At 56.9% G+C, this 54,214-nt stretch overlaps 1 protein-coding gene across 1 annotated transcript; it reads left to right on the top strand.

Annotated features, from left to right (window-relative positions):
• Positions 1–9,561: 9,561 nt before the first annotated feature.
• Positions 9,562–50,842, top strand: PRRX2 (paired related homeobox 2). Its single transcript, XM_036261742.1, has 4 exons — positions 9,562–9,836; positions 48,301–48,488; positions 49,109–49,287; positions 50,380–50,842. The coding sequence occupies exons 1-4, from the start codon at positions 9,584–9,586 to the stop codon at positions 50,513–50,515; spliced, it is 756 nt and encodes a 251-aa protein (XP_036117635.1). The 5' UTR covers positions 9,562–9,583; the 3' UTR covers positions 50,516–50,842.
• Positions 50,843–54,214: the final 3,372 nt, after the last annotated feature.

Raw genomic sequence — 54,214 nt, 5'->3', positions numbered from 1 at the left:
CTGAGCTCGGAACGCGCGAGGAGCCGGGTAATTTAAGGCTCCCTACAGATCGGTGTGTAAATCTTTGCATGTCTAAAGAAACTTTACCAGACCACTAAGTCAGAGGGAAGGAAACCTGGAAGAGGCCCCCCCCTTTTTTCCGTTTCTTTCCTTTGGAGCTCTGATCTCTTTGATCGTAAAAATGGTCATATTTCACCCCCAAAATATCAGCAATCAGCGAACTAAGGAAGTGAGGGCCCAAGGGGAGTTTCACCGCCGATTAGGACCTTGGTTTAATTATTTAACGCCTGCCTGGATCGTGCAGGCTGTGAACACACACTCCTGGCGTGGGTTCAAGAGCAAGTGATAGATAATAATAACGATTACACCCCAATTAGCCGGGGGGCTGAAAGCCTCATCCCCGCCCCTCAGCCCCGCCTTGTCCTCAGCCACTGCACCCCGTCATTGTAAGTGCCCCCCACGCCGTGTGCGGTGAGTCTCCGATAGCGGTACACCCCGTCCTCGCTGCAGAGGGACCGCGGGAAGTTGCAGGCCCACAGGGGCCAGGGCAGTGCCTTAGATCTCCCCTAGGGCTGACCCGCGCCCTTACCCCCAGCATCCTTGCTCTGACTCCCAGGGAAGGCAGAGCAGGAGGGGGTAGGGGAATTTCCCAGGAAAAAATTCTGGAAAGCTGTGGTGTGGGGTGGGTCCCAGGCTTGGGCTTGGCCATTGTCTCTCTGAGCCTCAGTTTCTCCACCTGTAACAGGAGGGAATTCTTCAACAAGGGTTGTCCTGGGAGTCATGTTGGTCCCAAGAGCCCACGGCCCACGGCTTAGAAGATGTCTTTGATCCAACAAAGTGACCAGCCCTTTTGAGCTTAGTCTTTGGGGCTCAGGCTGCCGTGGCTGGACCACAGCATCTCTTCAGAGAGTCCTGTCAGGGTTGTGGCCTGGTATCACCCAGGATGCCTCAGCATACAGTAGGTGCTCAATAAATTGCTGTGGAATGAGTTGTTCAGGATCGTCTCCCTGTGAAGCCTGAAGCCGCTGAGGACAGCAAGGGGGTGTCACATGTCTAGCCCTGCACACAGTAGGAGCTCAGCAGGAGCTTGTTATTTGGCCCAGACCCAGATCCAGGCCCATTCCAGCCCTGCCGGGTCCCTAGGACCCCAGACTCGCCTTAATGCCACCCTGGCACTGGCCCTGGCCCTGGCCCTGCACAGTCCACCACACTGGCAAGGCATTTCCTGAGCCAAGGGGAATCTGAACACCGGCCATTCGAACAGCCATTTCCTGTTGGAACGGCCTTGTATGGAGCCCTCCCGCGTGCCGGGCCAGGCTGCCTCACGGCTCCTTCCCCCGGGCAGGCTCCAGACACAGGTGGAAAGGACAGCGTACAGCAGGGGAGCTGGCTCAGACAGGGAAGCTCATGGCTGAAAGTCACACAGCAGGGCCAGCCCCCAATCCAGCCACGTCTTCCCGCTGAGGGCAGGTTCTCTGCTCTGGCTTGATCGAAGGCTCCTCACGCCCATAGAGCATGTTTATTGAACGTTTCCGACGTGCGAGCTTGTGCTAGGCTTTCTGTTCCCTGTGAGGAGGGTGCCCTCACTACCTCCAGTTTACAGAGGAGGAAACCCAGAGAGGTCGAGGGACCCAATCAATGTCACGCTGCTGAAGTGTCAAACGCAGAGCCACTGCATCAAAAAGACTTAAAACAGAAGCCAGGAAAACAAAAAGGTCACATGATAGGAGAAGAAGAGAGAAGCTAACACGCAGACTTGCCACCCGGACAGACGGAGTTACGGTGATTATGTCTTCACATTAGCTGTGGGTTTCCTGGTAGCCAAGGTGAAAAGGAAAATGCAGTGGGTTGCTCAAGTCTCATTAGTTCGTTTTGTTTTGTTTTGTTTTGAGAGACCATAATTCTTCAAGAGAAACAAATAACTTAAATAAGTTATTGCCAGCCCTAAATTCTCATGGAACAGCTTGGTGTGGTGGGTAGGGGCCTGACCAACTTACCGGGACACAGAACTGAGCTCGCTGTGCCTGGGTTTCAGCTCCTTGCGTGGTAACCGTGAGGACGCTGCCGGATCATGTGGTTCGGCACCTCCCCCGGCTTACAGCAGGGCTCATTCAATACGAGCCCCTGCTACTAAACATTTTTCAAAGGGGTATAATATTTCTCCCCTTGCCGAGAGCTGAGAACCAGCCACTTCTACAGGACATCCTCAGGCAGGAAACAGGCTGGGCAACCTTCCGGCGGCGAGCTAGGGGAGACAGCCAGATGCCCTGCCCCGCTGGGCTGCTCTCCGCTTCCCACGGGGTGGACGGGGATCTGGGATGAGCAGGGAGCCCTGCTGTGATTGCAGCCTGACACAATATTTACAGAACCCTGTAATCTGTCACAGTCATGCCTGGTCACATCGGAGTCACCTCGGCCTCGGTGTTTATAATTCCCCAGGCACGCGGCAGTGAACACGACTTGGCCTGTGTGCCTCCGTGCGCTGCTCCTGCTAAACCGGCTCCTTCCAAGGAGGCTCTTGCGCGGTGGCCGGTCAGGTGAGCCAGAGCAGCTGCAGGGCTCCACGCTGCACTCGGGCTCTGTTTTCCCATCTGCGAAGTAGGTCTGGTCCTTGAGCGACAGACAGGTTGCTATGGCTAAAGAACGACACTGACATCACTCCAAACGAAAGAGAGAGAGCTGCCCTGGTTGGGGGGCTCCGCTGGTTGGAGTGCCATCCCATACACCAGGGTTGTGGGTTTGATACCCAGTAGGGGCACGTACAGGAGGCAACAGATGAATGCTTCTCTCTTACATCCATCTCTCTCTCTCCCTTTCTCTCTCTCTAAAAAAATCAATAAAAACGTACCTTAGCCCTGGCCGGTTTGGCTCAGCGGTTAGAGCGTCGGCCTGCGGTCCAGAGAAACCCGGGTTTGGTTCCCGCTAAGCGCAGTACCTCGGTTGCAGTTTGTCCCCGGCCCTTGTTGGGTCGTGTGGGTGGCAACCACTCGATGTGTCCCTTTCACATCGATGTTTCTCTCTCCCTCCCTCCCACTCTATCTGAACAAGATATCGAAAAATGTCCTCAGGTGAGGATTAAAAAAAAAAAAAGTATCCTTAGGTAAGGATTAAAAATACATATAAATAAAGCCCTGGCCAGTTTGGCTCAGTGGTTGGAGTGTCGGCCTGCGAACCAGAGAGTCCGGGTTTGGTTCCCGCTAGCAGCATATACAAAAAATATACATATAGCCCTGGCCGGTTTGGCTCAGCGGTTAGAGCTTCGGCCTGCGGTCCGGAGAGACCCGGGTTCGGTTCCCGCTAAGGGCACATACTCGGTTGCAGTTTGTCCCCAGCCCTGGTTGGTCGTGCGGGTGGCAGCCACTCGATGTGTCCCTTCACGTCGATGTTTCTCTCTCTCTTTCCCTTCCTCTCTCTCCCTCCCACTCTATCTGTACAAAAAATGGAAAAATATCTTCGGGTGAGGATAAAAAATATATATATATATATACACATAAACATTTCAGTAGAAAAATAGATCGTAAATATAGACTTTTACAAATAAGGAATGTAAGTAGCTATTAAATACAAAAAAGAATTTACCTTCAGAAATATTTCAAGCTATGCAGATTAAAACAAGAAAATGCCTTTTGAAATTAAAACTCAATTGTTGTTACCTCTCTTCCTCACAGCTGCCTACAGTGATGGCCGCCACCTCCCACTGAGCACCCCGCCCCCCCAGACCCCCATGAGCACTGCGACCATCACCAAGAGAACCAAGGAGTTCAAAATTAAGCTGAGCCCTGGCTGGTTTGGCTCAGTGGTTGGATCATCAGCCTGCGGTCCAGAGAGACCCGGGTTCGGTTCCCGCTAAGGGCGCGTACTTCGGTTGCAGTTTGTCCCTGGCCCTGGTTGGGTCGTGTGGGTGGCAACCACTTGATGTGTCCCTTTCACGTCGATGTTTCTCTCTCTCTCTCCCCCTCCCACTCTATCTGAACAAAAAATGAAAAAATGTCCTTGGGTGAGGATTAAAAAAAACAACAACAAAACAAACAAAACAAAACAAAATTAAGCTTAACTGGCAGAAACCCAGAGGTACTGCAGCAGGATGCAGAGAAGATCCAAGGGCCTCTCTCGATGCCTAACAGTGGGAGCAATAAGAAAACAAAGTCCAGGTCCTGGCTGGTTTGGTTAGAGTGTCGACCCGCGGACCAAAGAGCTATGGGTTCGATTCTGGCCAAGGGCACGTACCTTGGTTGCGGTTCTGTCCCGGGCCCTGGATGGGTTCATGTGGGAGGCAACCAATTGGTGTGTCTTTCTCACATGGATATTTCTCTCTCTCCCTCCCTCCCACTCTATCTGAAGATACATGGAAGAATATCCTCAGGTGAGGATTTACAAAAAAGGAAATGAAGCCCAGGGTTTCGGGCCTGGTTCCCGCCGGTGGGCGTGCAGGAGGCAGCCGATCGATGTTTCTCTCTCACATCGATGTTTCTATCTCTCTCTCCCTTCCTCGCCCTCTAAAAGCATATTAAGAAAGAAAGGAAGCAAGAGGAAGGAAGGAAGGAAGGAAGGAAGGAAGGAAGGAAGGAAGGAAGGAAGGAAGGAAGGAAGGAGGGAAGGAAGGAAGGAGGGAAGGAAGGAAGGAAGGAGAGAGAGAGAGAGAGAGAGAAGACAAAGCCCATGCTTCTCGTGGACTTGGGGAAGTCCCCAGTCAGTGCCAAGGAGCAGAAAGTAACAATGTCGCTGATGTGCAACGAATCTTCCTCTGGGAGGTGGCTCACAATGTTTCCTCTAAGAACTGCTGTCGTGGAAAGAGCAGCCAGCCAGCCATCAGACTCACCAGTCCCCATGCCAGGCTGGTGACGAACGTGAAGAGACAGCTCATGTGCACTCCCAAGTACACTTTTATTTGTGTTAAATAAAACCATAAAAATGCTGTCAGAAATAAACGCAAAAACAAAGGAGCCTGTGCCAGCAAGCATGCAGAGAAGCTTCCAGCAGTAGACACGGATACAACTTTCCTGGGGCTCTGAGGCCATAGCAGCCATGGCATCAGAAGTCTTCAATCTTCTGCAGAATCTTTGACGCAGCGTGTTTGTTTCTTTCCGCTGCCGCTAACAAATGATCGCAAAGCTACACACATGTATTAGCAGAAGCCCCGGGCTGAAATCAAGGTGCCAGCGGGCTGCATTGCTTTCTGGAGGCTCCAGGAAAGAATCTGTTTTTCTTGCCTTCTCAGCTTCTAGAGGGAACGATGGCCAGTCTTTCTCGCATTGCATCGCTCTGACCCCGACGTGCCGACCCCTCTCTTCCACTCTTGAGGACCCTTGTGATTACACTGGGCCCACCCAGATCATCTAAAATGATCTCCTGCCCTGGCCGGTTGGGCTCAGCGGTTAGAGGTTCAGCCTGCGGTCCAGAGAGATCCGGGTTCGGTTCCCACTAAGGGCATGTACCTCGGTTGCAGTTTGTCCCAGGCCCTGGTTGGGGTCGTGTAGGTGGTAACCAGTTGATGTGTCTCTCTCGTGTCGATGTTTCTCTCTCTCTTCCTCCCTCTCTCCCTCCCGCTCTATCTGAAGATAAATGCAAAAATAATAATAATAATAATAATAAAAAAAAAATGACGATAAAACTAATAATAATAAGAAGAAGAAGAAATGATCTCCCACTCTGAAGGTGGCCTTCATTCCATCAGCTACCTAACTTAGCTTTGCTGTATTCGCAGATTCCGAGGCTTATGTTTTGGACATCTTTGGGAGGCTTTTGTCTGCCCACCATATCCAAATATCCTATTTCTAGGTATTTATTGTAGAGAAAATCATTATGGACGTGTAGCAATAGTGAATAATACATTACTAGGTTTTCATTAAAAACAGTGGTGGACAAGACTAATGATGCAGTAAGCAATTATTAAAAAGTTGGTACAACGTGGTTCAGTTTTTATCATGTATGTGGCTGTATCTCTCCATCTATCTAGAATATAGATATAGTCTGGCCGGTGTGGCTCAGTGGTTGAGCGTTGACCCATGCACTAAGAGGTCGCTGGTTCGATTCCTGGTCAGGGTACATGCCCAGGTTGTGGGCCTCATCCCCAGTGAGTGGCATGCAGGAGGGGGCCAATCGATGTTCTCTCTCATCGATGTTTCTATCTCTTTCTCCCTCTCTCTTTAAAAATCAATAAAGAAAAAAAATTAGACTATAGATATAAGCTAGCAAGAGAAACGCTAAAATGGAAAGATATACTCTAAAAGCCCCTTTTCTTATGTTATTGCTTTTTCTAGGTCTTCAATTCGACACTGAATAAATAATTATCTTCCATCTCTGTCATTAAACCAACTTTGAGAAATGTGTGGAATGCCTGTTGTGTGTCAGAGACCCCAGGGAGAGAGATATATGTGCTTTTTATTTTCATCATTTAACTATATTTTCTAAAATCTCCACAATAAGTCTATTACTCCTGTAATAAGAAAGATCTGCTTTATTGTATTTATTTTATTTGTTAGCACGCGATCTTTTGATACTGGGGAAATAGACATGTTCACTCAGGGTCAGCGCCAGGACCCATCTCCAATGGAGCCACCAACCAAGGACCAGCTCCTTCTCCACGGAACACTCTCTGGAGAACAGGCCCCCTCTGTTCCCTCTGTCCCTCCGCACCCCCTGCCTGGAGTGGAGCTGGGTTTAATAAACATTTGTTGAACTGAGAGGTTCCAAACCAGAATCCTATTTTTCCTTCATCCCCCACTTGGGGCTAGCGTTCTAGGATTTATCTAAATAGCCAGGAAAGGTGTTTATTTTGTAGCTGTCTCCTTTGGGGGGAATGAATCCTCCTCCTTGGGTTAATGGAGCCCCCTTGGGTACATTTCCAGGCTGTGACAGGCCTGGCTCTTGTTCGAGGGCTGAGCTTTGGTATAGCAGCCCCGGCCTCTGGTCCCCCTCTGCCATCCTTCTACCACCCCAGACCCCAGCCAGGATTGGCAAGGGTAATAACAGCTAAGCAACAACAATGATGACTTCACACAGATCCTTTTGGATTGGTCCCTTAGTAATCCCTTTGCAGAGCTGATAGATCAGCCTCAGGGAGGACCAGCCAGTGAACCCTCCAAGGCCTCACAGCCAGTAAATGGCAGGGAAAACACACTCCGATCCATCTCACCAGCTCCAAAGTTCGTCTGCCATCACTGCCCTGCACTGCTCCTTGGAAACAGATGTTCAAAAAAGAATAATGAAAGCCCTGGCCGGTTGCTCAGTGGTTAGAGCACTGGCCTGCAGACCGAAGAGTTGCAGGTTCGATTCCAACCAAGGGCATGTACCTCGGTTGCGGTTCATCCCTGGCCCTGGTCAGGGTCATGCAGGAGGCAACCAAATGATGTGTCTCACTCACATTGATGTTTCTCTCTCTCTCCCCCTCTTCCACTCTATCTAAAGATAGACAGAAAAAATGTCCTCAGGGGAGGATTTAAAAAAAATAATAATAATTAATACATTGAACACTCACTAAGTACCAAGTGCCCACATATATCGACTTCATCCTCCTAACAGCCCATTTTACAGATGAGGCACCAAGGGAGAAAGAAGCTGAGTAGACTTCTAAAGCCCACAGCTAGAAGTGCAAGGTCTGGATTTGAACCCAGGAGGCTGGAGCCAGAGCACCATCCTCCTACAGAGAAGCAGGATATTCCCTCTTCACACGCACAGAGGAATGAATGAAAGCGTGGATGCAGGAAGCCACTGTGACCACTGGTGTCAGCGAGAGGCCTCGACACCTCACTGCTCAGCTCTGGGCCTCGCTTCACCAATCGGTACAATGAAAGAACTTGGACCAAACAATTTCAATGGTTCTCCCAGCTCTAGAAAAAGCCTCTGCCTTTCTGCCTCAGTTTCCCCACCTGTCATCTGAGGGAATGGGGTTGGTATGATCCCACAGGCCCTTCCCTGCTCTGCGGTACTTCTCTGTGGTCTAAGCCACAGGCCCAGGGTTTCTCGCGGGACGGAATCCCTCTGTGCCCGAGAGATAGCACTTCATGGGCCTGCTCTACAAGAGAGGAGCTGGGGTCCGAAAGGGAAGGTGACATGTGCGAGGTCCGCCGGCAGTGCACGACAGAGCTGGGCCTGGAACCTGGCCTCCAGTCAAACCCGTTCTGACCACTGGGCTGCACCTTTCCTGCAGAAGCCCCCATTCAGCCTGCTGGGCGCCTGGCAGGGTGGATGTCCTCCCAGACAGTCCCCAGGGCTGAGTACTGGCCCCACCCTGCTCAGTTCCTGGGAAGGTTGTTCAGCCACACACCCGGTGCCCAGGCTGGACTCCTGCCAGACCCCGGGGGCAAGGAAGGCGGCTTTCCAAAGAAGAACCAGATCATCTTCAAACCTTCAACCGACCCGCATGTGTGCCCCCATGGATCGCTGCGGCTAAGTCACATGCCCAAAGACGCTTGGTTTCACTTTGGGGCGATCCCTTCCTCGGGAAAAGCAGCTGATGCAGAAGCCAGGCTGCTGCCCTGCAGGATTTCAGGGTTGCGCGAAGAGGGGGTTTTCTGCGCAGGAGCCCAGAGAGGACATTCTGAAGGTCTTCTCCTGGTGGGCTTATTTCATTGCTCCGACACCGCGGTGGCAGGGAGGGCAAGGCCAGGCCAGCAAGCACCCTCCTGGAGAAAGACCGGGGTATCTGGAGGGCTCAGTCAGCTCTGCCCCGGGGCCTCTCTTCTGCGCTTCCCTTTCCAAACAGAAACAGGAGCAGAGACCGAGCCTGCCGCTCTTTCCCTGTCACCCATCTGTCAGTCTGGCTGTCGTCTGGCAGTCTATCCTCTAGGAATTCTGGAGGGACACTCTTTCCTCCAGTTTGATTTCCCTTTGGGAGGACCTGGAGCACCCTGGAGGTGGGCTCCGAGGGGGTGTGTGGAGGGGGTGCATACACCCCGAAGCTTGAGAATATGGAGCTTTCTGGGGAAGAGAACCGTGGGCCAGGTGGGGCAGACAAGGAGAACCTCGGAGTCTTCCTGTCAGGATAGGGACCGCGCTGGGGCGCAGGGGGTGTGAGGGTGGAGCTGAGGGTCCAGATCTTCCCTGTCAACGTCTCGGAGTCGCTTCCCTCACCCGTGCGGAGGAATTTGTAAGTGGAGGGTGGAGGCTGCTAACCCCTCCACTATCCCCTCTCCAGACACTTGTTGGGGGTTTAAAAACAAAAACAAAGCCACGCATACACACAACACTGAAGTTCCCACTCCTTAAAATGTGGGTGGGGAGGGCGACACCCTTTCGTCTGCCCCTCTCCCCGTCCCCAGCCGCCGGCGGGACTCGGCGCAGGACCCCCGCCCTGCCCGAAGCCCGGGGGGCGGGGAGCAGGGGGAGGAGGAGAGGCCGGGGCGAGGTTTGCTTCAAGAAGGGGCGTGTGGCCGGAGCAGCTCGTGTTTTAGCAACTTGGGAGCGAGCGAGGAGGCAGAGGAGGGGAGGGAGGAAAGTTGGTTCCCCCGACGTCAGCGCCGGGCGGGCCGGGCGGCCGCGGAGCCAGGAGGCGGTCGGAGCGGGGTGGGGCGCGGGGCGGCGGGGCGCGCTGGCTGCGACCCCGCCGGCGACCCGGCCGGCGACCCCGGGGCGGCTCGCGGGCATGGACAGCGCGGCCGCCGCCTTCGCCCTGGACAAGCCGGCGCTGGGCCCGGGCCCGCCGCCGCCCTCCGCGCTGGGGCCCGGCGACTGCGCCCAGGCGCGCAAGAACTTCACGGTGAGCCACCTCCTGGACCTGGAGGAGGTGGCGGCGGCCGGGCGGCTGGCGGCGCGGCCCGCGGGGGCCGACGCGCGGGAGGGCGCGGCGCGGGAGCCGTCCGGGGGCAGCAGCGGCAGCGAGGCGGCGCCGCAGGACGGTGAGTGCGGGTCTGGCGGGTGCGGCCCGGGCGTGGGAACGGAACGCGGGGTCCCGGGCTCGCGGGGGCCGAGGCTGGGGGCTCGCGCGGCCCAAGGAGCGCGCATGCGGCGGGCAGAGGTGCGGGGCGCTAGGGCTGCCGGATCCCGGGCTGGGGAAGAGCGGGGCGCTGGCAGAGGCGCTGCGTGTGGCAGGACTCCCCGGGGTACGGGCGCCCCGCGAACCGCTGTTCGACTGGCCGCCCTGCGGTCACAGTTGCGGTTGTCCTTTGTGATGGGGAGGGCTGCGGAGCCCAGAGCTCTCCACCGGGTTGGGGCTGCCGTCTGGCCCTAGCCATCGCACGTCGTAGGGGTGTCGGGTCGGGGGTGGGTGCCTTTGGGCCCAGCTCCAGCGCAGCCCTCGCGCCCCACTCCCACGCAGCCTGAGAAAGTGGGTGTGATTATACAGCTGGCGAAACTGAGGCTTCCGAGGAGCAGAGCAGCCAAGTCACAGAGCTGGGTTTCCAACTCTGCGCTCCTCCCTCGGGGACGCCACCCCGGTACCAGGACTTCTTAAGACTTGGCTTCCTCGGCTGGGGTCCCCAGGCCTGCCCCCACCCCCAGTCTACCCCACTAGCAGCTTCCTGGGTGGAATGTCTCAGCCCCACAGAGCCAGCGAGGCCTCTCTTCTCCTGATAAGGTTAAAGGTCATCAGGAAGGGGCTTTAAAAACAAACAACCCACCCAAGTGGCTTTTTTCAAAAAAGAGTCTTGAGCCCTTGGTAAGAAGTGGGAGGGGCAGCAAGGGCAGAAGAGGGAAATAAAGCGAAGGTCCAGCCTCCAGGCAGTTTCATGAGGGGCCACCCAAGTCCCATAGCTCACCCACACCCTGAAGAGGAACTGGGCTCTTCTGGGACCACTGCCTGGTCCAGGGCACAGGCTGGCCTGCTGGAGGCTCTGGGCCCCTTAAGAGTCACCCACCTGATTCCAGCAGCCCTCCCACCTGCCCCTGGGGACCCCCACTTCCTGCACCAGCCTCCAGGTCTCAGGGGAGTCCCTGCTGTCTGCATGCCCTGCTTCTCAGATGAGAGGAGCTGCAGGGAGAGCTGAGGGGCCTGCAGCCTCCTCTGAAACCTTGTTGGGAGCGTGTGTGTACATGGGGACACCTGACACATGCCTGCAGCTCAGAGAGTGCCCAGCTGCTGCCAGCTGTCTCCTGTGGCCTCTGGCTCCCTCTCAGTGGCATCCACCACCTACCAGTCACAGCCAACTGACACCTCTCTTCACCCTCAGGAGTAAACATGAAGTGGGCAGACCCACCCTGGGAGCTGAGATGTCCCTGATGGAAAAGTGGAAGGAAGGTGTCCGGTTTGGGCCAGGGGTAAAATGGGGTGCCCTCTCGTACGGGACCAGGAGCCCTTCCATCTTCAGTTTCTTCTGGGATCTCAGGTCTCATGGGAGGATCAGCTGGTGTCTGATTTTACCCTGATGAATGGGGGACCCGTGGGGTGTGGAGAGGAGGAGCAAAGTGAAGGTAAAGCAATGGAGGGAGGAAGGAAGGCGAGGAGAGAAGAGAGGGGTGCAGGGGTGACTGGGAGAGAAGGAAGGAGGCCTGGCCAGGGATGGATGCCCATGTCCACCCTGGCCCTGCCCATGGGGACAGACGGTGGAAGGTTTGCTTCTCCTGGACACAACATAGAAGGTCTCCAAACAGAGGGATTTTGTGGGGAGAACAGCTGATGTTCATGGGGGACTTAGGTGTGTGGACAGGGCCACTGGCAGCCCCCAGGTATCAGGTTGGGTAGTGGGTCTGACCAGCAGCCCCTGGGGCCAGGCCACTCTGAATAAGAGCCCGGGAGGCTTTGGGGCCTTTTCCTAAGGAAGGGCTTTGGCACCCTGGCAATAGCCAGGTGCTGGGGACAGAGGACACTGGCTCGGGGTCAGGTGGGCTAGGCCTGAGGGCAGCCATCCGCGTGCTCTCAGGTGGGGGCCCGGGGGCCGCAGGCAGTCTGGTCAGGCTCATGGGCGCTCGCCTCTGCCCCTGGCCGTGTAAGGCCTGCCCAGCTCTGGCCTGGGGACTCTGCAAATTGAGGCAAACCTGACAATATGAGGACTTGTTCAAGAAGCTAAAAATTCCAGTTTAAAGGATTCTCTTGTATTTGGGATTACATCTTCCCTACTCATTTTTGGTTTTAAAACACACTTTTTTTTTTTTAATGAAATGGGGATAATAACTGGAGAGTGTTTTATGTTAATGTCTTTACTTGGCAAAATTAAAAGGAGGTAATTCTATACTCATGCATCAGATTGAAAACAAATCACTAGCCCATGAAATCCAAATGTTTTATGTAGAGTCAAGCACCTCCCGAGGCCAGCTGGGCGCATTCCAGGGGTGCCCGCTGCCAGGAGAGACGCTGGAGCAGGGGCAGAGTGCCCTGTGGCTGCCCCCAGGCCTGCGGAGTCCCTGGGTCTAGGCCTGCTGACAGAAAGGGGACCAGGAGAGGCCAGCTTCCAGTCTCCTTTCTTCTCAGGCAGGTACCCCCCGCCCTCACCCCCACGCCCCGCTGACTGAATTCCCAAGCCTGGATGTCTCCGAAGGTGGAGGGGAAGGGACCTCTCATTTCCTCCTCCTTACAACTCAGCCCACATCACTGGACTCGAAGCAGGCAACCACCCTCCGGGCGCCCGCCAGGGCTCTGGACCCCAGGCCAGCAGGCGTGGGCCTTGGGCTGTGACTTTGTCTTGCGGTCCCGGGCCCGCAGGGAGCCCTGAGCCTCACTGAGGATTCAGACGAGCTTGCAAGTGGGTTTTCCTGTGGTTTGTGTTGTTTCTGGTCCAAGGAAAGGGGCTGCCACAAAGAGATGGGGTGCCCCTATTAGAAAAATCAGGGCCCCTAGGGAAGCAAATGAGTTAGAAAATGGGTCTCTTTTCAACCTGCCAGGTTAGCAGGCTCAAAAGAGTTTTAAACGTGTTTTTCACCCTTTTGTTTTCACAAAGCCTACAGTAGATATAGCATATGCTTGCCAATGGTTTTCCCAGACTCGGCTCCCCCGGAACTGGCCTGGAAGGCTGTGGCTTCGCCGGTGACTCAGAGCAAACCGGGGTCTCGGGTTCCTCCCAAGTCAAACGCTGAGGTCTGCGCCGGGGCGCTGAGCTATGCCAAGCACGTTAGGAAAATAAACCCTCCTTCGCTGCCTTTGCAATGACTTACAACAAAAGAAACCACATTAATAACTGAGATTTTCTTGAAAGCATTCCCTCCTGTGGGCAGGGCGGAAACAGAGATGCAGACACCCTGTGAAAATAAACAAAGCCGGGGAGCCAGCGGCGAGGGGCCCCCAGCCCAGGCGGAGGAGGCCACCAGAGAGCAGGGCTGGTACCTGTTCCGGGAAACCTCAGGGCCTAGCAGGTCCACTTCCCAGAGATGCGGGATGGGGGGATGCCTGCAGTCTGAGGGCCGGCTGAGCCCGGGGTGGGCAGAGGCCTGGGCAAGGGGGGCTGATCAGGACGCCTTGGAGATGTGCCCCGGAGCCACACTTTGGGGTGGAAACCTGCCCCTCCTCTTGCCAGTGATGGGTGGGCAGGGCCGGGTGTCTGAGTGGTGGACCTGCAGGGACCATCGAGTTCCAGAGACTAGGGGACTTGCCTCCAATTTTTAAGTTTTCCATACTGGTAAAATCTAGTTAAATTAAGAGTTATCATTTTTAAGCATACATTCAGTGGCATTAAGTACATTCACATTGTTGCACTACCATCGCCACTATCAGCTCCAGAAAATTTTCATTTTCCCAAATGGAAACTTTGTCCCCATCAAACACTTAAGTCCCCTCCCCCAGCCCCTGGCATCCACTCTTCTTCTTTCTGAGTCTATGAATTTGACAACTCTAGGGACCTCATATACGTGGAATCACAGCGTTTGTTCTTCTGGCTTATTTCACTCAGCATTTTTCTCAAGGTTCATCCATGGTGTAGCAGGTGTCAGAATCTCCTTTCTTATTAAGACAATAGTATTCCGCCCTGGCTGGTTTGGCTCAGCGGTTAGAGCGTCAGCCTACGTACGGACCAGAGAGTCCCGGGTTCTGCCGCTGCAAAGGGCACGTACCTCGGTTGCAGTTTGTCCCCAGCCCCGGTTGGGGTCATGTGGGTGGCAGCCAGTCGATGTGTCTCTCTCACATCGATGTTTCTCTCTCTCTCTTCCTCCCTTTCTCCCTCCTGCTCTATCTGAAGATTAATGCAAAAATGTCCCCGGGTGAGGATAAAAAAAAAAAAAAAAGACAATAGTGTTCCATTGTGTGGATGGACCACATTTTGTTTATCCGTCATGTGTCTGTGGACGCTTGGGTTGTTTCCACCTTGGACCGTTGTGAATGGTGTTGCTACGAACATGGTGCACAAATATCTGCTCAGTCCCTGCCGTCCATGCTTTTGGGTTCAAAATACCCAGAAGTGGAACCGCTGGATGGAATGGTGATTCCGTGTTTCGTTTCTAAGGGACCGCCGTACTGTTCTCCATAGCGGACTTCAGGCTTAGCTGGCCTCTCTCTGGCTCTGAAAGGTGGTGGCCGTGGCCGCCAGGCTGTGGAGGAGAGAGATGGGAGGAAGCCAGCAGCCTGTGCGAGCAGCCGCCAGGGGTGGGGAAGGCCTGGCCCGCGGGCCCTAGAAGGCCCCAGAAATCAATACCCGCTCACATCGCGCGCCCCGCCAAAGCAGCCTGACCAAACACAGCAGGCTCGTTTTTAAGTTGATAAGTTTGTATGGCCGGCAAATGGTGTTATAAATATACAAATGGCGCTTGGCAGAGAAAAGGTTCCCCACCCCTGGCCGAGCAGGGCCGGTGGGGGAAAGACAGAGTTTCTCCAAAGCCGAGCCTTTTAACCACAAGCCTGCTTTCCTCTCCTCCCTCCCTCCCTCCCTCCCCTTTCATCCACTTCCTGGTGGGGGTGGGGGCAGAGCCCTCTGCAGTGAAGGACATTGGCTGGGCTGGGGGTCAGGACACCAGGTTCAGGTCCTGGCTTTTGCTCTTATCTCCATGTGTGACCTTGGGCATGTCACAGCGCTTCTCAGTCTCCCACCTGAACAGCGCCAGGCAGCGCTCAGGCGTTTGAGAGAGGCCCCTCCTGTCTCTCATTATATATATATATATTTTATCCTCACCCGAGGACATTTGTGCATTTATCATCAGATAGAGCGGGAGTGAGAGAGGAAGGAAGAGGCAGAGAGAGAAACATCGATGTGAGAGGGACACATCGACTGGCTGCCACCCACATGACCCCAACCAGGGCCGGGGACAAACTGCAACCGAGGTACGTGCCCTTAGCGGGAACCGATCCTGGGACTCTCTGGTCTGCGCCGATGCTCTAACCGCTGAGCCAGACTGGCCAGGGCCTTTATTATACTTTGATCCAGGCTGAGAAGATGCCCCGTAATGGGTCCCCAGAAATATGGACCCGCAGATAGATGAGGTTTGTTCCAGGAGCAAGGAGAGAGGAAGAGTGAGTGGGAGGCCCAGGAACAAGGCCTAGACGGTGAGAACCCAGGGAATTCAGCTGGAGCAGGGCCGGATCTTCCTGGGGGCTGGGGGAGGGAGCCGCCGTCCATATCTCTGGGTCTTTGTTCCTGGTTCCAGGGTGGTCTTGCCCCTTCAGCTAGTAGATCATTTGGGTGGAGCTTGGGGGCCTGGTACAGCAGCTTGGACGAGCTAGCATCCCCACAAGGGCCCTTCCCTGCGGGTTGAAGCTCAGCAGGGCTGGAGTTGTCACTATTCCCTCCAGAAGACTCTGGAAAAGTAACCTTGGGGCAGTAGTGCTAATACCTGGTTGCACACCACCCTTGCAACCTGGAAAGCACCCTGAGGCTCAGTGTTGCTGTGAAATGGGAACAATGGACAGTGCAGCTCCTTAGAGGTGTGGTGAGCCCTGAGTGGTCGTGGGAGACGTGCCTAGCACATCGTAGGTGCTCAATACAGGGTCTCCATGACAACTCATTGAGACACTCACAGCCACCCTGTGAATCAGGCAGGGTCAGTGATTGCCACCCCTAGTTTTTGGAGGCTCAGAGAAACAAAGCAACTTGCCCAAGGTCCCCCAGCTGGGAAAAAGGGGTGGGATTAGCTTTTGGATTCCAAGTCCAGGCCTCTCTGCCCGCACAGCTCAGCATTCAGGCTGGAGGAGAGGGGCAGGGGAAGCCCTACCAGTCTGCGGGGAGACTTGACTTGGGCCAAGGTTTGTCTGGGGCCTGGAAGGGGGCAGGGTGACACTGACCGCAGCATTTGCAGGCCAAACGCTTCCTGCGAGCTGGCCGGGCCTCCACAGGCGTCACCCCTCATTGTTCTCCTGATAACCATGGAAGGTGGTCCATTTATTTATTTATTCATTTATTTATTTAATCCTCACCCGAGGATATTTTTCCATTTATATGGAAAAATATTTTTCCAGATAGTGTGGGAGGGAGGGAGGAAGAGGGAGAGAGAGAAACATCAGTGTGAGAGAGACACATCGATTGGTTGCCTCCCGCAGCCCTGGGTGGGTCGCGGACGAACCGCAACCCAGGTACGTGCCCTTGGCTGGAATCAGACCCAGGACTCTGGTTCTCAGGCCGATGCTCTAACCGGCCAGAGCTATTATCCTCCCTTTATGGAGAGGGAAATTGAGGCTCAGAGTTGAGCCGCTTGCCAAGGTCACACGTTCCCATGAATGAGATTCCAGCCCAGGCCCGTCTGTTCCGAAGCCCTGTTCTCCAGCACTGACGCGGCCATTCCTGCAGCCCCGTCCCGATGCGGTGGCCCGGCCGGGGTACCCCCTCCCAGGCAGGTGTGGGCTATATTCAGGGCCGTCAGGGGAGGGGTCTCCTTGATGTCCTTTGTAACCTGCCTGCGTCACAGGCCTGTTGGAGAGGGGCCAGGCTGGGCGGATGGGGCAGGCCGGGCAGCGTGGAGACGGCCAGGCTTTGGGGTGTTGGAAGGTGTGGGTGTGAGGGGCATTTGAACCCTTTCCACCCAGAAACATCCAGATGGCTTCCCTTACCCTTTGTAGGCTGCACATGGGAGATGTGGAAGGTTCCTGACTGAAGAATATCACTAGGATAGGCCTCCTTTCCCAGCCCACCCCCAGCCCCCACACCCACTCCATCCATCCATCCATCCATCCACCCATCCACCCATCCATCCATCCATCCATCCACCCATCCACCCATCCACCCATTCATCCATCCATCCACCCATCCATCCATCCACCCACCCATCACCCACCCACCCATCCATTCATTCAACAATCACTTTCCGAGCCGACTGCGGGCCAGGCCTTGAGCTCCTGTGACCTGCCGAGGCTTTTGGATTTCAAGCCTGGGTGAAATTTCCAGGCACTTAGAGGAACTGGCAGAGAGTGGGCAGTTTTAAAAGTTGCCAAGAAAAGCATTTGCTCACAACGACCATCTTGTTGCCCCATCTGTTTATCCAAGAAAGAACCTTTTACCATCCTCATCTCGGAGTCGAGAATGGTGCTCGAAACTGACTTCATTGAGCTTAACAAAACAAAACTCTCAAATTGCCCGATTTTCTCATTTTGCGGTAGGTCGGTGCAAACTTTTGTCGTGGGCTGGCATTTGGGGACCACATGGCAGACTGGTTTCCCAGACTCACAGACACACACAATGCTCCCACCCCCCTAAACATACACAACCCCTCCCCCCCACAACACACACCCCAAATCATGAGGCTCCCGCCTGGCCCAGAAATCAAGGCTAGGCTTTCAATGGCCAGAGTGGCCGCAGGCGGAGTGACGAGATGAGCAGCCACATCCCGGTGGCCGGGGCCAAGGGTTAAGTGCCTTTTGCGAGGTGGTGAGTAGGAGAGCACCGTGGGAGCTTCCTGTGTAGACAGAGGGAGCTGGGGAAAGTTGTCGCTGCCGGCTCCCATGCTGAGCGGGAGCAGGGAGACTGGGTGCCTAGCGGCCCCCGGAGGCTGGGCGCCATGGGGCAGGGGCCTGAGGCTGGGTGCTCCCTGGCCGGGGAGGAGCAGGGTGCGAGCTGCTGCCCTCAACAGGCGGAGCCTCCCTGGAACTCAGGGCAGAGCCTGCCCAGCCAGAACCCGGAGTGGAATCTCAAGATGTCCTGGGAGTGAAGGTCGTTAAAAGACCCAGATGCTCTCGCTGCCCCCTCGCCCTGTGCTCCCTCCACATCTGGGAAGCTCTTGTTCCCAGCCTGACTCTGAGGGGCCACCATGATGACAGGGCACCGTCCACATGGGGCTCTTTACGGCTAATGATATCTTTTATTGCGTCCTAAAAATGAAGCAGGCTCTGGAAGACATTATTCTTGGCCCCTCTTTGTGATCCGTTCTTTTTTCTGTGCGTGGGCTGGGCAGCCAGGACCATCCGGTTTGGGGGTCAGTGAGAAGAGCTGGGAGGGAGCGGAGGCGAAGGGGTTAGAGAAGCCAAGAAGCTGGGACCCCGAGGCCCGAGAGGTGGACAGGGGCTGCTGGGCAGACTGCCATCTTTGGAGAAGGTTCTGGGTGTGGGACAGTGGACAAGCAGGAGGCCTCGTGGGTTGGAGACCCGGAAGCTTCCACAGAGCCGAGCAAGCTCATTGCTTGAAGACTGACAGGGTGGGAGTATGCCACCTCCTGTGACATCGCTGCTTAGAAGGCAGTAGGAGGGACCCCGGACTAGGAGGCAGGAAACTAGGGCTTGCCCCGCCCTATACCCAGTCACTCCTCTGAACCTCGGTGTCCCCATGTGAGGGGGTTGGACCATCTGTTTGTCATCCTGTGGTCCCAGGAATGAATGCATGAGCATTACCCGGGGAGCAAGTTAAAAATGCGTGTTCTCGCCCTGGCCAGTTTGGCTCAGCGGTTAGAGCGTTGGCCTGCGGTCCGGAGAGACCCGGGTTCAGTTCCCGCTAAGGGCACGTACTTCGGTTGCAGTTTGTCCCCGGCCCTGGTTGGTCGTGCGGGTGGCAGCCGCTCGATGTGTCCCTTCACGTCGATGTTTCTCTCTCTCTCTTCCTTCCTCTCTCCCTCCCACTCTATCTGTACAAAAAATGGAAAAATATCCTCGGGTGAGGATAAAAAAAAAAAAAATGCGTGTTCAACCCAGGGCCCGGCCTGGGCCTCTGCATTTAACAGGCCCTGAGGGTAAGAGCCAGTGTGCCCTTGAAGCCCTTCCAGCGCTGGCTCTGCTCTCTCCTCCGCCTCAGATTGGGGGATGGAGAGGCCGCGGAGCCTGGGCTGCCATGGGAAGCCTGGCATCAACTGAAGGCCCCAAGGGTCCAGCACGGGGGCGGGGGGGGGGGGCTGCTCTGAGGCCGAGCCCTGCCTTCCCAGAGGCCTCCCTTTGTGCAGGAGGCTTGGCTCGCTGCAGGGAGCAGTTATGGACTGGCCACCAGCACGCATTGAGCACCTACTAGGCACCCGCTCCAGGCAGCCCAAAGAGCTGGAATGAAGGAGGCGCCAGGGGACGATTTCTCTCTGTCCCCTTGAGTGTACTCACACCCTCTAGCCGCCAGCGTGGGTGGTGGGCGGTCAGAAGCCTCTCTGCTGAGCTGGGGGAGGGTCTCCGTCATGCCTGTGACATCCTGCTTGCCTGCTCCTCTCCCCCCCACACCCTGCAGGTTTCCCTGGAAGCATCCCCGGGTCCGGCGTCCACTGCCCCAGCCTGTCCACCAGCCCCCACCGCCTCGCTGTCCGTCCTCCCCCACTGCAGGCCTCCCTCTTGCCACGGGCGCAGAGGTTTACACGCCCGAGATGGCGTTATTAAAAATGACATTTAACCAGGGCTGGAATTACCACTCGGATGGCTGCAAACCTCAGAATCAAAGCCGAGCCGCCGGGCGCGCCTGGCAGGGGCCGCCGGCCTCCTCTGGCCGCCAGAGCTCCGCGCGGCCTCCCATATAAAAGCCCACAGAACGCAGAGGTCTTGAAAGCGAGTGCACCTCCTTTCATTAGACTAACAAATAACACGTAACAGAAAACATCTGTTAACAGCAGCCCCTAATGCTCTCAAGATGGTGCCGTGGGCAGCTGGTCCAGCCAGTGGGCAGCTCGCGCCTGCCCCCACCCCAGGAGGGTGCGGGGCCCTCGGGAGAGCCTGGCACCCCCTCCTCTCCTGGGCCTTCCCCTGCAACCTGTGGGACCCGGATCTCCTTCCTCTGACTCAGTCATTCCCCTCTGTCCTTGCTGATGAGAACCAGTCACTGAGGGTGTGTTCGTGAGGGGACAGCGCCCTGGACGGTGGCGCCAAGCCCCCACCTGACCAGCTGTGGGACCTGGACCAGCTTCTTCTCTGAGGGCCTTGTTTGTCGTTTGAGAAGATGTGTGCCTGCCTGAAGGGTGGTTTTAAGGATATTAAGTGACGGGAGTCGAATAGCTGAGCACGGGAGAAGGTGCTCAGAAAGGTTCTGCTGTCATGATTAGAGTTGAGGAAACGGAGGCTCAGAGAGGTTCAGTGACTTGCCCAAGGCGACACAGCAGGTGGAGAAGCCTGAGTCGGTCCCCCTTTCCTGATCCTGTGAAGAGCAAAGAGCGGTGGACACAGAAGTGGACCCGACCCGGCTCCCTGCTAATGGCAGAGGGTGAGCTCACCTTTGAAGAGTGGGTTGTCCCCACACTCACTGACGCAGGAGGTCTCTTAACGCCCCCGCCCCCACCCCCTGGGCTTGGAAGCCAGAGGGGCCTGTAAATTCGGCATCGCCCCCGGACCCGAAGCACCATCCTCACAGCTCGGGGGCTCTGGCCTGGAGAAGGAAGGGCACCCCAGACTAGGGAGGGACGTCCAGAGAAACACCCCAAAGGTGGGAGAGAAGACAAGTCAGCGAATTGTTTTCTCTTTCCCTCTTAAGAGAAAGCTCCAGAAAACAGGCCTTTTGTGTTCAACTCTGTGCCCCTGGCTCTCCCGATAGGCCTTGCTCCTTGGTTCCAGGGAAGCTGGGTGGGATTCATTCATTCACCCATTCATTCACCTGTGGTTCAGTGCGCAGGTGCGGGCCCCTAACCCGGGGTGAGGCCGGGCCCCTAACCGGGGGTGGAGCAGGAAGGCAGCCCGCTCCCCGCTGTCCGCTCTTCCCCGCCGGGCTCCAGCCCTGTTTCGTTCAGCCTCTCACTGAATTCTCTCAGCAGCCTTACGAGGGCAGTGAAGCATTACCCCCTCTTACAGATGAGAAAACTGAGGCTCAGAGAGGCCAAACGACTCACCCAAGGTCACCCAGGAGATAGGCAGTGGTTCCCCAGAACCCAGGTACAGCACTGGCCACCCCATGCAGGGTCCCCACATGGTGAGGCAGCTAGTGTTCTCTTGCAGGGAGCAGCCGGGGCCCTGTCGGGGGGCTGTGCCTCCTGTCTCCCCAGTTCTCCCCTGGAAACCTCTGCAGTGCCCTGAGCAAGGTGCGGCTTTTCCGGGGCCACCCGGTCAAAGCCTGGCCCGAGCAGGCAGGCGCGAGGGCGCTGGGCTGGGCTGTGATGGAGGGGCTGGCGCTGGGGGCCTGGGACAACCAGGCCTCTGGGAGCCGTGTTTTCATTGAAAGGCCAGCCTCTCCCTGGGAGCTGGCGGCCCTGCCACCACACCCAGCGGAGTGTCAGGGCTCCAAGCGGGAAATTGCTGGAGACAAGAAAAGTAAAAACTACTTCTACTCCGGTTTCACTGGGAGGGAAAAAGCAAAGGCGAAGATCTGATGCAGCCGAAAGGGGGTCCTTGTTGAAAGAAAACTGTGGCCGTTGCAGTGAATTCAAATCTGAGGCCAAGCAGAGCTGGGGTTGGGCAGTGGGCGGCTGCCTTTCTGAGGACTGGTTTCTCTCTCGAGGGAGGGAAATTGGGTGGCACCCCACAAACCCTTTCCTCCTTCCTTCCACAGATATTTGCTGAGCGCCTACTCAGTGCCAGGCTGAGGGCTGAACACTGGGGTCCCAGCAGGGAACAAGGGAGGTGTGGTCCCTGTTAAGAAAATGTCCTGGCTGTGATGGGAACAGATCATGGACCTCCCTCCCTGGTCTGGGGTTCAGGGTGGGCTTCCTGGAGGAAGCGGACTTTAGGAGGGACCAGAGGGTGAGTGGAGCGAGCCAGAAGGAGGTTGGGGAGGTTGCTCCGGGTGGAGGGAACAGCAGTGCAGAGGGAGCAGATGGGGAGGGACTAGCTCATCCGGGACAGAGGGCTGGGAGGCAGCAGGCGGAGGGGCCGGATGACGGCCGCCTGGTTCAGGACTCTGGGTTTTTGTACTGATAGCAGTGGGGAGGCTCTGCAGAAGCCTCACGCATTTGCCGTGTTGGAGCACCCAGGCCCTCCCCAGGAGCTCTCCTGTCATGTGGGAATTGAATGGCTAATCTGGGGACAGTGTTTGTGTCCCAGCTGCCCAGAGCCTCTTTTAGAGAGAGGGGTTCCTTCCTCTCCAAAGGAGCCGATCACCAGCCCTCACTGGCCGCCCGACCCAGCCACTCTGAGGTCTAAGATCCCAAGTTGGGGAGGGGAGGCTCTCGGGCCCTTCAGAACCAGAGGCAGGGCGGGTACCAGTGTCGGGCTCCCCGATCCATCTGCAGGACGGCTGTGCAAAGTCACGGCCCAACGCTGGGGCTTTGTGCACAGCAGCCCTGAGGTGGGGTTTCACTCGCACACCCATCACACGAGGGCGGTTGGCTCGGGCCGTCTGGCTGCAAGCCTGCATCTCTGGGGGGACGCAGGGAGTTTGGGGTGCTTGTGGCCGAGTTGGGTGGTGGAACTGGATGACGGGTGGGAGTGGCTTTCGAGCGTGTTGCTTTCATCACTGTCATCAGCACCAAGACCCCAGCAGTCAGGACGGTCTATTGTGCACCTGCTATGTGCTAAACCCTGTCGGATCATCTCACTAATTCCTCCCAGATACTCCAGGAGGTCAGCAGTCTTATGGTCCCATTTTCCAGATGAGGAAGTTGAGGCTCAGAAAGATGGGCTGTGTGTTGAGGGCATGGGGCGTCCCTCACCCCGCTGGCCTGGAGCCCCCAGTGAACTCACTGTGACCTCACGCAGACTCCAGGCTGGCTTGGGACGGGACGGGTAAGAGATGATAACGCTGGAGCAGAGGTGCCGGGCGGGCGCCAGAGCTGCTCTTGTCCCAGGACAGCCTGCTTTGTCCCCCATGCAGCTCGGCAGGCATAGAAACAGAGTCAGCTCCGGAGAGTCCCAGGGGGACCCTGCCTTCTCAGGGCAGGTCATGTGGCTGGTAGGGATCTGGCTTAGCTGTAGCTCCTGGTCCCAAACTCACCCCCACTTAATGGATGATCTCGGGGAAGTGTCTCACTTCTCTGAGCCTCAAGTTCTCCGTCTGCAAATGGTCACAGTGAGAGTACCTGGGGGTTGGTGGTTCAAAAGGGTTGACATCCCGCAGGGGGGGCTCAGCTCTCTGCCCATCTCCCCCCAGTAGGTGCTCAGTCAACACCAGTTTAATGTATTCTCTTTCACTCCCTGACACTAGGGAGGAGGAGGCAGATGCCCAGGTTAGGGCTGTCAAGCCCCCTTCACAGGTGGGGAAACTGAGGAAGGAGTTTCCCGAGGCCTCCCAGAAGGCGGAGCTGAGACTGGGAACAGGTTCTGGGTCCCAGGAGCTGACCCCACTGGCCTTTGCGGATGCCCGTGCTTTTCAGAAAGGAGACAGCTTATCCAGCTCTGGGTGCCCCCAACACACACTCAGGACCCAGACACCTGTGCCCTGCCCAGCCCTGCCTGGTGGCCTGGGTCCCCTCCCGAAGGATGGCATTGGTCACGGCAGCCCCGCCTGTGGGAGCTGCCTGCTGCTCCCCTGCAGAAGGAACATCTTGCTTTATTTTCCGTGGCCGGCAGTAACCATGCATCATTTCATGACAAATGCCATCTATAAAACACAACACTATTATTTTCATAATGTGGTATTTGAGGTTAACAATTCAAATGAGAGATTAATTGCAAATTCTAGATGGCCTTGGATAAAATGGCGTGAGGAGGGAGGCTGAGATATTCAGATATACTCCCTCAGGGATTACAGATGGGTTCTCACCACCTAGCTACAACACACACATACACACGTGTGCATGCACATGCAGTTCACCAGTACACACACGCACGTGCGCACTCATACATGCACACACACTGCACCAGTACACACACACATGCACAGACACTCATACATGCACAACATGCACACACACAATGCACCGGTACACACGGGCACGCACTTGCACTCTGCTGATGCCTGGGCTCCAGCAGAGCTGGTTCAGACATGGTGTTTGCACTGGTAGGAAAGCGGAAATCGAAGCTGGCTTTCCCTGCGCCTTCCCGATGTTGGCTTCTTTCTCTGCCCAGGACCGTCAGGTCCGAGCGGCCACCAGAAGCAGGTTCCATGATGATCAGGCAGCCCAGGGTGTATGGAGGAGGTGTCAGGGAAGTGCACAGGGCTTGGGGTGCCAAGGAAGCAAGCAAACGTATCGGGTTTACCTCCACCGGTGCCAGCTCTCAGCTTTTCCCCAAGCCCTCTCCTCCCTCCACGCCCAGAACCAGAACCAGAACCAGATGGAAATGTGAGTGAATAGTGGGCCTGGGGACCATGTGGGCTGAAGCTGGGTCAGGGCGGAGGGAGGAAAACCATCACCCTAGTCCAAAGGTGAGGTGTGCCCCTCTCGCACCCAGGGGCCAGCTCAGAGTCCTGCAGAACTCGGGCTCTGGAGAGCTCCATGGCAGTTGCTTGGGCTCCGTGGGAATCATGACAAATATTCGCTTTTTTCTTGAAACCAGGAGCAACAGCAGAGGCTGGGAGAGTGGGGGCTGCCCCAGGCACCCACTGCAGGCACAGGCGGGGTGATCCTGGTCAGGAGGGCAGCAGCTCCGGGGAGTGGTGGCCAGGGCTGGAGTCTCCTCCTGTGCCAGAGGGGCCCCAGGGAGAGGCTGCCCGAGCTGGGCCAGTGAGTGAGACCCGCCCCTCTTCACTCCCTGGGGCAAGGGGCTTCCCCTTTCTGAGCCTCAGCCTCCTCATCTGTAAAGTGGGGATGATAAGTGGGTTGTGAGGAAGCAGAGGTAGGAAGCGCTTCACCTGGTCCTGGAACCTGGCCTGCTGCTGCTGTCCCTACTGATGCTGCCACTATTACTAGCCACTCACAGGCAGGTCCCTGAGAGGACCCGGCCGCAGCCCTGGCAGCTGCTGGCCCCCAGGGCCCCTCATCTCCCCAGCATGGGGATGGGGAGTGTACCAACACAAAAAGGGGGTCCCTGTCCGCCTAGCTGTGCCATGGAGGCCCCCCTGCACTCCCTGTTCCTGCAGCTCCACGTCAAGGCCAGAGTCTCCCTCCACCCCAGCCGCACCCTGGGGCGGAGCAGTGTGAGGAGGGCTCGTTTGTTTCCGGGGTTCCTTTGGCACATCCTGGGTGAGAGGGAGGGGCGGGGTGCAGGCGTGTCGCCACCCTCTCAGCGGGTCTGTGTCCATCCCGGGGGTCTGTGTCCATCCCGGGGACAGTGCTACTCCGCCTTGGGCACAGCAGACAGACAAAAGCCTGGGCCGCCGGAGCGAGGTGGGGGAGGGGCTCTGGCTCCCAGGCGCGGGGAGACCTCGGACCGGTGCCCCCACCCTCCCTCCTCCCCGCTGTGCCAGTGCCGGCCATGCCACTCTTAGTCACTTCTTTGAGTGAAGTCACTGTCCACAGGGAGCCCCGGCTGGGACCCCCTTCATCCCAGTAACAAATTGTCCCTCCTGAAGGGGCCCCCACTAGGCCTAAGCCGTTTGCTCCCCCAACCCGTCTCTACAGAAAGCTATCAAGATTCCCATTTACAGGGGAGAAACAGGCCCTGCACGCGACATGCTCCTCACGCCCCTACTAAGCGCAGACACTGGGCAGAGAGCTGTCAGCCCCCGGGGGCGTCGGGCTGACAGGGGACAGGCGCAAACTACGACCAGCAGCACTCGAGTGCGGGGCCGGCAAGGTCCCCCGGCCCGGGAAGGACAGCGGCCTCGGGCACAGAGATGGGGTGTCGCCATCCCAAGCTGCACAGCCAGCACCCGGCAGGGCAGGCATCAGACCCCCGCCCGCCCCTCCGGCTCAGGAGCCCCTCCCGACAGGCTGCAAGGATGCACCTCGCCAATCAGCTGGGGCGGGACCCACACAGCCCACGTGGCAGGGGCGGGACTAGGAGCGAGGACCCCAGAGGCGGGTCCGCAGGTCCCCCTGGCGCTGTGCAGGGCTCAGCAGTGTGCCAGTTAGGACTGTCACCTTAGAGGGACGGAAAGCTGGCCCCAGGCAGCTTAAACAAAACTAAGATCATGATATTCATAACTTAAAAATCCAGGGTGGGACTTCAGGCACCACTGGATCCAGGGCTTAAACTACCGCCAAGCCTGGGGCCCTGCCCACCGCTGAGCCAATCACAGTGGCCGCCAAGGAGCTGCGTGCTGATTGGCCAAGGGCTGGGCCACGTGGGGTGGGACTTGATGTGACCGCCTTGGACCAAGGAGCCGGGGAGGTGCTCTCCAAAGGGTGGCGCCGGTTATAACAGAGCTCACGTGTGTAAGGAAGAGGCCCTGCCTTATGTGCTCCACATGTATTATCTCCCCTAATCCTCACAGAAGAACCTTTATTATGCACACTTTATAGGTGAAGAAGCCAAGGCTCAGAGAGGCCAAGTAACGTTCTCAAGGTCACCCAGCAGGAACTCACTCTGGGCCTGTCTCCACCAAGACTCTCAAAGTAACCAGGGCCCATCGAGGTGGCCTGGGCAGCAGGCATTGACCACCCTTTGCCATCGCGTCCCTGTCCGCCTAGCTGTGCCATGGAGGCCCCCTGCACTCCCTGTTCCTGGGCCTAATGTGCCTATCTGGCCCTCGCGGCCTGCCTGTCGCTCACCGAAGCTAAGCAGTCTCTAATCTGGGCTGATCTGATGGATGGTGGCAGGTAGCCATGGAGGTAGCTTCAGAAGGGGCCATTACTGCCCTGGCCTGCGTGCTGGGCTTGTTGGGGTCTTGCTGGGCCTAGGACCCCCTTCCAGTAGCAGTGTACCCGCAGCCAAGAGCCCTGGTGCACTTCGGTTGTCCAGTTGACATGCTACCATGTGAAATCAACATGTCATTAACCATTTATTAATCACCCTTCTGCAATGTATTTTGGAACCAATAAAAAAGTGTATTTCAGGTCTCCCATTTTCCTGGGTCTTAGATAAAACTTCTGGGCCCTAGGCATTGTGGGCCTAAAGGCTAAACAAAACCGGGCCGGGAGTCATCCGTCCATCCGTCCATCTGTTCATCCATCCAGCCTCCAGGGTTTACTGAGCACCTACGTTGTGCCAGACACCACTGTCAACACAGACAACCCCAGCGAGGGACAGGGAACGGCCCAAGCAAGTTCAATCAGCAGTAGTGAAGTGACTGGGCAGCGAGGGGAGGTCCCTATGGGAAGTGGTAAGAGATGAAGGTAAGAGTGAAGACTGGCTTGGGCTTCCTGATGAGGCGGGGAAAGTATTCCAGCCCAGGGAGTAGCACGTGCAAAGACAGTGGCTGGTGAGGCTTGTGGGGGCGGGGACCCGGAGGGGCTCACTGTCCCGGCCCAGCGAGTGCTGGGTGGTGTCTGAGACACGCATCTGCAACTTTTGGTTCCTCAGCTCAGAACTGGTGTTCACATCAGCTGTTCCTCCTTCACCCAGGGCCCCGCCCCTCCTCTGTGAGAAGACATAAATGTCTTGCTTTTTCTTGTGGGGGGCCTTGGTGGGTCTGATGGGGAGACCTCGGCAGAATGCTAATGAAATCAGAGGTGCCCAGGTGGGGGCCAGACACCCTTTAGGGGAGAACTCAGCAAATGCATCCAACCTGTTGCTGACTCTTCCATATTTGACTGGTGCTGGCTGAGGGACAGTCCCCTGCACTGCGGCCCCTGCAGAGGGGGTTGGGGGTATGATGGGGGGCAGGTTGCTTCTTTAGTCCTGGGAGCCTGTGAGACATGGGCTGCACTGGGCATTCAGGGATGCTTCACAGGAGGGCAGGGGCACAGATGGAGCCTGTGGCACGCAGGGCGCTTGGCCCGTCCAGCCGCCCTCTCCAGGTAGGTGAGGTGCGTAGAGGTCCAAGCCTGCTTGTCAGCCACAGCGACCTTGTATGTCCTGTGCCTTGACCTCCTTCCAGACATCATCCCACAGAATTCTCACAGCAGTCCACAAGTGAAGTGCTGTACCGACAGGGAAACTGAGGCACAGGGTGGCAAAATGACTTACCAAGGTCACAGAACCAGCAGCCTGACTTGTGGTGCCTTTCGGTCACAATACCTGAGTCCATGGAATCATTCTGATGGCCCAGTAGGGGTGGGTGCTCTTCATATCCCCACTAGATTTGGGGAGCAGGCAGGTAGCATGGCCCAGGAGATGAGGCAGCTAGACTGACTCTAGCTCACATCACATCCGGGCAAGCCTGGGCAGACCACAGCGACTCTGAGCCTGCTCCCCCTTGTGTAAAGCAAATAGTGACAGTGTCCCCGGCCCTGTTGGTGAGGGCAGATGAGAAAGGGCTTTGAGGACTGGGAAAGGTCCCATGATGTGAAGAGGGGCTGTTTGAGGAACCATCCTGGACCCAGGTTCCATGGTGTGGGCACTGACCATGAACTGCCCCCTTCGTCTCTGCCCCTTTCTCTGTGCCTTCCCGCCCCCGCCCCCAAGCACGTGCAATAGCACATCAATCTCATGTTTTCCGAGAAGCACCATTGGTGGCCGGACAAGATCTATTTGACTCTGAAGGAGAAAGACCAGGAGGGGCTCCTTGGGTCCACATTTCTGCTGCTGTCTATTACTGTTCAATTACACTGAGCCCACAGAGGCACCCAGGAGCTCACAGCCATAGGGCTTGAGACGGGACCAAGCCTAGAAGCCACTGTGATAAGGCTGAAGCAGATATGTGCACAAGGAGTTCTGGGCTTCGGGGACAGGGGCCTTTTCAAATGGCGTCTTGTAGGATGAGTAGGAGCCCACCATTGACCAGTTCGTGCTGCACCACCCTCTGCCTGTGTGGCTTTGGGCTAGCATACCCCTCCCCCCATTCATAGAATGGAATGGAAAGGGCCTGCTCTGCTGAGACTCCCCAGAGGTTATGAGCACTGAGGGTCTCACGAGAAGAAGGTGAAGTATACGTGAGGCCAGGAATGTTCCATGTTGTTGTTTTCCGAGAGGCCCGTGGCTTTGGGGTGCTGGTCCCATGGCACAGGGAGCCACTCCTGTGCCCCTCATCACACTCCCATCTCCTCTCCAAATCCCTCCTCTTTCAAGCTCCCCTGCCATGTCCATCCCCAGCTCTCCTCTGAACCCCCAAAGCTCTCGTCTTCCGTGATAAGCCTGCCTGCTCTTTGATTCCTGACCCCGCCACTGGCGGCTAGCTGGGTGGCCTTGGGGAAGTTCTCAGTCTCGGAGCCTTGGCTTCCTGGTCTGTAAAAGGTGAATACGTGATGCTGTTTATCTCCCAGTGGTGCATTTAGCTTAGGGCCCTGCACAGGAATTGGCCCTCACATTTGCAGAATCCCTCATCATCTCCTGCTCTCTCGCCTCGTACCGGCACTGGGCTTGCTACCTGAGTTCTCGCCTGTGACACCCTGTAGGTAGATCTTCGTTTTGCAGATGAAGAAACTGCGGCTCATTTGGGGTAAGTGGTCATGGCTCTAGGCCGGTCTGATCCCAAAGACCGTGCACTTGGCTGGGGACAGCTAGCTGTCAATTTCCAGAACTTTGAAAGCTGGTTGTGAAATACAGATTTGCTCAAAAGTTAAATTATATAAACGCACAATTACACAAACTGCATTTAAAACAGTGGCCATAGAGTCTCAAAGCTCACCTCTCTCTAGTCATCTGCTTCCATGTGACTGTCACCTGCGCTCTTGGGGTTGTGTCCGAGGCGCCTGGCGGTGGAGGCCCTGTAGGCTGGTGTGCTGCGCATCTCTTCCCGGTGCGCCTTTGTCGATGCCACATTGTAGCTAGAAACTGGCCTTGGTGGAAATATTTACACCCCAGCCATTGGCAAGCATTCTACACTCAGGGTGCAACCAGAGAACTGGTTGTTCAACATTTATCAGGACACCACAGGTTATCATTTTAATTTTTAATTTTTTTCTCTTTTAAATAGCTATTTTTTAGAGAAGTCCCAGGGTCACAGCAAAACTGGGCAGGAATTACAGAGTTCCCATGTGCCCCTTACCCTCGTACACACACACACAGCCTCCCCTGCCCGGACCCATCTGTTACAGTCCATGAACCTCAGTGGACATGTCATTGTCACCCAAAGCCAGCCAAAGTCCATAGGGTTTGGACAGATTTTACATGACAGATACCCACCATGACAGCATCACACACAGGAGTTTCACTAACCCGAAGAATCCTGCGCTCTGCCCACTCACCCTCCCCGCCCTCACCCCTGGAAGCCACGGTCTCGCGGTGGCAGAGGTGAGCCTTCCCAAGCGTCCCGCGTGGACTCCTACAGCGTGCAGCCTCGTCAGACTGGCTCCTCCCCTTACTCACGTGCATTTAAAGGTCCTCCGTGTCTTTTCATGGCTTCGTAGTTTATTGCTTATTGTTAAATAATATCCCATTGTCTGGGTGGACCGCAGTCCATCGACCCATCGCCTCCGGAAGGACAGCTTGGTTGCGTCCGGGTGTTGGCAGTGAGGGATGAAGCTGCTGTAAACTTCCACGTGCAGCTCTCTGGGTGGATGGAAGTTCTCAGCTCCCCTGGGCAAATACCAAGAAGTGTGATCACTGACGAGTTGGTTAGTTTCGTGAGAAATCTCCAAACTCTCTTCCCAAGTGGCTGCACCATTCTGCATTCCCAGCCTCAATGAATGAGGGAGGGTTCCTGGCGCTCCGCGTCCTGGCCAGCACCTGGTGCCGTGTTCGGATTCTGGCCATTCTAATGGGTGTGTAGCTGTACCTCACTGTGGTTTTGTTTCCCATTGATTTTTAGAGAGAGTGGAAGGGAGAGGGAGAGAAACATTGATATGAGAGAGACACATCAGTTGGTTGCCTCCTGCACGTGCCCAGGGCTGGGGATTGAACCTACAACCCAGGTACGTACCCTTGATTGGGAATCAAACCCAAGACCTTTTTTGGTGCACAGGCCGACACTCCAGCCACTGAGCCACCCTGGCTGGCGCTCACTGTTGTTTTCCTTGGCATTTTCCTTACGACATGTGATGTGGGGTCTCATCTGTGTATCTTCTTTGGTGAGGTGTCTGTTAAGGTCTTTGGCCCATTTTAAAATCGGGTTATCATTAAATTTTGTAAAAAAATTTTCTCACGGTAGATCGTCTTAAAACAATTGTTCTGTCGGGGCCAAACTCGCCTTGCCGACATGACTTAGCAACGTGGTATTTCTGTGCAGGAAGCGGAATCTTGTCCCCGTTTTAAATACAGAGGTTGGATCATTCCTCCCCCCACCGCCGAGGCCCTGGGCACGGGTCTGCGCCCTGGCAATGCCAGCTTCTGCTCATTTATTTGCTTGAAGGAGTCAGAATGGAGCACGGCTTTCCTCACATGTACTTGCATGACCTACGTGGAACTTCCCGAGGAACATGCAGTGAGGCGTGGTGAGATGGAAAGAGCCCTGGGCGGGGAGTGAAGCCCACGGCCCCTCTCTGGCTTTGTCGGGACTCCCCCTGTGTCCTGGAGCAAGTCACCCTCCTCTCTGCATCTACAGAGCCAGGCTCAGGACTGGCAACTATTTGCTTCCTTGCCAGAACCTTCCTGAGCTCCTGGCACCCGAAACTGATCAGCCAGGGCTCCTGCGTCCTCCTTAGACAGCGTTCCAAGCCCTTAGGGGGCAGGGGGCCGTGGCGCCCCGAGCCAGCCCTGGTCTGAGCGCATGCACAGCCCCTGCAACTCTGCAGGCTGCTGCCTGGGAGGGAGGGAGCAAGATGCACGCTCAGGAGGAAGGCAGTGTGCTCAGTGGTTAGGGCCTTGGTGCTGGAGCATCAGAGTGTGGGTGAATCCCAGTCCTTCCTCTCAGGCTGTGTGACCTCAGAGAAGTTACTATGACAATGATACCTGCTTCCTAGGGTTGCATGTAAGGATTCGGTGTGTAAAGTGCCTGGCACGTTGGGGGCTCCTTGGGGAGCCCCTTTCGGAATCATGGTAACCACTATGGCTGGCGTCTGCACATGACCCTGGCTGCCAAGCAAAGTCCTTCTGGCTGGGCCAGGCTTCTGGCCTGGGCAGTTCAGTACCCCTCCCCTCATGAGCGCCCCCCATGGGCAACATCCAGTGAAAGGGGATCCCCACACAGACGAATAAGCACGCTCCAGGCCGGTCAGGGAGGTCTAGGGCCGGGCCACAGCACCCACGCTAATGTTTTGGGGTTGCCCTGCAAGCCAGGGAGAAACTCAGAACCTCACGATGGCTGGGCCTGGCCGAGACCAGGGCCTCCCGGAGATCAGAGCTGTTCTGGCCAGTCTGGGACCCCCAACCCAGGCCCTGGGGTGCAGTCAGCACCCCTTCAGAGCTTTCTGGCTAAGGGGGAGTGAGGGGAGGCCACCGGGGAAGGCGCGGCAAGGGGACCAGAAAGCTGCAAGCTCCCTCTGGCACCAGGAGACCCTGCGGAGAGACCGGAGGCAGAAGTGGCAGATGCCTTGTAGGACACGCTTCCCTCCAGATTCTCTGCCACTGCTCCAGGCTGCACTTGACCAGTCTGCTTGTTTGGTTCGGTTATTACCCTCCGAGCCACTGCTGGCGAGTCCTGGTCAGTGGCCCTCACTCCACCCAGCCCGCTGCGGCTGCGGGAGGGAGGAGGATCTGCCTCACCCCGGGGGTCTGAGAGCTGGGTCGGGAGCCCCCAGTGTGCTGGGGTCTCCCCTTCCTGCCCCATGCTGCTCTTCCCCCAGACCCCACATGCATGGGGAGTAGGGGTGGGGGACAGGGTCCCCACCAGCCAGCCGGGAACTTTTAATGTGGGACTTGGCTGGAAAGGAAAAACGACTCTGCCTGTTGGTTTCCAATTCCTGGCCACGTTCACCGAGGCCATTACGGGGCTTATTACCTTCAGGCTGGGAACTTTTTAAAAGCGTGGTTTTGTTCTAAAACACAGAATTTCTGACAGCCAGAGTTAATAAGCCCCCCAAGTGAATTCAGAGGGTATTAATGGGAAAGTTCTAAACAGAATTCCTTCTCCAACGTGTAAGCAGCTCAGAAAAAAACGCTCTTCCCCCAGTTTAAGGGTGAGTGTGGCACTTTGATGTGGACCCATTTCCTTATAAAGCCCCCTCAGAGGAGGGGGAGGGGAGCCAAAACTTAACCTGGAGCCAACAAATTACCTGCAATTTGCAAGCACATGCTCAGCCCATAGGGGCTAAAGGCCGGAAGAGAAATAAATAAATAAACAAATAAATAAACAAGCAAATACATCAATAAGGGGTCAGAGAAGGAGGGAGAGATACAGGGAGGGAGAAGGGGACCCAGAGTGGGAGGGAGAAAGACAAAACCGACCCACTGCAGCCCACTCAGACCCCACGCAGGCGGATGCACCTTAATTCTAGCATGGGAACTGTTCTCCAGACCAGGCTGCCTTTGCAAAGCAAGCCGGTCCTCCGCCCTCGGAGAACAAACAGGAGCTTCTAAAGCAGAGCCTTCCTCTCAGAGCGAGTGGGCCCAGCGTCTACTCCCCACCGGCGAGGTTTGATCTGGGGAGCAGTTCTGGATAAGCGCCGCCTGTGTTGGAACCTTGCCAAGGGCAAGGACGCCCCACATTCCTGGAGCGTCCCCGGGGCCTCACTGCGCTCGGGTGCTTGGGCGGGAGGACCTCAGCTAGGGGACTGGGGTGCAGCTGAGCAGAGGTTCTCTGGAAAGGAGAGGGAGGCCAGGGCTGCCGCAGGTGGAAGCATAGTTAGAGCCAACTTTGGGTGATCTTGGGTTCCCAGTGTGCTTCAGGAGTCGAAGAGGGGGCACATCTTACGGGGTGCTGCAGTCCACAGCCCAGCTTTGTGGCCTTCTCTCTGTGTGACCTTGGGCCAGGGACCTCCCCGCCTCCGTTTTCCCCACCGTGAGATGGGACAGGAGATGGTAGCAGCGTATCTGGCTCCTAGGGTGATTATGTGCGAGAAGCGCGTGTGACGCACGCAGCCCAGATCTTGGCCGCCTGGCACGTGGGAACGCCTGTTACTCACTGGGGTTGGATTTCCGTGAACTTGGTTTCCCAGGATGAGAAGGGGCAGCCCTAGCTGCAACCCGGGCCCTAGCGGAGACCAGGGAGCGGGGGTGGGGAGGGAGGTGTCGGAGCTGGAGGGCAGACAGGCGGCAGGAAGGGGGGTGGGCGCTGCGCCTCGCGCCCCCTCCTCCGCGCGCGCCCAACCCTGCGCGCCTCTCCCGCCCGGCACTCACGCTGGGCGGCTGGGCGGCGGCGGGCGCGGGCCGCGCGGGGCTGGGCGCGCCGATCTATTAACGTCTGTGTGTCTGGGCCGCGGGTCTGCGGCGAGGCAGGCGCCAGGGGCTCGCCTGGAACCAGATGTGCCGCGGCGCCGCTCTGGCCGCCACCGGCGCGGCGCGCTCGCACGCACGGGCTGGCGCGCACATGGCCGGGCGGGGTGGGCGGCGGGCGGCGCGCCGGGCCCGGCACCCCCTGGGTTTCGGGGTCGACCCCCGACCCTCGTGTGCGTAAAAGAACCCCTACCCCCACCCGCGCGCCCACAGAGCCCCGCCCAGATGGGAAGCGCCCCCTGGCACACTGGGCGCCCGGGGTGGGGCCGCCCGCCCGCAGACCCTGTCCCGGGGAGAGAAGGATGGCCTCCCAGAAAACCCGGCCTCCCCAGCAGCCCCCCTCAAGGGCTAGGGACTCTCCCCCGCCCACACAAGTTTGTTTTCTTAAGTTTGTGTGTAAGATTTTTTAAAGTTCTGAGTCAGAGCTTCCCTTAAGATGAAGAGTTTGGGTCATACCGAGAAACGCCAAAACGGGGGAGGGGAGCAGGGAAAGGGCGACGCGAATGGAGGGTTGGCGGCTGTAAAACGCACGGATTCGCATGGATTCGGAAGGCGGCTCTTCGATCACCGGGGAAGTGTGAGGGTTGTGTTGAGGACTGTCCCAGATGGCCACCAAGTCTGCTTCAATCACAGGATGGCCCCCAGCCCTGGCTGCGGGGTCAGCAGCTCGCCCCCACCCCCAGGGTCGCCTGGGGTGCTCCAGTCCTCCCGCCCAGCCGCTTTCCTCTCTGGACCTCAGGGTCCTGTAAAGTGAGGGTGGGCCCCAGAGCTCCCAGGTCGCGCCCCAATGGGCTCTGGTGCCCCGGCAGGGCCACTCCCAGCAGGGGAGATTAGGAAGTGGGGCACATTGGTCCCACCTAGAAGGGGGCGGCATTAAGAGCCGAGAGGAGGGTAGGACAGGACAGGGAGGTGCTGAGGCCGGGCCTCAACAGGGCCTTTGGGGTTGGGGCAGTCCCTGGTTCGCAGCCCTTCCCCCAAGCTTTCCAAAAGAGTGTTTCATAGAAAACCTTTGAAAATATGTGGAAAAAGTGGATTTCCCCAGCCTTGCAGCCTTCTGTTCTGGAAAATGGGGGGCTGGGATGCTGAGTGTATGTGTGTGGGGGGGTGTCAGCGCCATAAACATCAGCACTGAAAGGTGAATCCTCTCTTAGGTGCCTGTGGGTGGGGAAGCGGCAGGTCCTCTAGCGCCCAGGCGCCTGGGGAGGGCAGCGAGCTGGGCAGCCAGAGCTTTGGTCATGGGTCAGTACTGTGGTGGCTGCTTCCTCCAACATCACTGCCATCTTGTTGGAACCATCACAGGCCCACTGCACGAGGAAACCAGGCCCAAAGAGGAACTGGGGCAGGCTCAAGGTCACAGCCTATGGGAGGTGGGATTCTAATCCAGACCTTGAGATCAAATCCCCTTTTCCTTTGGAGGCTCACAGAGCAGGGCGGTTGAGTTGGTGCCAAACCTTTCCGAGGCAGAGGGAGGGTCCAGCGGAGAGGGCATCAGGATAGCCTACTGCCTGAGCCCCGGTCCGGTCTGGCCATCCCTGCCCTCCAGGGCAGGCTCAGCAGACCCATCCCAGGGGCCTCTCCCCCACCCTTCCCTACAGGAAGAATGACGTCCCCCCTCTTCTGACCCTGAGCACCAGCAAAGCCAAGTTGAAGCCTTTCCCAGTTGGGGGATGGATTTCTCTGGCTCAGGCTCTGGCCCCTAAATTTAAACATTTTAAATTTGTTTCTGCAGATGGGAGGGTCAGGAAAGTGGTCAGCTTTTAACAGTTCACACTATCGAGAGTGCATAAAAGTCTTCAGATGTTTGGATAGACAGATAATTGGGAATACTTCCCCATCGGGACCCCAGTCCCATTCATTCATTCATTCATTCATTCAGATATTTATTTGTTTAGTATTTACTGAGCATCTACTATGTGCCAGACACTGTGCCAGGTGCTGAGAATAGAGGCGAGTTCAGACTGAGACTGTGTCCGGGCTTCCTGTCTGATCCTCCTCACTTCTGAAGCATCTGTGAAGGACAGACCCCCAACCCCTTTCCCCAGGCACATTCAGGGCATCAGAGCATCTGCTTTAACCCAGCTTCCCAGGGAGTTCCAAATGGAACTGTCTGCGGACACTCCGTAGTAAAATCTGAAAACCTGCTGCCAGCCCCTCCCCCGGGGTTAGCAAGGTGGTCCTGAGAAGGGTCCCCTGTGCGCTGCCCCTCAAAGTATAAACCCTGGGACACCCACAGGGAGAGGGATTAAGCTCACTGAACCAGACAGTTTTCTAGAGTCGGGTTGGCCGTTGTTTGAGGGTGTGACTGGGCACTCATTAGGGATGCTGCAGCCAGCTCTGTGCCCAGGCTCAGAGTGTGCCCCCCCCCCCAGCAGAGGACCGTCAGATTTGAGGGCACTAGGACCCGTGAGGCTGGTGTGTGGGTGTGGGCAGAGCGCTCAGATTTAAGTGGAGATAGCGGTCAGCTAAGCCACACGCTGGGAGTGGTCTCTGCACCCACACGCCAGCACTCACCCTGACTCCCGCAGGCGCTGGCTGCCGGCTCCCAGAGGTCCCGGAACTCCTCAGCGGGAGAGCACACCTCACCCTGGGTCCTTCCTGCAGCTTCACCTTGGTCTGGAAATGGTTAACAAGGCCACTTTCCTCCAGCTATCGGACACTTTGGGAGCAGACAGACCGGTCCTAATCCCTGCTTCATCACTGCCTGGCTGTGCCACCTGGGTCAGTTACTTCACCTCTCTGAACCTCACTGTCCCCAGCCGAAAACAAAGCTTAATCACGGTGCTTTCCACATTTTAGAGGGCAGGGCGTTATAACCCAGTGCCAGGCACATAATAAAAGTTTGGTAAATTGAAGCCCCCCCCAAAAAAAGGGGGTGGGGAAGTCCTGAGCTGTGGTCAGGAGAGTGGCAGAAACACCCAAGACGGCCTGGGGCTTCGCTGCGCCGACCTCACACTCGCATTGTCCAGCACGCCTGGGGCGCACAATGGGGCGTAAAAGTCTGCGCCACAGCCTTCAGGGCCTCTCTGGGGGCGCAGCGCTGTCCTGAACCAGACCATGGGGGGTCCTGCCAACCTCAGAAGAGGGGCCAGTGGGCACTGCCTTTTTCTTGGGTGCTTTGTTATTCTCAGAGGCTGGAGGCAGTGATTTGCAGTCTGGGTGGACAGCTGGTTGCCCCCCGCCCCAGCCATGTCTAATTGCTGGGTCAGGATCACACTCCTCCCCGCCCTGGGAACCCGGAACAGAGAGGGAGCAGGGAGGAGGAAAATGTGTGTTCTCGGGGCTCGGATCTCACTGGCTGGCACTGGGAGGCCCGTTGCCTTTGCTGTGAGCCCTTGGCCAGGTCACTGCCCCTCACCATGGCTCGGCTTCCCCATCTGCCAAAATGAGGGGCTTTGACGGGTGACCTGTAAGTTTCCTTCAGGTCTGAGTCCTTGAGAAAATAAGAATAATGGGCTTGAAACCCCGGGGCTGCTGGCGGGTTTGTTGCAAACCGACCCACAATAAATGGGGCATCTCCGTCCCCAGCCACCCATCCCCGGAGGTGCTGGCTGTGGGGTTCGAGCAGCCCGGCAGCTCTGAACTGGGAGAGGAACCCACACTGAGCCCTCACCCTGGGCTGGAAATGGTTAACCAGGGCAGCTTCCCTCCAGATACCAGCCCCTTATTAAAATGTAGGTTTTACAATAAATTTGGCACTTGGCCACCAACCTCAGATTAAAACCAGATGCCAACCCCCTTCTTAGACCAAATTTTGAGCAGAGGGCTGCTGTCATCCTCCTCAGTGGCTCCCGACCCCCACCCAGCCTGCGCCCCCACCCCTCCAGGTGCCCCCACTCTCCGGAGCTTGGTTTTGGGGTCTCAGGAGCAGAGCAAACGGGACTGACATGACCAGATGCAACCAGAGGGGCCTGAAGTTTGAACCCCTGGCTCGCGGAGCTCTGAGGCAGAACGCAGGCAAGCCCTGCAGGCTGGCCTTTGACCTCCAGGGCCTTTTCCGCCATGGAGAACAGCTCACACCTGCTCACAATAGCCTCGTCCCCAAACACCCCCACCTGGAGCAGCCTGGGGGCCCCCAGTAGTGCGCAGCCACCTCCCGGCCCTGGCCCTGGTCTCCCACTCTCTGTCACTCCCTGTCGCTCCTCTCCCAGGGTCCTCAAGCATTCGGGGACCTCCTTGTCTTTATTCAATGCCAAGCCCCCTGTCTCTCTCCCACCTCTCCCCCTTTTCTCGGTGTCTTTTTATAACAACGTTATTGAGCCATAATTCACATTCCATGCTATCCACCCACTTAAAGTGTACAACTCCGTGATTTGTAGTGGATTTGGTGGTACAACCACTACCACAGTCAATTTTAGAACATTTTCATCACCCCAAAAAGAAACCCTGCACCCTTTAGTCATCACCCTCTAAGCCCTCCTGTACCTCCCCGGCCCCTGGCAATCGATAATCTACTGTCTGTTCCTGTGGATGTGCCCATTCCGGACACTTCATGTACGTGGGATCACACATTATGTGGCCTTTTGTGAGTGGCACTGGCTTCCTCCGGTCAGCACGATGCTTTCAAGGTGCATCCACATTGTAACGTGGTCAGTGTTTTGTTCCTTTTCAGAGGTGAATAATATTCCTTAAAGGAGATGCTTCCTTTTGTTTTTCTATTCAGTTGACGGGCATTAGGCTGTTTCCACTTTGTGGCTGTTGTGAATAATGCATCTGTGTGCAAGTGTTTGTGTGGACATGTGTTTGCATTTCTCCTGGGGCTTCCTAGGCAGGGAATTGCTGGGTCACATGGTAACTCTATGTTTAATGTTTGAGGAACTGCCAGACTGGTTTCCAAAGAGGCTACACCCCTTTACTTATTATTATTATCATCATCATTATTATTATTTCCAATCCTCACCCGAGGACATTTTTCTTTTTAATCCTCACTTGAGGACATTTTTCCATTTTTTTGTTCAGAGTGGGAGGGAGAGAGAGAGAGAGAGAGAAACATTAATGTGAAAGGGACACATCAAGTGGCCGCCACCCACATGACCCAACCAGGGCCGGGGACAAACTGCAACCGAAGTATGTGCCCTTAGCGGGAACCGAACCCGGGTCCCTCTGGACTACAGGCTGACGCTCTAACTGCTGAGCCAAACTGGCCAGGGCCCGAGGACATTTTTTTCCTATTTATCTTCAGATAGAGTGGGAGGGAGGGGGAGAGAGAGAAAAACATCAACGTGAGAGGGACACATCGACTGGTTGCCTCCCACACAACACCAACCGGGGCTGGGGATGAACCACCAACCGAGGTACGTGCCCTTGACTGGAATTGAACCCGCAACTCTTTGGTCCATGGGCCGACACTCTAACCGCTGAGCAAAACTGGCCAGGGCAAGGCTACGCCACCTTGCATCCCCACCAGCAGTGCATGAGGGTTCCAGTCTCACATTCTTGCCAACATGTGTTGTTATCCGACTTTTGATTCTAGCCATCCTGGTGGGTGTGAAGTGGAATTTCACTGTGGTTTTGATTTGCATTTCCCTGATGGCTAGTGGTACTGGGCGTCTCATGTGCTTATTGGTCATTTGAATGGTTTTTCTTGGAAGGATGTCTCTTCAGATCCTTTGCTTGCTTATTTATTTATTATTTTTTAGAAAATTCTCACCGAGGGTATATTTTCCCCCCATTGATTTTTAGAGAGAGTGGAAGGGAGGGGAGAAGGAGGGGGAGAGAGAGAGAGAGAGAGAGAGAGAGAGAGAGAGAGAGAGAGAGACATTGATTGGTTGCCTCCCACACAAGCCCCATAAGCCCCAACCTGAGCTGGGGATCGAACTTGCAACCCAGGTACATGCCCTTGACTGCGAATCGAACCTGCAATCCTTTGGTGTGTGGGCCTGCGTTCTAAGCACCGAGCAACGCTGACCAGGGCACCTTTGCTTGTTTTGAAATTGCAGTATTTGATTTTTTTATTGTTGAGTTCTGCGAGTTCTTTGCTTTCTATATACAAATACCCTATCAAATATATGATTTGTAAATATTTTTACCGTTCTGTGGGTTATCTTTCCACTTTCTGGATGGTGTTCACAAAGAGTTTAATGTTGATGGTGTCAGATTTACCTTTTCTCCTGCAGTTGCTTGTGCTTTGGGTATCACATCTAAGAAATCATTGTCTGGTCCCTTTGAGGGTAAAGTTGAGACTTCAAATCTTCTTCTGGAAGGAGCATTCCTTCATTTATACAGTCATTCATTCAGAAATGTTTTTAAACCAAACTTCTTGTTCAGTCCTGGAGACAGAGCCGTGACGAGCAAACCCAGTGCCCGCGTTCCTGGAGTTCGGACTTGAATGAAAGACACGGCGTGAAGCAGACAACCGAATCAGAGGAGTGGCTGATTGCAGATGTGCGGGAAAGGGACAGGCCCAGGAGCCTACATGAGGAGACCCACCCTGGTCTGGGGGCTGGAAAGGCTCTCAGGGCAGAAAATTCAGGCTCAGACTAAAGGCCTGGTTAACATTCAAAAGGGGTGCAGTGTTCCAGGCAGAGGGAACAGCATGTGCAAAGGCCCTGAGGTGGGTAGGAAGGGGCTCGTGCCGTCTGGTAAGGCAGATCCCCTTGGGCCACTGGTCCGGCTGCTGGGAAGTGCAGTGGCCCCATGGAAGCGTGGGCAGCAAGCCATGTCCTTTGTTTGTTTGGTTTTTTTATTTATTGAGATTAGAAGTGGGGAGTTAGATGGAGAGAGAGATAGAAACATTGATTGGCTGCCTCCCACATGCCCCCCACTGAGGATTTGGCCCACAACCTGGGCATGTGCCCTGACCGGGAATCGAACCGGTGACCTCTTGGTGTGTGGGTCGACGCTCAACCACTGAGCCACACTGGCCGGGCTAGCCATGTCCTTTGTAAGGGAGAGACCAAAGACACCCAAATGCCGCCTCTAGGGCTCTGCCCAGGTTTCTAGGGGACATGCAGGAACCTTCCCAGCCTCTTCCAGATTCCGGGGTCAGCTCGAGCTTGCCGAGACCTTCCTGTAGACACACTGGTCACTGGCCTTGGGGCTGGGAGGGTGTAGGGGTGCCGTGTCCCAGGCTGGGGTGGCCCGTGAGCCCAGCTTCTTACATGCTGCTCTGAGGCCTGTGAGCCGGAGCGTCCGCCCCGGGGAGCTGTCTGACTCCGCCCCCCAGTGCGTCATCCCTCCTCACCTTCCTTCCTGAGATGTTTGCTCCTTGTCCAGACTGGTAGCTATAAAAACGTGTCAGCACCTTGGGTTTTGTTCAAAATTAATGAGGTGAAACATCCTTGGAAGGAGGAGGGGACAGTGGCTGGCAGTGGCTGACTCCCCTCTCCGGCCCCAAGCCCCCTCCTCCTGCCCTGTGGACATGATCTCACGTGACTCAGCACTGACCAGCTTTCCCGGCTCTGTAAGGAGGACCCTGGAGAGGCTGAGGACAGAGGGAAGCTCTGCAGCCTCTCCACACCCTTCCAATGCCTCCTTGTTCATTCATTTGTTCATTCATTCACTCGATGCTAAAAAATATTTGTGAAGTTTTCTCGGGTCAGGCCCAGTGATGGGTCCCAGAGAGACGGAAAGCAGTAGGTTTCACTTGCTGCCTGACAAATGACCCCACACTTACCCTACAATGACAGAGCTACGATGGGGCGGGGGGGTCCAGGAAGGCTTCCTGGAAGAGGCAGTACATCTGCTGAGACCTGAAGGTGAGCCCGAGGGAGAGAAGTTGCAAGCCCAGGAACGGGTTGAGCAGGGTCCACAGTGCACACTGATTTCAGAGAGGCCGTGAATCCAGACGGCCGCCCTGAGATGGCCCGAGGACCCCAGTGCTGGCTCTGCCTCCTGGGGTGACCTGGGTGGCCTGGATGGCTCCACCCAGTGGGTAGAACCAGAAGGCCCTCAAGAGAAGGTCTCCATCCTTCTGTGGTGTCCACCAGTGATTTTCCCAGGGCTGGGCTGGGGCCAGGGCTACCTCCTCCTTCTCCCCGGCAAGTGGCTACCAAGGGTGTCGTGAGAAAAGAAATGGCCTGGGGTTTGCAGGCAGAGGGCCTCGGTCACTGTGTGACCCTGGGCAGGTCCTGGCCCCTCTCTGGGCCTCCCTCCGTCTTCTCTGTAAGACAGAGAGCCTGCCTGCTCCTCTGAGGTTGGGGGGTCTCCTGGGAGGTGGCGCTGGGAAGTCTGCCTGTGTGACCTCACCAGAGGAGCTGAGGCCCCCTGTGCCTTGTCCCTGGTTCCTGAGTGTCCAGGACCGAGGCCAGCTTGGCCGGAGATGAAACCAGCTCTTGAGCCCCTTGCATGGGACTCTGGCCGGGCTGGGGCTGGTCTCCGGGGGACACCCCCGAAAGCCTGGCATAGAGGCCTATAGAACCCTGTTTCTGTTTCTTCCTCCTCCTTTCTTGCTTTAAATATCGCTGACCAGACTCCATTGCAGGCTTGATCTTGGTCCTGTCCGCACAGGTCTCAGGCTGGGCAGTCGGCACGCCTCCCCCTGGAAGCCCCCCGGTCTGCATGCCTGGGAACTCCTGAACATACCCCAGCTCCAGAAACGCTTCTGTTGCCTTCAGCCCCTCCTCCTGGTTGCTCCATGCGCCCCAGGACCCCGGAGAGACTCAGACACTAGGCCTGGGGTGGGTGCTCAAAGCCTGCGCCAGTCGGCAGGAGCCTGGGTGCCGATCGGCAGGTTCAAATCCCCGCCCCGGCCTTGACGGGCCACGTGGCTTTGGTGTTGCTTGACCCCCATGCCTCTGTCTCCTCATCTGTAAAGTCGGGCTAAAGGCCCCCCTATGGGGTTGTTATGAGGGTCCAAAGAGGTGGTTCCTGTTCCTCCCATTTCCCAGTGCAATTCCAGAGGCTGGGCGGGGACAGAGGGTGCCCCCACCGCCACCCTGCCTAAACCAGGCCTCCCCTGCATGTCCCCCCTAGTGGCACCCCGTCCTCAGAGATGCTCAGGGAGCAGTTGAAGATGAAGTTTCCAGAATTCCTGTCTGAACCCTGCTCCCCGGGGTCCTTCAAAGGAACCCAAATCTCTCCCAGGAGACCTGGGGGTGTGGGGGAGGCGAAGCCTTTGCTGGCCTCGCTGCGCCCCCCACTTCCACTTCCTTCCTAAGACTTTCCAGTCTGTAAATATTCTGCAGCCTCGGAGCTCCTTTGACCGGGCCCGGCGTTAATTTGTTAAATCCACATCAAGGTCCTGGGGGCCCGTTGTTTATTTTTGTGAACGTGTTGGCAGAGATCACGTTGGGGGGGAGGGGGAGGCTGCTGATTTGGTCAGAATAAATGCTAATTAATAAAAGTTATTTATTTGGGTTGGAGCTCGCCCTGGCCCTGGGGTCAGGCGCAAACTGACTATTTGAAGCAAAAACAAATAGAGAGTGTCTCTCCACAGCTTGAGAAAGGCAGGGACGAAGAGGCTGGGTTTATTTGTCTTGGGAAGAATTTGCAGTTAATTCCCTCCAGACTATTTAGGCCCTTAAATTACATGGAATAGGAAAAACCATGGGTGCTGGGGAGAGGAGCCAGGAACACTTGATCATTTGGCTGAGAGCAGAGTTTTTAAATGTCTTTGGCCCGAAGTCAGCCAAATAAATGGTATGTGTGAAATAATTTAATGGCAGAGGACTGTGCACCAGTCATTTTTTTTTCCATTGTAATATAATCGGGGACGAGGTAATTTTGGTTTTGAGGGAGAGAGAGCGTGCAGCCCCCCCCCCCCCCATGCGTCTCTCTCCGCCTTGGTTGAGCCGCTCACAACAGCATCTCAGCAGCCAGGGTAAATGGAGGCGGTTTGGGGCTTGCTTTTTAATCCCAGAGAAAAGCAGAACTTTCACTGAAGGAAAGGAAACTGGGCACAGCCCAGCGCAGGCCGAGCAGGCCCCAGCTTCGCCAGCCTGAGGCTCAGAGAGTGTTTATTTTCCGAATGCTGTCAGCCCAAGCGCAGTCCCCCAGGGACGCACACGCCCACCACAGTGCATTTCTCAGGAGGTGATTCAGGAACTTACGGTTACAGCACATCCTCTGGGAAGCAGAGGCTGCCTGGGAGCCCTGGCTGAGGCCAGAGCTCTGGGTTCAAGTTCTGGGTCACCTCTGAGATGCTGCCTGGACCCTCCTCAACCTTGGCTGCCTCCTCCGCCGAGCACAGGGACTGTGACCACCTTTCTGCTGCGGGTTTGGGGACGGAGGAAGGGCCTCCTCTTCACGCACCACGTGGCTCGCTCACAAACAGTAACGCTAAGGGCAGCGAGCATTTCGCTGGCAATTACCATGCTCTTGACACTGAGTTAAATTCAGCTCCTCACGGGGACTTGGTGCGACCTTGGGCAAGCCACTGTCCCGCCCCGCTCCCAGAGGTGAGCTCTTCAGAACAAAGAAGTGCCCAGCCCTGGCTGAGTAGCTCAGTTGGTTAGAGCGTCCCCCCAATATGCCAAGGTTGTAGGTTCGATCCCTGGTCGTGGCACATGGAAGAATCAACCAATGGCCGTGGCTGGTTTGGCTCAGCAGTTCGAGTGTCAGCCTGCGGACTAAGGAGTCCTGGGTTCAGTTCCAGCCAAGGGCAGGTACTTCGGTTGCAGTTTGTCCCCAGCCCTGGTCGGGTTGTGCGGGAGGCAACCAGTCAATGTTTTTCTCACATCCATGTTTTTCTCTCTCTCTCCCCTTCTCTCCCTCCCACTCTATCTGAAGATAAATAGAAAAATATCCTCAGGTGAGGATTAAAAAACAAAAGAAGAATCAACCAATGAATGCATCCTAAGTGGAACAACAAAATCGATGTTTCTCTCTACTCTCTCTCTCCCCCCCCTCTCTCTGAAATCAATAACAATTTTAAAAAGCAAAATAATGTTAGTTTTTTTAAAAATAAAGGTGCCCAGTGTGCCCTTCCCGTGAGCAAGGATGGGGGTCAGGGGCGTCCATGCACCGTGAGATGCCGTGAACCTGGAGACCCCTCCCCGTGGCGTGTCCCAGAGCCAGGGCTGAGAGTGTGACAGACCGACGCATCGCCTTCCTTAGGAGGGAGGTGGATGAAGGAGGAGGCCCCACGGAGACAGGCTGACACCGGCCAGCCAAGCCTTCCACAGACAGGGCCTCCGATCCCAGCCGCATGACCTTGGGCACGCCACTCAGAGCCTCAGTTTCCCTGTGTGTGAAGTGGGCGGGGTTCAGTGGGGGGGTCCGGCCCAGTCCCTCGTGCTGGGGTCAGAGGGGCGGTCTGGGGCTGGGGGGCAGTGGTGCTTCTGTGTGGCGGTGTCTGCTCCAGGTCCTGCGGGTTCCGTGAAAGCCCAGAGCTGTTTCCTCCGGCGGAGCAAGTGCCGCAAAATGGTTTTTATTTAAACACCCTCCGTTTTGAATTGCTCAGAAACTTCCCGAAAAAGTCTCCTTTTTTGGCTGAAATGCCTCCTGCGTTGGGTGTGTGCCCAAGCAGCTCTGACTGAAGTTCGGGGGGAGGGGGCACGGATTCTGCAATGGCTGGTGTTCCAGAAGCTTCCGTCCCGCTTGGGCTATTGATCATCACCCAGTTTTCAGCACATGGGCCCTTGTTGTTTTGGTTTAAGGTTTCTTCCCGCTCAAGGGGGCGGGGACCGGGGGCGGAGAGACATTCCCGTCCATCTTCGCCTTCTCTTGGAGGAAAGGGGTGAGGAGTGAAGATGGAGCCGGTCCAGGGGGGGGGTGCCCGCGGGGCCACCCCCGCCCTGCCCGCCCACCCCGCGTGCGGCCCAGGTGTTTGCAAGTAGGTGCTACCCACCTGGGAAAGTCTCTGAACGGAAACTGTTGCCAAAACGTCTCCACCAGGGTTTCTCACCTTCAGCACCGTGGACGCTGGGAACCAGATCCTCCTGTGCCAGGGGGTTTGTCCTGTGCAGTGAAGGGTGTTGAGCAGCGTCCCGGCCTGTTCCCGTTCCGTCCTAGTCCTGACAATCAAAAACGTCTCCAGACATTGACAAATGTCCCCTGGAGGCCAAACCGCCCTCTGTTAAGAACCATGGTCCAGACCCAGCTGTGAGGTCATCATTTCTCAGGCGGCCTCCCTAGTTCCTGCCTGGCGTCCCCCAGGCCCCCCACGGTCACTGACCAGCCTCACCGAACTAGTTAGCCTCGGACGGAGTCAGTCGGCGGCTCAGCAGTCAGTAAGCCCGGCTAACCTGCAAGTTTTTTGAAAGTAGGAATTGGGTCGTGTCCACTGCAGGACCCGGAATGCTCTAGACGCTCAGCTGAACAAATGTACGTCCCTGTGCGAAGAACATAGGACGCACAAAGGGATGTGTCGCTGAAGCAAAAATACAGGTACGGACTAGACTCTGAAAGGTTGACAACATACTCTATTGGCCAAACTGCGCAAAACAGGCTTCCCCTACCCTGCTGGCGGGAATTTGGCCACATCTAGCGTCGCACCCCCTGGCCCGGCAACCCCACTTCTTGGACTCCGTCCCCAACACGCACTGGCAAACACAGAAGATCGTGTTTGCTTGCAGGTGCGCTGCGGCGTTTTTTTGGTTGTAAAAGATCGGAACATGCGCGCGCCCGTCACTGGGGCACCAGTGAGTGCCCCGCAGTGAGTCACACCCCAGTGCCCTGGGGCTGCGAAAGGAGCCAGGACGGTTTCTGCGCACTGGACGAGGGGTCCCCGGGACACATCCTTCAGTAGGCAAAAGTGGGTGCAGAACACGAATGCTGCCTGCTGCTGGAAGAGGGGGAACACATCGCACATATTTTATTGTATTTGCAAAAGGCAGCGCCGGAAGCATAACGCCGAATGGACTGAAGAACTGGGTCCCCAGTGGGGGGAGAACAAGTGGAAAACAATCCAAAGAGAGAGGGTGAGGGTTGCTGTCCTGAATGGAATGGTATCTGGAATATTATTAAATAAAAATAGGGCCCTGGCCAGTTTGGCTCAGTGATTAGAGCGTCAGCCCGCAGTTCAAAGAGTTGCGGGTTCGATTCTGGTCAAGGACACGTACCCCAGTTGCAGTTCATCCCCTGCCCTGGTTGGGGTCGTGCAGGAGGTAACCAGTTGATGTGTCTCTCACTCACATCAGTGTTTCTCTCTTTCTCTCCCTCTCTTCCCTTCCCACTCTATCTGAAGATAAATGAAAAAATATCCTCGGGTGAGGATTATAAAAAATAAATAAAAATAGGCCCGTCGAAGCACCAGTGTGTGCAGTGTGACCTCATGCCTGTACATTTTCTAAATGCACGTTTGTAATCTTGTAAAGCAAAGGCAGTGGAGCTGGGGAGAGGGAAGTATTTGCTTTTACATTATACCCCTCTGTGTTGTTTGAATCTGTTGCTGTGACAAGCAGTGATATTACTTTGTTATTAAAATATACATTTTTAATAAGAACACTGGGTATACAAGGAAGTGCTGAACTGGGCAGTGTTGCTTCTAAGTGCCAGGTGAGCTCAGTGGAGGGAAGGGGGTTCCAGGTGGAGTCAGGTGGTCAGGGAGGACTCCCTGGAGGAGTGGGCAGTGAGCTGGGGCCTGGGAAATGAAGGGCCGGCATTTCTGCTCCTGGATAACATTTAAATGTGGAACTAGTAGCTGAACATCCTCCTTCCTTCCCCTCTCTAGACTGGGCGTGGCAAGGACAACAGCACCTGTCTACAGGATTCCTGCGCCCACTCAGTGATCTTTGGGTGCTAACGTGCCTGCGTGCAGCGGGCCCTTTGCACTGTGATTCTTACTGCTCATTATTATGTATTATTATAATCAAACAACAAATATCAGTGGAGGGCTTACCATGCGCTAGAGCCTGGACCAGGTGCTAAAGGCACTCAGGTGTCTCCTGGTCAGGTGCCTGTCCCTGGCTCCACAGGACAGCGGACTGGTTGCCCTTGTTCACCATTGTATCCCTGCGCCTGCCACAGCAGGTGCTCAGTGAATGCGTGTGGAAGATGAATGAATGCAGAATGAAGGAAGCAGTGGATTAAAGGGACGGTGCTCCTGCTCTTGGGGCCGGACCGTGCATCCGCAGAGGGAGACCCTAGTAAAGAGCTCAGTGGAAACTGCTGAACAGGAGCCTGAGTGCAGGGCGGCCTGGCTGGTCTGGGGACGCTGCAGACACCCACGCACACGCGCCATCCACCGCCCTGCTGACCCTCTCTCGTCCCCGCAGGTGAGTGTCCCAGCCCCGGGCGCGGCGGGGCCACCAAGCGGAAGAAGAAGCAGCGGCGGAACCGCACCACGTTCAACAGCAGCCAGCTGCAGGCGCTGGAGCGCGTGTTCGAGCGCACGCACTACCCCGACGCTTTCGTGCGCGAGGAGCTGGCCCGGCGCGTCAACCTCAGCGAGGCGCGCGTGCAGGTGAGCCTGCCCATGCGTGGGCCGCCGCGGGGCCTGCAGCCCCATTCATTCAGGGCTGGGGAGTTGTCCAGGTGAGATGTTTAAGAGCAGAAACACCTGAGGCCGGGAGGGCTGAGGTTCAAATCCAAGCCCTGCCACTTCCTCGCGGCGTGACCTGGAACAAGTTACTTAACCTCTCTGTGCCGTAGGTGCCTCCCTGGAAAATGAGCATCACGCGGGTCTATTTTATAGGGCTCTTCTGAGAATGAAAGGGCTTACTATATTTGTAAAGTGCTAAGAGCAGTGCCCGCCACACTGGTGTTGGTACGTAAACGTCATCTAAGCGTTGCTCTGTGCCGACTCTGAGCTGAGTACTCAGCATGAACCTCTCTCCTAACCTCACAACAGCTAAGTGCTCACTTACGCATGCTTTCACTCATCCACGGGCCCATTCTCCAACACACACGCATCCAGCAGTAGGCACCACCTCTCACCCCCATTGTACAGATGAGAAAACTGAGGCTCAGAGAGGTGAAGCTGCCAGTCCAGGGTTGTAGCAGAGGAGGCACACGCTGGGTTCAAAAGGACGTGGGTCCTCCTTGTAGCCCGCTGCACCCTGCTCACCACTGTCCTACGCCCAGGTCTGGTTCCAGAACCGCCGAGCCAAGTTCCGCCGAAACGAGCGGGCCATGCTGGCCAACCGCTCCGCCTCCCTGCTCAAGTCCTACAGCCAGGAGGCCGCCATCGAGCAGCCCGTGGCTCCCCGGCCCACCGCCCTGAACCCAGATTATCTCTCGTGGACAGCCTCGTCCCCCTACAGGTAAGAGCCAGGACCCAACCCGCTCAGGGCAGGAGGAGCCGCAGTCAGGGCATCTCATGGGACATGTTAGGGCCCAGGCTCCTTTGAGCACCTGAAGAGACCTGTGAACGGGGCTCAGGAGCCCCTGGGACTGGGATCCGTCAAGAGGTACGTGGGCAGGTGTGTGAATGTGTGCTGGTGAGTGTGCACAGGTGGGTGTTGCAGGAGCATGCTGTGTGCTGCCTGAGTGTGAGCGATTCCACATCAGTGTGTGTGCATGACTGTGAGTGTGCACACGTGTCTGTGAGTGCACAGGAGTGCATGCGTGCACTCGCATACATGTGTACATGAACGTGCAGGAAGACGAGAAGACGAGGCCTATCTGGAGGGAAGGAAGAACCCAAGTCACTCTTGGGCAGTTGAAACCGCAGGATTTCTGGCTGGCACGAGGGCCCTGGCATCCTGTGTCCACCCTCCCGGCCAGAAATGGAGGCTGGGAGGGCTGAGAGAATGGCCTCCCTGTCCTGGGGACCTGGCTGGGTCCCGAGCCAAGTTTAGGGGCCGTTTTCCCCTGGTCACAGCTGGAAAAGGCTCCGAGGTGGCAGGGCAAGACAGGTGGGGCTGGGGAGCTGGGTTTGTTCCCCACAACCCTAGAGGGCGCCATCCGCCCCTTCGTCTGTGAGCAGCTCTGCCAGACCTCTGGTGAGATCCAGCAGGTCAGCTGTGGGATCGGAGTCCTAGTGATGCTTAATGACGTCTGGCATCTGTCCCAACGCCCTCCCTGCTCTGTCCTCACCTCACCGAGAGGCATCCTTACATACAGGTGTGTGCTCACTCACCTGGGCCTGGTGGGCACCAGGCCCCACGAAGGTCTCAGGGAGCTCCTGGTCCAGCGAGAATTCCCACACGCGCAGGGGTGGCTCCGTGCCCCAGAGCTGGCGGGGTGCTTCTGACTCCTCCCAAGTCTCCGGCCCTGTCACCGCCCCTGGAGAAGGTTTCCCGGGAGAGCAAGCGGAGGAGGGGAGGCAGGAGGGCCTGAGGCTGGGGCCGGAGGTGCTCTGGGCAGCGTGCCAGCCACGCCAACCATGTCCTTACGTCTTATGTCGCCCCCAGTACGGTGCCGCCCTACAGCCCTGGAGGCTCAAGCCCAGCGACCCCGGGGGTCAATATGGCCAACAGCATCGCCAGCCTCCGCCTCAAGGCCAAGGAGTTCAGCCTGCACCACAGCCAGGTGCCCACAGTGAACTGACGCCTGCCCGCCGGGACAGCTGCCTCCCTGGTCTCCAGCAGAAGAGGGCAGACACGCAGGAAGGCGACCTCCTGTCCCCTGTCCCAGGACAGGCTGGGTGGGCTCTCCTGGCCCCTCTCTCCAGCCCAGACTGCTGGGCCTGAGAGGCTGCGAAGACCCCCGAAGCCTGGCTCAGCCCCTCGTCCGCGACCGCTGGAGACTTCGGCCCACGACCCTTGGAGGGGTCGGGCCAGAAGGTGAAGCAGGAGCTCACCAAGGACCTCACTTACTTTGTGTATTAAAACCAAATAGTTTTTGTCTTTAAGAAATAAAAAATTGTTTAAACCCAAAGAGGTTGTGGGAGGGCAGATACAGGCAGCGGACCAGTTGGGGGACAGCCACCTGGGGCCCCGCGCTGGCGACAGCAGCCATGGAGGCAGCCCTGGGCCAGGCCTCGAGCTGCGGCTGCAAGGCCAGCTGCCCTCATTTCTGTCTTCTGGACCAAGTCCTCCATCACCCTGCGGAGCCCGGGGGTGGGGAGTGGGGAGACCTGCCCCAGACCCACGGACAGAGGTGTGTAAGTGACTGTGAGCGGGAAGACCCTCCCTCTGGTCAGGGGGTGGCCCCCCTGCCTGTGGCAGGGAGCAGGGTGGGGGGCCATGGACTGCCAGAGGATGTAGGGGGCAGATGCTGGAATTCAGTTTCTTGCTTTGGGGCATACAGAAAGTGTGGGGCCCCTCTGAGCATTTGACTGTGGAGGGGCCTGGGCAAATGGCCCCCAGCCGGGGTGCAGAGTGGAGGCCCCAGGTGGGCTCACAGGACAGAGGTGGCGCTAATGGCCAAGGCCACTAGAAGGCCTTCTCCCAAGTCCCCCAACCCACCCTTCTGCAGAGGTAACTGGGGGTGACAGAGGACACGTGCCACCAGCCCCTGACACCGGTTCTGAGGAGCTGCAGAAAACGGGGTGAGGGGAGTGGTCTGAAGCCAGCCCCCTCCACCTGGCCCTGTGCCACCCCTTCTGAGGGCCGCCCCTCCAGGGAAGTTAAAGGTCATTTCTGTAACCTCAACCAGCCTCATGAAGTGGGACCGGGCTCCCTGCCCCCAGAGGGTGCGAAAACAATCAGCCCCTGTGGACGAGTGGCCCTCACAGTGACAGAGTGGGCACACCCCGGCGGGGTGAATGTTCTATAACCTGCCAGCCCGCGTGGCCTCAGAGCGCCCCCAGGCGCCAGCATCCCCTCCACAGGCTGCATCTCGATGACCTCAAACAGGCAGAGCCGGGTGACCAGCCTTGTGTGAGGGATGTCCCCATTTCTGTTGCAAAAGGTGTGGTGACTATACCCATGAGTGAGGGGGTCTCCCCCCGCAATTCACCCCTCGATGGTCTTCCCCTCCTCCACCTGGAATTTCACCCTGAAAACAAGGTCCTTGTGGGTGGAGCGTGGCCCTCTTCAGACGTGCAGGCACGCGTGGGGGCGCGCTGTGGGACTTCCCGTGGCTGATGGTGGGCACCTGGGCACCAGCGGGGGTCGGGGAGGCACAGGCTCTGGCGAAGCTGGGAGGGGCATTCTGCCAATGTCTCGAACTGGACCAGGCCAGAGCCAGGGAGGGGCCTGCACCTGGAGGGGCGTGGATGCAGCCAGGAGTTTCCTTGCTCAGCTGGGGCTCTGCCTCAGGGAAGCGCTTGCTGGGCCTGCCTTTGCCGTTTCTCACCGAACGAATGTTGTGAAACCCTCGCTGTGCCCCAGGCCCTGAGGAGACAGCAGAGCTGACAAAGGTCCCTGGTGGCAGAGGCCACACCTGGCACAGGGGCCCAGACAATGAGTTAGCTTGCATCTGGGCGGGCTTCCTAGAGGAGGTGTCCTGCAAGGACGAAGAGTTCACCAAACGAAGGGGAGGGACAACAGTGCTTTTGGCTAAGGAAACAGTGAGTGTGAAGGCCCGTTGCAGGGCCGGGTCTCCTGGTGTGGAATGAAGGAGAGAAGCAGGATCTGGCTCAGGTGGGACTTGTGTGGCCAGGTCTAAAAGTTTGGGGAGCCACGGAGGGGGATTTCTTGCGGGGGGGGGGGGGAGAACCTGCCCCGGGGCTGGGTGGAGGCAGAGGGATCCCTGCAAGGCCGGGGCAGATGTTCAGGCAGGAGGGGCCGCAGCCTGGACCAGACATGGCGGGTCTGGGTGGTTCCTGGACATGGCAGGGTTCTGAGTTGATGACTAGATGATGGGCTGACGGAGCAGGTGGAGGCCAGGGGCCAGGGTCTGGCTTAGGCACGTGGAAGTGCCCAAGAGGAAGAAGCCCTGGAAATGAGACTGCTTGGTAGAAGTCTCTGGAAGATGCTGGCCTGCCCTTCCATCCAGACAACACCTGGGGCCATGGTGGTCTGAGCAAGGGTCCTCCCTCACAAGGAGCTTACCCCTCCCCTCTGCCCAGGAGACCTACCAGGGAAGGGCTGGCACACGGGCCCAGAGCAGTGAGCCCCTGGCCAGCCAGGGAGAGTGTCTCTTTCCTCCGGGAAGCCCACCCGCACCAGCCAGGGCTCCAGGGCCCCAGGGCCCAGATGGAGGCACACGGGGTCTTTCTGTTTGCAACCCAAAGGGAGGGCGCTATGACACATAGCCAGGTGGGGGCTGCCTGCAGCAGAGATGGGGTCACACCAGGTGGGGGCCTCTGGCTGAGGCCTGAAAGGCAGGTCCCAAGAATGCCAGCTTCGGAAAAAGCCGGGGGCGCATTCCCACAGAGGCGCTGGCCCTGCGGAGGGGCGCAAGGACGTCAATGTCATTTCCTCCCCAGCGCTCTAGAAAAAACAAACCGGCTAATTGTTTACACATGTTGCTCCGGGCCGAGGGAGGGGGCCCGGGCCCTCCCTGTAAAAGAAAATACATTCAAACACTGCTGTCGTATTGCAGCCCTAATTGCAGGGCTGTGGGAGCGTCCCGGGCACCCGGCCCGGAATATAATTTTCCATGAGGAGAAGGTGCCCAGGGCTGGTCCGGGCTGGGGGAGTGCGAAGCCTCCCTCTCCGGTTGTGAGTTTGGGAGGGGCGCCGTGTATCTGCGTCTGCTTTTCCTTTGAAATCAAGGAATCTGAGTCGAGAGACAGGGAAAAGGAAAGAAAGGCACTTTTGCTCTTGGGAAACCCAAAAACCTGAGAAATAAAGACCAGAGTTTCACCTTGGCCAAGGCACGTCTCTGGGCCTCAGTTTCCTCCTCTGTAAATGGGGACAATAACCGAAGCCAGCTCGGGTTGTTGGCACGTTGCCCTCCATGAATGGGCTCCTTGGTGTTTATGACGGGGGAGCACAGTGACGGGGCTTCTGAGGATTTCAAGATACTGGCGCCCTGGGGGGAACCGGCACGCGTGGTTCAAGGGCACAGGAGCCTTGGACGCGCCAATTGCAGACCAAGCAAACCGGCGTAGCTGGCTCGTGCCCTTCCGCCGTCGGCCACTGGAGGGCGCTGCGGGGCCACTGTCAAGCCCAGAGCTGGGAGCACAGGGCCTTGTCCCCACACAGCTCCCTGGGCCAGCAGCAGGCTCCTGACCCAGCTTCACTTGGAAGACAAAGAAACCAGCAAGTGCCCAGCCACCAGCAGGGGTCGCAGCGTGAAAGTCCGCACAGCCTTCCGGAAGGTACCCAGGGCCGTGAAAACGTGGGCACGCTCTCGCTGGGCAACGTCACCTCCAAACCCACCTGGAGAAATACCGGGGGTGGGGGCTACGTGTGC

Source organism: Molossus molossus, unplaced genomic scaffold (assembly GCF_014108415.1).
Source record: "Molossus molossus isolate mMolMol1 unplaced genomic scaffold, mMolMol1.p scaffold_m16_p_14, whole genome shotgun sequence".
In the NCBI taxonomy this organism is placed as follows: domain Eukaryota; kingdom Metazoa; phylum Chordata; class Mammalia; order Chiroptera; family Molossidae; genus Molossus; species Molossus molossus.
Note: the sequence above shows the minus strand (reverse complement) of the source record. Positions and strands in the feature narration are given on the sequence as shown.

Coding starts and splice junctions, on each gene's coding strand:
- PRRX2 (XM_036261742.1), top strand. CDS start 9,584: ATGGACAGCGCGGCCGCCGCCTTCGCCCTGGACAAGCCGGCGCTGGGC. Junction 9,837..48,300: donor CGAGGCGGCGCCGCAGGACG/GTGAGTGCGGGT, acceptor TCGTCCCCGCAG/GTGAGTGTCCCAGCCCCGGG. Junction 48,489..49,108: donor TCAGCGAGGCGCGCGTGCAG/GTGAGCCTGCCC, acceptor TCCTACGCCCAG/GTCTGGTTCCAGAACCGCCG.